The sequence below is a fragment of the Sciurus carolinensis genome, chromosome 1, assembly GCF_902686445.1.
Source record: "Sciurus carolinensis chromosome 1, mSciCar1.2, whole genome shotgun sequence".
In the NCBI taxonomy this organism is placed as follows: Eukaryota; Metazoa; Chordata; class Mammalia; order Rodentia; family Sciuridae; genus Sciurus; species Sciurus carolinensis.
In genome coordinates this window covers 64,509,554-64,581,642 of record NC_062213.1, presented here as the reverse complement: position 1 = coordinate 64,581,642, position 72,089 = coordinate 64,509,554, and the positions used below count along the sequence as shown (strand labels likewise).

At 37.6% G+C, this 72,089-nt stretch overlaps 1 protein-coding gene and 1 pseudogene across 3 annotated transcripts; both read right to left on the bottom strand.

The window, feature by feature from the left end:
- Positions 1-35,664: 35,664 nt before the first annotated feature.
- Positions 35,665-71,802, bottom strand: Tram1 (translocation associated membrane protein 1). Of its 3 annotated transcripts, none has more exons than XM_047517834.1 (12): positions 71,509-71,802; positions 61,880-61,943; positions 60,322-60,440; positions 60,071-60,187; positions 58,597-58,655; positions 56,777-56,861; positions 47,077-47,147; positions 46,872-46,976; positions 45,931-46,074; positions 45,406-45,566; positions 42,825-42,863; positions 35,665-35,848 (listed from the first exon to the last, which is right to left on the bottom strand). In XM_047517834.1, the coding sequence occupies exons 1-12, from the start codon at positions 71,629-71,631 to the stop codon at positions 35,775-35,777; spliced, it is 1,161 nt and encodes a 386-aa protein (XP_047373790.1). In that variant the 5' UTR covers positions 71,632-71,802; the 3' UTR covers positions 35,665-35,774. The 3 variants fall into 3 exon arrangements, with proteins under 3 accessions (XP_047373790.1, XP_047373787.1, XP_047373795.1); XM_047517831.1 differs by having other exon boundaries at positions 60,322-60,443; positions 71,509-71,801; XM_047517839.1 differs by lacking the exon at positions 42,825-42,863 and having other exon boundaries at positions 60,322-60,443; positions 71,509-71,801.
- Positions 40,076-41,418, bottom strand: LOC124959299 (magnesium transporter NIPA2-like; annotated as a pseudogene).
- Positions 71,803-72,089: the final 287 nt, after the last annotated feature.

Sequence of the window (72,089 nt, the reverse complement as noted above, 5' to 3'; positions counted from 1 at the left end):
ACAGAAAGCCTTTCCCCATAGAAACAGAATTATAGATGGTGGCTTGTTTCCCAGGCCAGTGCACAAAAATCTATTTAATGCACATGCAGCTGAATCAGGGCCTGGCAATGATAGTTCCCCAAGCCCTTGACTTGCCCAGGCCCCAGTGGAATATCCAATCAGATGGAGCTCCAAGAATCTTTGAACCTCAGGCAGCCAACCCTGGGTCCTGTGAGGGAGGTGAGAACTAGACTGACAGTTTTAGAGTGAGAAACATTTGCGGCAGGATTATGAAGAGTACTTGTAGGAAATGTGCTCAATCTGCAGTTCTGTTTGTTATTATATAAGCAAGTAATTAAGAACTATCTTAAGATAAACATACCTACTATTATTCTGGAAACTTCACCTAAAACTACATAAATTGTCTTTGAGCCTCACAAAACTCCTCTTAGAAATATCTTCTTCCCAGTCCTCCAGTTCTGCCAATATTTTAAGGAGACTGTGTGGTGCAGGAGCAGGCAGGTAGAAGGTGGAGGACTGGGTGGTAGTCCTGGCTTTCTGGCTTGCAAAGTCGAATCCTTTTGCTGCACAACACCGCCCCCCAGTGGAATGTACTTTACACACGCCCTAGCCTCGCTAAACCAACCGAGTATATTCTCCCAGTAAAGTAACAAGTTCTTCATTCATCGTCCAACAAAGAATCTTTGAGTGCTTCCAGTGAGTTAGGCCTGGGGAACACAGAATCAAATTAGACTCCGTGTTCTCTCAGAGTGGCTGGGAAATAGAACAAGTAAATCAACGACTGAAGTCAACAAGACAAGAAAATGATTTTTTAAAAAACGATTACCCAGAAACTAAGAAGAGAAGGATTGGTGAGACTGCAGTGGTGGAGGTGGACAAGGAAGTTTCCTGGGGGAGGTGAGCTGAGTTGATTTTTTTTTTCTTTTTTTGGTGGTATTGGTGATCGAACCCAGGGGGATGCTGTACCACTGAGCTCACTGAGCTACATCCCTGCTCCTTTTTGTTTTTTATTTTGAGATGGAATCTTGCTAAGTTGCCCAAGCTGGCCTCAAACTTGTGATCCTCCTGCCTCAGTCTCCCAAGCCACTGGGATTGCAGGCATGCATCACTGTGCTCAGCTCAAGCTGAGTTTTGAAGGTTGAGTTAGGGTTAGATGTATAGCTGCAATGACAACAGGTCAAAGAGCATCCTGTGCAGAAGGAACAGCAATGTTTAAATGCACAGGAACATGAAACACACCAAAGAAAGTGTCGAGCATTTCTTCCACTCCTCTGCTTTGGTGATAGGTCAGCATCATGCATGACAGAGGAGCTAAGCCTACCTTGTGAGAGGGACTAGTGAAAATGGTATTTCAGTGTAGCTTTAATATGCCTTTTCTTGATTGTGACATCTTTAGATTCTTATTCTATTTAAAGTATATATTCAGTTTTTTTCTTTTTTGTCTTTCCCCCCCACTGGTGGGGATTGACCCCAGCACCTTGTGCTTGCTAAGCACTGCCCTCTACCACTGAGCTACATCCCTAGCCTCTATCTTGAGATTTTTAAAAAACATCTTCTAAAGATTTTCCCAAGCTCCATGATTATTAAGAAAAAAAAATAGGTTTGAATTTACCTTTAAATACTTGCTCCAGCCAACAAGTCCTTCAGGCTACAGCATCGTAAGGAGGCATTTCCCAGCCTGCCTTCATCATGCGCTCTTCATGGTTAGGAGACCAGGGACAGGCTTGCTGGGTGAGTCCAGTCAGAGATGGGGCTTCTCCAACAGTGAAGGGAGCCTGAAAGGGTGGAGGCGCCTGCATGGGCTCCAGCTAATAGCAAGGGGCCCATCGGCACTGGTGGGATTAGCAGAGAGCAAGGACAGAACCCAGGGGAATGATCTGATGTGACCTGTCTCCCCTTGTCTCTATTGAATGGCGACTAGGAGCCACCAGCGCACCTGGTGTTGAGCCAGTGGGTCCTGGGAGCCCTGTTGCAGGTTACAGCACACATGCCCCAGGGGAGTGAGCTCAGGAAGAAATAACAAGGCAAAGCTTCATACACAAGCCCTGTGACGAGATGAAAGACACACACACAAAACAAAACGCAGGCTGCAAAGCACATGAGGAAAACCAAAGGGGCAAGATGATTGAGCCGCTGATACACCCCCAACCCAACCACTGGCAGCCTCCCCACCCATGTCCACTGGACTCATCAGATTCATTCACTCTGCAGAACCCCAGACACCTCACCCCTGCTCCTCCCCAGACATCAGCACACTTCCCCCTTCTGCCCACACCTTCCAATCTAGTCCAACCCCTGAAACCTTCACCTTCAGCCCTGGGGCACTAGAAAATTCCCTGAGCCCTCTACCTCTCTGCTGGTGTTCTCAGCTCCTCGCTCCAAACAAAGCCCTTTCCCCACCCCCTCCACCCTGTACCACAGAACCTGAGAGTATCCTCTTTCTTCCTCCTTGATGCTTCCAGACCATTCCCCCTACATCCTCCCTAAACTCGCTGAGCTTTCATCTCACATCCACCATCTGCGACAGCTTCTTGGTGCAGCCATCAGCCGACGCCAGGGTTACCTGCTCTGGTCTTCACTCTTTTAGCTTCCGGCCCACTGTCAGCCTCTCCAACACCACTCTGGGCTTTATTCCCAGTGATGTAGATGCCAACAGTGACGATCACTTCAATACCCAGGCCTCACAGGGCCTGGAACTCCCTTGTTATTCCCTGGGCCTCAGGACTCATTCTCTAGACCTTGTCATTGCTGACGGCTGCAACCCCTCCACACCCTCCCGGCCAGGCACCCCGTGCTCTGAGCAAGACCCCTCTGTTTCAGAAGCTGCCTGTCCCCTTTATCACTTGTACACTGAAAATCCATGCCTCTGTCTTGAAAACCATCCTAACTAGGAATTTACCAATTATCTAAGTATTTTCAAAGAACCAATTTGGGGCATTTTTTCATCCTTTTACTTTACCGTTTCTGTATACTTACATTGTAATCACAGAAAGTTGAGGATGTGTGTGTCTGTGAATGAGTCCATCTATCCAAACCCGATAACATGGCATCGAATTGTGTAAAGAAAAAAACCGCTCATATGTACAGTCTGACAATCTCTGTCTTTAATTACAGCATTTCTGTCCACTTATGTTTAATTAATTAGTTCTACTTTGGGGTTTAAATATACCTTCTTATTAAGTGCATTCTTTCTTCAGCCTGTTCTGTCCTCCTTTCCTTCCTTACCCTTTTTTAGATAGTCAAGATTTTTCATTATTCCATTTGCCCCCTCCATTAGCTAAGAAATTGTGTACCTTTCAATTATCTCTCTCTGTGTGTTGTGTGTGTGTGTCTGTGTGTGTGGTATTCTAGATAATTACTCCAATGAGAATAATGTGCCTTTTTGGATTTTCAGAGTCTAATGTGAATTGGTATTATTTACCTCTTTCTAGACAAAGCCAAGGACCTTAGAATACTTTATTTCTTCTTACTCTTTTTTTTTTTTTTTTTTTTTTTTTCGGTACCAGGATTGAACCCAGGGGCACTTAACACCTGAGTCACATCCCTAGCCCTTTTCTTTTTTTAAGACTGGGGCTTGCTATGTTGCTTAGGACCTCACTAAGATGCTGAGGCTGGGCTTGATCTTGCAATCCTCCTGCCTCAGCCTTCCGAGTTGCTGGGATTACAAGCACCAAGCCTGGCTTTTCTTACTATTTTGCTTAACTTTTTGCCATTGTTGTCTGGGATTTTCTTTCTGTATTTTAAACCCCAAAGTTATTGCTGTTTTTATATTATCCATGTTCATTTAGGTTTACTCACACAGCTTCCATCTCCATTGCTCCTCATGTCTTTCTGTATCTCCAACTCTTCATCTCTGTCTGTCCAAAAACAGCCTTCAGGATTTTCATTCATGGTCCTCGAGTGATAAAAGTTCTTTGACTTATTATAAATTCCTTCACTTCACCTTTATTCTTAAAATATATGTTTGCTGGATATGGAATTTTAGTTCATGAGCATTTTGTTCATTTTTTTCAGTATCTTAAAGATATTCCATTTTCTTTTGGCTTCTATGGTTTCTACTAGAACAATAACTGGTTAAATGTAGCACCTTCAATTCTAAATTATCTTTCTTCTTTTTCTTTTCTCTTTCTTCTTTTCCTTCTCTCCCTCCTTCCTTCCTTTTTAAAAAATATCAGTTGGAACTTTCAAAGGTCCTTGAATTTGTCTTCCACTGGTTTTAGATAGATTTCAACAATTATCTCTCAAAATACTGCTTCTGTCCCCCTTATTTTCTACTTTTGGATCTTCAATTTCATATGTTAGTCCTTATTGAATTTTCTATGGCTTTCTCTTTCTCGTCTATATTTTTCATCCTTCTTTTTTTGTCTTTACCTTATTCTGGAATTTACTTTTATCTTCCAGGACACTAAACCCTTCTTTTATATGCTGCTAAACTCAATCCATCAAGTTTTTAATTTCAATAATTTAATTTTTTAGTTCTAGAATTTCCATTTTATAAAGGTTTTCAGTTTTCTGCCAAAATTCTCAATCTTCTTTTATCTCTATCCACGACTAAAGTCTGCCTATAAACTCTACTACCTGAAGTTTTTGTGCAATCTATTTATATTGTCTTTTGTCTTTGCTGCTCTCTGTTCATGTTGTCGCGTCTCACATGCACAGTTATTTGTTATTATCTGCCATTTTACTTGCAAAACTATTTATAGAAGTAATTGAGAGAACTTGGATGATATGATTCTTCTGAGAGGATTTATATTTCTAGTGCCTGAGATCACTAGCAGCAATCAAATTGAGGAACTAAGATGATTAGTAAGTAAACTTTAGTTTCCAGCCAGGGCTTGTATATTTCAATGCATTAATTCTTCTTGGAAATAGCTCTTTAGGGTCTCAATATAAAGTGATGGGGTTTGCTAGGGCCTATTCCCTTAGTGGACCCTAAATTCCAGTCCCTTTTCCCTTAGCCCTAATCAGCTGACTGAAGTAAAGATTAACCTCCCAAACCCTCAGCAGCCCCTATGGAGTGGACAGACACTATCCTGGGTCACATTTCTAGGCATCTGTACTTCCCTAGACAATAGCTCAGTAATTTTTTTCCCCACTACTGAAGAGCATCAGCACCTTTAATACAGGGTTTTGCTGTTGCTCAAATTGACCTTGAACTTGGGATCCTCCTGGCTCAGCCTCCCAAATAGCTCAAGTTACAGGTATGCACCACCATGACTGGCCCTGACCCAGTAATTCTTCATTCTCTGGTTAGATCTTCTGTGCCTTAGAGCAGGTGATCCTTATATTTTGTTCAGTCCATCTAGTTGCCTTCAAGGAGATTGTTTATCTGAAATATTTAGTTTCTCATTGAAATGAAAGTCTCTGGCATGTTTAATTGCTCATTATATCTTTCCTCATTATTATTAATTTTATAATTTTCTTACATAGACTCAGTTCAGGACAAATGTTTAGATTACTTTTTCAATTTGGTAATTTTAATTGGCAATGTGATTAGACTTAAATTTATAAATGAATGTGATGAGAATGGATGATTTAGTTTTATATTCGGAGCATCATGGGTCTTTGAATATGTTCAGATATTTTTTCTCAAAGGCTGATGATATGGTTCAAATATTAGGTGTCCCCGAAAGCTCCTGTGTGAGACAATGCAAGAAGGTGTAGAAGTGAAATGATTGGGTGATAAGAGTCTTAACCCAATCAGTGAATTAATTCCCTAAATAATAACTAAAGGCAGGTGGGGTGTGGCTGGAGGAGGTGGGTCACTGGGGGCATACCTTTGGGATCTGATGAGTGGAATCTCTCTGCTTCCTGATCACCATGTGAACCACTTCCCTCCACCACACTCTTCTGTCACCTGAAAAGGCGTCTATGGACTGAGATCTCTGAAACTGTGAGCTCCAAATAAACTTTCCCTCCTCTAATTGTTTTGTCAGGTTTTTTGGTCACAGCAACAAAACAGTTGGGGATTGAACCAGGGTCCTGCATATGCTAAGCACATGTTTTCTCACTGAGCCACACCCCTAGTTTAATGCTCACATTTTAAAATATTCTTTTATGTAGTTTTATAATTTCCTTTGTATAGTCCTTACACGTTTCTTAGTAAATGTTTCTACTTTTATGGTTTTACTATTTTCAGTGGGCTCTTTAATCCATTTCATTTTTAACAGTTTAAAAATGTTTTAAAGGAAAGCTATTATTTTTATGTTAATTTCCTAAGTAGTAATTTTAATGATTTCTTTTCTTATTTTTTGATGATAAAAGCATTTCTTAATCATAAAGTTTCATGAGAACACGTCTGAGTATAGTTTGGTGGTCTCTCTTAATTTTTTCTTTTAGAATTGTGAGGTTTAAAATATTTTTTTCCAAATGTGCATTTTTATTAGTGTGATTGCAAATTAAATGTATTTTATAAGTTTCTAATTTTATTAACTTTAACCAGATAATGTGGCCTTTTTCAATTACTACTGTTTTGATTTCTTTCTTTTAGTTCTTTGTTTTGTTTTGTTTTTTGGTATTGAGAATTAAACCCAGGGGCACTTTACCACTGAGCTATATCCCTATCCCTTTTTAGTTTTTCATTTGAGACAGGGTCTTGTCAAGTTGCTGAGGGCCTTGCTAAATTGCTGAAGCTAGCCTCAAACTCGTGATCCTCCTGCCTCAGCCTCCTAAGTTTCTGGGGTTAAGGTGTGCACCACCATGCCTCATGTTTTTAGATTTTTTCCACCTTAATATCAGATGATTTTTCAAAAAAAGTGTTCTTTGGACATTAATATAGAGATTATCTGGGCTCAAATATCTATGACCTTTCTGATTTTTGCCTAGTTGATTTGATACAGATTTTGTGAAGGGACTGTTATTACATTACTTGTCAATTATATATTTATATTCTCATTTTATCTCTAAGGTTTTTGCTTAATTATTATATTTTTAAATTCTTTTTAGTTGCTGATGAATCTTTATTTTATTCATTTATTTATACGTGGTGTTGAGAATTGAACCCAGTACTTCACACATACTAGGTAAGTGCTCTACCACTGAGCCACAACCCTAGCCCCTGCTTAAGTATTTTTTATGCTGCATTATTTGAGGAATAAATAAATCTTCAATATCATTCTGAATCCTCTGTAGCATATATGTATTAGAAATATACATGGTCTTTATCCTATCATAGGAAGTGTGAGCTATTGGGAAAAAAATAACATAAGGAAAATAGTTGGTCTCTGTTACATAACAAGTGTTCAATAAATTATAGCCTGTGTGTAATTCTTTCATTTTTAGCTTTTTTGCTCTCATTTTGTGCTAGTTGTTCTCTGTGTACACAGCAAGTCACCTCACCAAATTTTGTTTTTTTAAAAATGTATTTTTGGCGATCCAAGATGGCGGCCTAGAGGGAGACTGCACCTCCAGTCGCTCCACAACCCAGGAGTTAAGAAGGGGAGGCATTGAGAGACTCGGACTGAAGTGGAGCCACGGGTGAGTCTGCCCACTGGGTAAAGCTCGGCCCGGGTGGCAGGCCCAGATAGAGGTGGCTTATCGGAGCCGGGCAGGGCAGCTAGAGTCATCCACAGGCAGTCCTGCGCACTCCGGCGGTGGGCCCCGCCCACACAGCCAGCTTCTCCAGGTTCTCCGAACGGAACTGGCCCGCTAGTGAGAGCCTGTCTGAACAGAGCACGCTCCGAGTCCCGGAGCCCCTGCAGTGCAGTGTACTCCTGCAAAGAACCAGCGGAGAGCCTCGATCTGCAGTCAGCCTCAGGGATAAGGACAGGGCAGCCGGAGACCTCTTCAGGCGGCTCTGCCCACTCCGGCTGCGGGCTCTCGTCACGGGGCGATCCAAGATGGCGGCCTAGAGGGAGACTGCACCCCCGGTCGCTCCAGAACCCAGGAGTTAAGAAGGGGAGGCATTGAGAGACTCGGACTGAAGTGGAGCCACGGGTGAGTCTGCCCACTGGGTAAAGCTCAGCCCGGGTGGCAGGCCCAGATAGAGGTGGCTTAGCAGAGCCGGGCAGGGCAGCTTGAGTCTTCCCAAGGTAGTCTTCCACACTCCGGCAGTGGGCTCTTCCCACACGGCCAGCTGCACGGTGCAGGCCCACAGTGAGAGCATTTCCGCACAGAGCCAGTTCCAAAACGTGGAACCAGTAGGGGGCTAGGGGCAGTATTCTTCGAATGAGCTGCTTTATCAGATTCCTCCAAGACATCAGGCTACTGAAGGCTGGGAGGTGATACACTGGAAATCTACTGGGACACTATAAGCCAATAGTGGAAAACTGCAATATCTCAGGGTCCCACTGACAACTGACCATTATGAGAAAACAAGGGAAGAAAATGTCCCAAACAAACCTAGATACTACATCAATAAAACCCAATGACAGCAGAGCAGAAGAAATGTCAGAAAGGGAGTTCAGAATGTACGTAATTAAAACGATCAGGGAAGCTAATGAGGAGATGAAAGAGCAAATGCAGGCATTGAAGGAGGAGATGAAAGAGCAAATGCAGGCATTAAATGATCGCACCAATCAACAGTTAAAAGACCAAATACGGGAAGCAAGAGATCATTTCAATAAAGAGTTAGAGATACTGAAAAAAAACCAAACTGAAATCCTTGAAATGAAGGAAACAATAAACCAAGTTAAAAACTCCATAGAAAGCATAACCAATAGGATAGAACACCTGGAAGACAGAACCTCAGACATTGAAGACAAAATATTTAACCTTGAAAACAAAGTGGAACAAACAGAGAAGATGGTAAGAAATCATGAACAGAATCTCCAAGAACTATGGGATATCATGAAAAGGCCAAATTTGAGAATTATTGGGATTGAGGAAGGCTTAGAGAAACAAACCAAAGGAATGAACAATCTATTCAATGAAATAATAACAGAAAATTTCCCAAATCTGAAGAACGAAATGGAAAACCAAGTACAAGAGGCTTATAGAACTCCAAACATACAAAATTACAACAGACCCACACCAAGGCACATTATTATGAAAATACCTAACATACAAAATAAAGACAGAATTTTAAAGGCCGCGAGAGAAAAGAATCAAATTACATTCAGAGGGAAGCCAATAAGAATATCAGCAGATTTTTCAATCCAGACCCTAAAAGCTAGAAGGGCCTGGAACAACATATACCAAGCCCTGAAAGAAAATGGATGCCAACCAAGAATCTTATACCCAGCAAAACTTACCTTCAAATTTGACGATGAAATAAGATCCTTCCATGATAAACAAAAGCTAAAGGAATTTACAAAAAGAAAGCCAGCATTACAGAACATTCTCAGCAAAATATTCCATGAGGAAGAGATGAAAAACAATGATGCAAATCAGCAACAGGAGGCGCTAGCCTAAAGGAATAGCCAAATAAAGGAGAAACCAAATCATGTCAAAAACAAATATGAGTCAATTGACTGGGAATACAAATCATATCACAATAATAACCCTGAATGTTAATGGCCTGAATTCATCAATCAAAAGACACAGACTGGCAGATTGGATTAAAAAGAAAAATCCAACAATATGCTGCCTGCAAGAGACTCATCTCATAGAAAGAGACACCCATAGACTAAAGGTGAAAGGATGGGGACAAACATACCATGCACACGGACACAGCAAAAAAGCTGGAGTATCCATCCTCATCTCAGATAATGTGGACTTCAAACCAAAACTAGTCAGAAGGGATAAAGAAGGACATTACATGCTGCTTAAGGGAAGCATAAATCAGCAAGACATAACAATCATAAATATCTATGCCCCGAACATTGGCTCATCCACGTACGTCAAACAAATCCTTCTCAATTCCAGAAATCAAATAGACCACAACACAATAATACTAGGCGATTTTAACACACCTCTCTCACCACTGGATAGATCGTCCAAACAAAAATTGAATAAAGAAACTATAGATCTCAACAACACAATCAGCAATTTAGACTTAACGGACATATATAGAATATACCATCCAACAAAGAATGAATACACTTTCTTCTCAGCAGCACATGGATCCTTCTCTAAAATAGACCATATTTTATGCCACAAAGCTACTGTTAGTAAATACAAGAAGATAGAGATACTACCTTGTACTCTATCAGATCATAATGGATTGAAACTAGAAATAAATGACAGAATAAAAAACAGAAACTTCTCCAATACCTGGAGACTAAATAATACACTATTATATGATGAATGGATAACAGAAGACATCAGGAGGGAAATAAAAAAATTCTTAGAAGTAAACGAGAACAAAGACACATCATATCAAAATCTCTGGGACACTATGAAAGCAGTACTTAGAGGAAGATTTATTTCATGGGGTGCATTCAAAAAAAGAAGTAGAAATCAACAAATAAACGAGTTAACACTACAGCTCAAAGCACTAGATAAAGAAGAGCAGACCAATACCAAAAGTAGTAGAAGACAGGAAATAGTTAAAATCAGAGCCGAAATCAACAAAATCGAAACAAAAGAAACAATCGGAAAAATTAATAAAATAAATAGTTGGTTCTTTGAAAAAATAAATAAAATTGATAAACCCTTAGCCACACTAACAAAGAGAAAGAGGGAGAAAACTCAAATTACTAAAATTCGGAATGAACAAGGAAACATCACAACAGACACGAGTGAAATACAAAACATAATTAGAAGCTATTTCGAAAATCTATACTCCAACAAAACAGAAAACCTTGAAGACATCAACAAATTTCTAGAGACATATGAACTACCTAAACTGAACAAGGAGGACATACACAACTTAAATAAACCAATTTCAAGCAATGAAATAGAAGAGGTCATCAAAAGCCTACCAACAAAGAAAAGTCCAGGACCAGATGGGTTCTCAGCCGAGTTCTACAAAACCTTTAAAGAAGAGCTCATTCCAATACTCCTCAAACTATTCCATGAAATAGAAGAGGAGGGAACCCTACCAAACTCGTTCTATGAAGCCAATATCACCCTGATACCTAAACCAGACAGAGACACATCAAGGAAAGAAAATTTCAGACCAATATCCTTAATGAACATCGATGCAAAAATTCTCAACAAAATTTTAGCAAATCGCATACAAATATATATTAAAAAGATAGTGCACCACGATCAAGTGGGTTTTATCCCAGGGATGCAAGGTTGGTTCAACATTCGGAAATCAATAAATGTCATTCACCATATCAACAGACTTAAAGTTAAGAATCACATGATTATTTCAATAGATGCAGAAAAAGCATTTGATAAAATACAGCATCCCTTCATGCTCAAAACACTAGAAAAAATTGGGGTAATGGGAACATTCCTAAACATTATAAAGGCCATCTACGCTAAGCCCATGGCTAATATCATTCTAAATGGTGAAAAACTGAAAGCGTTCCCCCTAAAAACTGGAACAAGGCAGGGATGCCCTCTTTCACTGCTTCTATTCAACATCGTCCTTGAGACTCTAGCCAGAGCAATCAGACAAACCAAAGAAATTAAAGGGATACGAATAGGAAAAGAAGAACTCAAACTATCCCTGTTCGCTGATGACATGATTATATATTTAGAGGAACCTGGAAATTCCACCAGAAAACTTTTAGAACTCATAAGTGAATTCAGTAAAGTAGCAGGTTACAAGATCAATGCTCATAAATCCAATGCATTTTTATACATAAGTGATGAATCTTCAGAAAGAGAAATTAGGAAAACTACCCCATTCACAATAGCATCGAAAAAAATAAAATACTTGGGAATCAATCTCACAAAAGAGGTGAAAGACCTCTACAATGAGAACTACAGAACACTAAAGAAAGAAATTCAAGAAAACCTTAGAAGATGGAAAGATCTCCCATGTGCCTGGATAGGCAGAATTAATATCGTCAAAATGGCTATACTACCTAAAGTTCTATACAGATTCAATGCAATTCCAATTAAAATCCCAATGATGTACCTCGCAGAAATAGAGCAAGCAATTATGAAATTCATCTGGAAGAATAAAAAACCTAGAATAGCTAAAGCAATCCTCAGTAGCAAGAGCGAAGCAGGGGGTATTGCAATACCAGATCTTCAACTCTACTACAAAGCAATAGTAACAAAAACGGCATGGTATTGGTACCAAAATAGACAGGTAGATCAATGGTACAGAATAGAGGACATGGACACAAACCCAAATAAATACAATTTTCTCATACTAGACAAAGGTTCCAACAATATGCAATGGAGAAAAGATAGCCTCTTCAACAAATGGTGCTGGGAAAACTGGAAAACTATATGCAATAGAATGAAACTAAACCCCTATCTCTCACCCTACACAAAACTCAACTCAAAATGGATCAAGGACCTCGGAATCAGACCAGAGACCCTGCATCTTATAGAAGAAAAAGTAGGTCCAAATCTTCAACTTGTTGGCTCAGGATCAGATTTCCTTAACAGGACTCCCATAGCACAAGAAATAAAAGCAAGAATCAACAACTGGGATAGATTCAAACTAAAAAGCTTTCTCTCAGCAAAGGAAACTATCAGAAATGTGAAGAGAGAGCCTACAGAGTGGGAGAATATCTTTGCCAACCATACCTCAGATAGAGCGCTAATTTCCAGAATCTATAAAGAACTCAAAAAACTCTACACGAAGAATACAAATAATCCAATCAACAAATGGGCTAAGGAAATGAACAGACACTTCACAGAAGAAGATGTACAAGTAATCACCAGATATATGAAAAAATGTTCAACATCCCTAGTAATAAGGGAAATGCAAATCAAAACTACCCTAAGATTTCATCTCACCCCAATTAGAATGGCGATTATCAAGAATACAAGCAACAATAGGTGTTGGCGAGGATGTGGTGAAAAAGGAACACTCATACATTGCTGGTGGGGTTGCAAATTAGTGCAACCACTCTGGAAAGCAGTGTGGAGATTCCTCAGAAAGCTTGGAATGGAAACACCATTTGACCCAGCTATCCCACTCCTTGGCCTATACCCAAAGGACTTAAAATCAGCATACTACAGAGATACAGCCACATCAATGTTCATTGCTGCTCAATTCACCATAGCCAGATTGTGGAACCAACCTAGATGCCCTTCAGTTGATGAATGGATAAAGAAACTGTGGCATATTTATACAATGGAATATTACTCCGCAATGAAGAATGATAAAATTATGGCATTTGTAGGCAAATGGTCGAAATTGGAGAATATCATGCTAAGTGAGATAAGCCAATCTCAAAAAACTAAAGGACGAATGATCTCGCTGATAAGCGGATGAGGACATATAATGGGGGGTGGGATGGGCTAGCATTAGGTTTAGGGTTAGGTTTAGAGTTAGGCTAAGGAGAGCAGTAAGAATGAAGGAAAGAAGGACTGTGTAGAGGGAAAAGAGGGGTGGGAGGGGTGGGAGGGGTGGGGGGGAGGGGAAAAATATAATAAACATCATTACCCTATGTAAACGTAAAAAAATAAATAAATAAAAAAAATGTATTTTTAACAAAAATAATATACATTCAGGAAAGTACAAAAATCCTAAGTGTATTACCTAATGAATTTTCACAAAGTAAGAAAAAGCTGAGGAATCAGCATTCGGATCAAGAACATCCCAGAAACTCTCCTCTTCCCTGCTCGGAGTCACTTACTTGCCAAGGGCAGCAGTTTGGAACAGCAAGGATCAGCTTTCTAGGCTGTTGAATTTCTGATGGTTGGACTTGTATAGTGTGCGTGCTTTGGTGTTTTCATTCTTTTGTGTGACATCATGTTTTTGGCAGTCACTGTCTAGGTGTAGCTGTACTTTGCTCGTTCTTATTGAGGAATAACATTAATCATGGATGGTCTTAGGTATCGTCTAGTTGAAGCCTGTCTCAAGTAGTGCGGCTACACTCTTGTGCACGCATTGTGGTGAACTGATTTATGCATTTTTGGGGGGGCATATACCTTGAGGTGGGATTTCTGGGTCACAGGATATGCATATCTTTAGTTTTAGAAGACACTATTAAACAATTTTACAAAGTGTTCATGCCGTTTACACTCCTGCAAACTTTGCCTTTTCATAAGAATTTTTTTTTTTTTTTGTGGTGCTGGGGATTGAACCCAGGGCCTTGTGCTTGCAAGGCAAGCACTCTACCAACTGAGCTATCTCCCCAGCCCTCATAAGAATTTTTAATTGTCATAATTGTTATGACCACTGTCATATTATTTTGTGGTTCTGTTTTTGGTTTCCTTGATGCTTTTAAAATTCAATTCTGTTTTCAGTATAAACAAAACTTTGCTTTCTCTTGTGTTTTGCAATAATTTGGAGGGTGGAAAAAATCTGTTTTAAATTTTACTAATACTTATTCTAAAGCAATGCATAACCATTTTCATAAATCTATTTAATTATCAAAATGACAATAAAAATACTTTGACTCACTTTTTATGAAAGGCAAAGACTGGTGCTTTTACTTTTGTTCCTTCTGCTGCCTCTTGTCTTAATAAAATTAATATTGGGTCATAAATCCTATCATCCCAAATTTAGCCTTATCAGAGAGGGCTAATGTATAATGCTTGATAATGGCCCACATTAAATTGATCAAATGGTGTGATGCCATTGACCTTGCTTATGCTGTTGTAAGAAAAGCTGAACGAAACTACTGATCGCGATTGCCATGAGGTCCTTGTTCATTGCTTTACTGGGTCCTCTGAGTAAGACATTCTCAGATCTCAAAATTAGAAATCATGCTTTTTAGGAGGATGTAATTTGTTCTCTAACTTATCACCTTGACTTCTAGGAAATTTAGAATATATTTTATCTCTCCATGTTTTTTCTATCTTTGAGATTCGTCTTGAACCTTTCTGGGAAGGAAATAAACTATGACTCCATGTGACAAGGCAAAGGCGTCTTCCACATCCATGGCAATTGTCTCTAGGAACAGAAGTGAGTCAAGAAGAGTGAAGAGTGAAAATAATGTTTATTCTTTGCTCATCTGTATTACTTGAATTATTTAAGGATGAAGTTGTGCATTCTCTAATTTTAAAAAAACAAATAAGTATATGTTTAAAAAAATAAAGGAGAGTATATTTAAGAAATAGGACAGCACCTCTGATGGATTAATAATCTTAATGAAATATTGAGAGATGTTGGAGGCAGGAGGAGGCCGGACCTAGTTGGAGGAAGTAGGTCATTTGAGACATGCCTTGGAAGGGTCTTTCTTGGACCTGGTCCTTCCCCCTCCTCCCCCTCCCCCTCCTCCTCCTTCTCCTCTACCTCTTCCTTTTCTTCTTCTTTTTTGTTCTTTTTAGATATACCTGACAGTAGAGTGTATTTTGACATAGTATATATACATGGAGTATACACTTATTCTAATTAGGACCCCATTCTTGTGGTTGTGCATGATGTGGAGTGTTGTATTCATATACCAACAGAGGAACGTGGTGTTCCGTTCATTCTACTGTCTTTCCTAACCCCATCCTTCCTCCCTTTCATTCTGTACTTCTTGCTGCAAACAGTCAGAGAGTGAGGAGTGTGGGGTTGTTCTAGGAGGTGAACAGAGGAAGATCATGACTTAGGGAAGCATTATATGTCTCTCCTAGACACCCTCTGATTATTAATGAGAAATGTGTCGTTGTACAAGCAACTATCCCCTTTTCACAAGAATTAGAGTTCGTTGTTAACCTTTTCCTTTTTTTGCTGTCCTTCATCACTTTCTGTTTCCTAGTTTTTTTTTTTTAAACTATAATCTGTTCTCTGTTATCCTAGAAAATTTTCCAATATAGGCCATGTGATTACATCCCAGGTAATGAAGATCTGACTTCAAAATGAATTGTTAAATCAAATCCTGCACACTAATGAAGAAATTATTCTACAAGCTCCTGCCAATCGCAAATATACCATAATTATGCCACAAGATGCATTTCTCAGAAAATCAAGCAAAGGAAACAGGAAGGAGCAGGCAAATCATCTTTCCTTTCTTTCCTTCTTCTCTCTCCTATTGCCCAGTGCTCAATTTTCATAAGGTCTCTTGAGAAAGGGCAAGATTCTGGAGGTTTGGGTCTCTGCTTATTTGATCCTCTTTTTTGGTGGTTCCTTTCCCCTTTTCATCTCTGCCAGAGCTTGTGTTCACATGGTAGACAAACAGTGATTTTATGAAAGGTGCTCCAGAGGCATCACCAATCTAAAACAGGTTGTAACAAGATTCTAAAACACAATTGAAATTCTCAAAGGATTTAGTGTAGATGCAATCTTACCTGAAGATAACACAACTGAACTGTATTTGAAGAGTTTTAAGACTTTCTCAAAGGAATTGTTGAACTCTAAGTGCTAGGTTTGCAGGGATAGTCACAAAGGCAATGGGTAATATAAAAATAGAATCCTCAAAACATACCACGCACACGGACTCAGTACAAAAGCAGGGGTCTCCATCCTCATATCAAATGAAGTGGACTTCAAATCCAAGTTAATCAGAAGGGATAAAGAAGGACATTTCATACTGCTCCAGGGAACCATAAACCAGCAAGACATAATGATTTTAAATATTTATGCCCCAAACAATGGAGCATCTATGTACATCAAACAAACCCTTCTCAATTTTAAGAATCAAATAGACCAAAACACAATAATAGTGGGTGATTTTAACACATCACTCTCACCACTGGATAGATCCTCCAAACAAAAACTGAACAAAGAAACTATAGAACTAAATAATACAATCAATGATATAGACTTAATGGATATTTACAGAGTATTTCATCCATCATCAAGTGAATATACTTTCTTCTCAGCAGCTCATGGATCCTTCTCCAAAATAGACCATGTGCTATGTCACAAAGAAGCCATTAGTAAATACAAAAAAATAGAGATACTACCTTGTATTCTATTAGACCATAATGGAATGCAATTAGAACTCAATGACAAAATAAAAATGAAAACCATTTCTACAACTGGAGACAAAATAATATGCTATTGAATGATGCAATGATAACAGAAGACATCAGGGAGGAAATAAAAAAATTCTTAGAGGTAAACGAGAACAATGACACAACATATCAAAATTTCTGGGACACTTTGAAAGCAGTACTAAGAGGAAAGTTCATTGCATTGAGCTCATACATTAAAAAAATAAAAAGTCAACAACTAAATGACCTAACATTACAGCTCAAAGCCCTAGAAAAAGAAGAACAGATCAACACCAAAACTAGTAGAAGACAGGAAATAATTAAAATCAGAGCTGAAATCAATGAAATTCAAACAAGAGAAACAATTCAAAAAATTTACAAAACAAAAAGTTGTTTCTTTGGAAAAGTAAACAAAATTGATAAACCTTTAGCCACACTAATGAAAAGAAGGAGAGAGAAAACTCAAATTACTAGAATTCATGATGAAAAAGAAAAGATCACGACAGACACTATTGAAATACAAAACATAATTAGAAGCTACTTTGAAAATCTAAACTCCAACAAAATAGAAAATATTGAAGACATTGACAAATTTTTAGAGATATATGATCCTCCCAAACTGAATCAGGAAGGCATACACAATTTAAACAGATCCATTTCAAGCACCGAAATAGAAGAAGCCATCAAAAGCCTACCAACCAAGAAAAGCCCAGGACCAGATGGATTCTCAGCCAAATTCTCCTCGATCTTCAAAGAAGAACTAATACCAATACTCCTCAAAGTATTTCAGGAAATACTTTGCAAACTCATTCTATGAAGCTAATATCACCCTGATACCAAAACCAAAGACGCATCAAGGAAAGAAAACTTTAGACCAATATCCCTGATGAACATAGATGCAAAAATCCTTAACAAAATTCTAGCAAATCACATACAAAAACATGTTAAAAAGATAGTGCACCATGATCAAGTGGGGTTTATCCCAGGGATGCAAGATTGGTTCAACATCCAGAAATCAATAAATGTAATTCATCACATCAATAGACTTAAAGTTAAGAATCATATGATTATTTCAATAGATGCTGAGAAAGTATTTAATAAAATACAGCACCCCTTCGTGCTTAAAACACTAGAAAAAATAAGGATAGTAGGAACATACCTCAACATTGTAAAGGCTATCTATGCTAAGATCACAGCCAACATCATTCTTAATGGAGAAAAACTGAAACATTCCCTCTAAAAACTGGAACAAGACAGGGATGCCCTCTTTCACCACTTCTATTCAACATTGTCCTTGAAACACTTGCCAGAGTAATTAGACAGACCAAAGAAATTAAAGGGATACGAATAGGAAAAGAAGAACTCAGGCTGTCACTATTTGCCAATGACATAATCCTATATTTAGAGGATCCAAAAATCTCCACTAGAAAACTTCTAGAACTAATAAATGAATTTAACAAAGTAGCAGGATATAAAATTGATACATATAAATCTAATGCATTTCTTTTCATAAGTGATGAATCCTCTGAAAGAGAGATTAGGAAAACCACTCCATTCACAATAGCCTCAAACAAACAAACAAACAAGCAAACAAACAAACAAACAAACAAAAAAAAACCTTGGGAATCGACCTAACTAAAGAAGTGAAAGACCTTTACAATGAAAAGTACAGGACATTAAAGAAAGAAATTAAAGAAAACCTTAGAAGATGGAAAAGGTCTTCCATGTTCTTGGATAGGCAGAATTAACATTGTCAAAATGGCCATTCTAACAAAGGCACTATACAGATTCAATGCAATTCCAGTTAAAATCCCAATGACATTCCTCATAGAAATAGAGAAAGCAATCACGAACTTCATCTGGACAGACACTTTACAGAAGATATACAGGCAATTAATAAATAAATGAAAAAGTGTTCAACATCTCTAGTAATTAGAGAAATGCAAATTGAAACAACTCTAAGATTTCATCTTACTCCAATTAGAATGGCTATTATCAAGAACACAAACAATAATAGATGTTGGTGTAGATGTGGGGAAAAAGGCACAATCATACATTGCTGGTGGAGTTGCAAATGGGTGCAGCCACTCTGGAAAGCAGTGTGGAGATTCCTCAGAAAACTTGGAATGGACCCACCTTTTGACCCAGTTATCCCACTTCTCAGTTTATACCCAAAGGACTTAAAATCAGCATACTACAGTAACACAGCCACATCAATGTGTATAGCAGCTCAATTCACAATAGCTAGATTGTGGAACCAACCTAGATGCCCTTCAACAGATGAATGGATGAAGAAACTCTGGTATAAAAATAAAAAAATAATTAAAAAGTAGATCCCTCAATACAAAACCTTAACATGGGCTACTCTCCAAACACCTCCCCTGCAAAAAACAAAACAAAACAAAACAAAACAAAACAAAAAAAAACCTGTCCTTTTTTCTCTATGAGAAAGTGCTTTGGTTTGGATATAGTTTGAGTTTGTCCCCCAAAGGCTTGTGTGCTAGAGGGTGACTCCCAGTGTGGCAATGCAGGAAGATGGAGGAACTTTAAGAGGTGGAATCTAGCACATGGTAATTAGGTCATGGGGACACACCTTCAGAAAGAATTAATGTAGTTCTCCTGGGATCCTGGTCAATTCCTGTAAGAGGAGATGGTTATAAAAAAGAGTAAGTATGGTCCCTGAGTCTCTCCAGGCTCTTGGCTTGTGATCTTTCTCTATTGTACACACATGGATGCCATCCACCATGTTGTGATGTAGTTTTGAAAGGGGACCTCACCAGAGGTGATCAGTTTTTGGTACCATGCTTTTAAATCTCTAGAACTGTGAGCTAAAAAAACAAAAACAAAAACTCTTTTCTTTACGAAGTACCCAATGGCGGTGTTTTGTTATAGCAATGGAAAATAGACTAATACAGAAGGAAAGTGGGTTTTGCTAAGCAAAGGTAGGATTGGTATTTGGAATGAAATTTCTGTGCCCTAGGTAATGCCAAGCCTCCACAAAATGGACTCATCAATAGTGGTGGCATTTGGTTTGCTCCCACAGGTTCTTTGACTTTTTCCCTTGGCCTTGCTACACCAACTTCACCCCTTTTGGGCCCCTCAGAGCAGGGCCCCTTACTTACTGGATGTCGTGGGTGAGTTTCACTCTTACACAAAAGAATACATCCAGTTTCCATCCGTAACTGTTTCAAGAAAAGGAAATGAAAGGTAAAACAGCATGTATTTTTGGTCTGTTTCTTAATTCCCCTTAAAGAAATCAAATCATTTGAGATTCCTCAGATGGGCAAGTGACTCAGATTTTGCCTGAGGCGATTAGGTATTGACATATATGTGCCCAGTTCTATGGGTGGGCATGGTACCTGAGCACATCATATCTGAATTAACCCCCGGTTTTTTTCCCTATACACTCTCCTTTCCAAAACATTAAATCAAATTCACAGAGCCTGGGACAAAGCAGTACACCAGCGAGGAAAAGAAATGTACTTTGAAAGTGAAAAAAGAAACCTGCTATCTCCTTTGCATCCTTTTATTAACTTGAGTTAGTCAATATGTTCTGAGAACTTGCTAGGTAGAGGATGTAACAGACAAGTAGGAAAATGACCCAAAATACAGGCAGGTGTTTTTGTTTTTTGTTTTGCCTGCAAAATCCAACTGGTTAGTCTCAGGAAGACACCAACTAAGATCATCCCAGAACTGAGAATATGAATAATGGGAACAGAGCAACGGCCACTAAGAACACAGTAGTTGAAATCACCCAGGAGAGCAGAAGGGCTGGCTCCATGAGGGTCCCTCAGACCTCTGGAAGCAATGGTTTCCATGACGAATCCCACTTGGGAATTGTGGACTATATCTGGCAAAAACCAGGTCAACTGCATACCTCGCATCTCTTAATCACTGCAGGAGGAATGAGGCAGATAAGCGTGGTACTTTGTAAGGTTAGTTGCCTACGCCAAACACATAATTTTATTTAATTGAAGACACAATGGTAGTCCTGTGGGGCTTCCTGCATATGATTCATGACCATTAAACCCAGAACTCTTTTTAATCTCCCTTAAAGTTAGAAGAAGCAGATATGACACTTGGCTCTGGAAACCTTTCAGGCAACACTGTGCTCTCTGTGTTTCTGCATGCCCGATTTACCATGTCGTGGATTTCAAGTGAAAGGAAGCCTCTAGTTTGAAAAAGCAAAGGAAATAATCTGGCTTATCACCTGACTTTCAAGGGGAGTGGACTGACTTTCCAAAGCCTCCTTATCTGTGCTTCCTGTTTGCAGGAATTGGGAAAGCTGCCAAGAATCTGGGCAAGCAGTCTGGTTTTGAATGACAAAGTCTACAGGGTGGCACCGGACTCACTTTTGACTTGTGGTATTTCTAGGTCTCTCTGGAAGCTGTTGGGTCTAAGTGCCCATGCTGATAGAGTGCCTTGGAAGCTCACTCAGTGGATCAGGACAATGCATCCCAGACTGCCTATGAGGAAGTATCTTATTGTCTGAAATCCATTGTGGATTAATATATATATATATATATATATATATATATATTTTTTTTTTTTTTATCAATCAGACAATTTTCAAGTATTTATTGAGCATAAACTTTTCTAGAGTCTCAATTTCAAATACAATGTCTTATTTTAAGACTGGAGTTGGAAGCTCTAATATATGGTCCCTGTTGGACAGGCAGCACATGTCTGTAATCCCAGCTACTTTGGAGGCTGAGTGAGGCAGAACTGGAAGTTTGAGGTTAGATTCGGCAACTTTGCAAGACTCTCTTTCAAAGTAAAAAATAAAAAGGTCTGGGAGTGTAGCTTGGTGGTAAAGCACCCCTAAATTCAATCCCTAATACCTCAAAACAAAAACAAACAAATGAGAAGTATATGGTGACCATACCTATATTATAAACTCATTGTCTTTTTCTGCTCCTAGAGAAGACAGTGCTGCTCTTACAGGTAGGTCTAACAGATAGACTTACGGCATTCTTAAACTTTTATATTATAGGAACCAGCCCCAGAGAGTCTGAGGAAGTGCCGTATAACCTGCAAGGTGCCAGCTGGGAGAGTGGGATGGAAAGCAGGTAGGATTGTTTAAAGCCTGTCAATTCTTTCTTTTTTTGTACTAGGGATTGAACCTGGGGGTCTTAGCCACTGAGCCACATCCCTACCTCTTTTTTGTATTTTATTTAGAGACAGGGTCTTGCCGAGTTGCTTAAGGCCTCTCTAAGTTGCTGAGGCTGGCTTTGAACTCATGATCCTCCTGCTTCAGCCTCCAGAGCCACTGGAATTACAGGTGTGCACCACCAAGCCCAGCCTTCCCATCTGTTCTTTTTTTTTTTTTAATTTATTTTTATTGTAAATAAATGGGATACATGTTGTTTCTGTTTGTACATGGAGTAACAGCATACCATTTGTGTAATCATACATTCACGTAGGGTAATGAGGTCTGATTCATTCTGTTAGTTTTTCCTTCCTCCCACTCCTCCTGCCCCTCTTTTCCCTCTATACAGTCCCTCCTTCCTCCATTCTGGCCCCCCTCCCACCCCCCATTATGTGTCATCATCCGCTTATCAGCGAGATCATTCGTCTTTTGGATTTTTGAGATTGGCTTATCTCACTTAGCATGATATTCTCCAATTTCATCCATTTGCCTGCAAATGCCATAATTTTATTATTCTTTTATAGCTGAGTAATATTCCATTGTATATATATACCACAGTTTCTTTATCCATTCATCAATTGAAGGGCATCTAGGTTGGTTCCACAATCTGGCTATTGTGAACTGAGCAGCTATGAACATTGATGTGGCTGTATCTCTGTAATATGCTGATTTTAAGTCCTTTGGGTATAGGCCGAGGAGTGGGATAGCTGGGTCAAATGGTGGTTCCATTCCAAGCTTTCTGAGGAATCTCCACACTGCTTTCCAGAGTGGCTGCACTGATTTGCAGCCCCACCAGCAATGTATGAGTGTACCTTTCTCCCCACATCCTCGCCAACACCTGTTGTTGCTTGTATTCTTTATAATCGCCATTCTAATTGGGGTGAGATGGAATCTTAGGGTAGTTTTGATTTGCATTTCTCTTATTACTAAAGATATTGAACATTTTTTCATATGTTTGTTGATTGCTTGTAGATCTTCTGTGAGGTGTCTGTTCATATCCTTAGCCCATTTGTTGATTGGGTTATTTGTATTCTTGGTGTAGAGTTTTTTGAGTTCTTTATGTATTCTGGAAATGAGTGCTCTATCTGAAGTATGATTGGCAAAGATTTTCTCCCACTCTGTAGACTCTCTCTTTGCATTGCTGATAGTTTCCTTTGCTGAGAAAAACCTTTTTAGTTTGAATCTATCCCAGTTATTGATTCTTGCTTTTATTTCTTGTGCTATGGGAGTCCTGTTAAGGAAGTCTGATCCTAAGCCAACAAGTTGAAGATTTGGACCTATTTTTTCTTGTATAAGATGCAGGGTCTCTGGTCTGATTTCAAGATCCTTGATCCATTGTGAGTTGATGTTGATTTTTGTGCAGGGTGAGAGATAGGGGTTTAGTTTCATTCTGTTGCATATGAATTTCCAGTTTTCCCAGCACCATTTGTTGAAGAGGCTATCTTTTCTCCAGTGCATATTTTTGGCCCCTTTGTCTAGTATGAGAAAATTGTATTTATTTGGGTTTATGTCCATGTCCTCTATTCTGTACCATTGATCTACCTGTCTATTTTGGTGCCAATACCATGCTGGTTTTGTTACTATTGCTTTGTAGTAGAGTTGAAGTTCTGGTATTGCGATACTTCCTGTTTCATTCTTCCTGCTAAGGATGGCTTTAGCTATTCTGGGTTTCTTATTCTTCCAGATGAATTTCATGATTGCTTGCTCTATTTCTGTAAGGTACATCATTGGGATTTTAATTGGAATTGCATTGAATCTGTATAGCACTTTTGGTAGTATGGCCATTTTGACAATATTAATTCTGCCTATCCAAGAACATGGGAGATCTTTCCATCTTCTAAGGTCTTCCTCAATTTCTTTCTTCAATGTTTTGTAGTTTTTATTGTAGAGATTTTTTACCTCTTTGGTTAGATTATTCCCAAGTATTTTTTTTTTTTTGAGGCTATTGCAAATGGAGTTGCTTTCCTCATTCCCTTTCAACTGTTTCGTCGCTTGCATATAAAAATGCTTTAGATTTATGCGTGTTGATTTTATAGCCTGCTGTTTTGCTGAATTCATTGATGAGGTCTAGAAGTTTTCTGGAGGAGATTTTTGAATCCTCTAAATATAGAATCATATCATCAGCAGATAGCGACAGCTTAAGTTCCTCTTTTCCTATTCGTATCCCTTAAATTTCTTTGGTCTGCCTAATTGCTCTGGCTAGAGTTTCAAGGACAATGTTGAATAGAAGTGGTGAAAGAGGACATCCCTGTCTTGTTCCCGTTTTTAAAGGGAATGGTTTCAGTTTTTCTCTATTAAGAATGATGTTGGCCATGGGCTTAGCATAAATAGCCTTTCCAATGTTCAGGTATGTTCCTACTATCCCTATTTTTTCTAGTGTTTTGAGCATGAAGGGGTGTTGTATTTTTTCGAATGCTTTTTCTGCGTCAATTGAAATAACCATATGATTCTTATCCTTAAGTCTATTGACATGATGGATTACATTTATTGATTTACGGATGTTAAACCATCCTTGCATTCCAGGGATGAACCCCACTTGATCGTGGTGCACGATTTTCTTAATATGTCTTTGGATACGGTTTGCCAGTATTTTGTTAAGGATCTTTGCATCTATATTCATCAAGGATATTGGTCTAAAATTTTCTTTCCTTGATGTGTCTTTACCTGGTTTGGGTATGAGGGTGATATTAACTTCATAGAATGAGTTTGGTAGGGTACCCTCCTTTTCTATTTCCTGGAATACTTTGAGAAGTATTGGAATGAGTTCTTCTTTGAAGGTCTTGTAGAACTTGGCTGAGTCTGTCTGGTCCTGGGCTTTTCTTGGATGGTAGATATTTAATGGCTTCTTCTATTTCCTTGCTTGATATTGATCTGTTTAAATTGTGTATGTCCTCCTGGTTCAGTTTGGGAGGAGCACATGTCTCTAGAAATTTGTCAATGTCTTCGGGAGTTTCTATTTTGTTGGAATACAGGTTTTCAAAGTAGCTTCTCATTATGTTCTGTATCTCAGTGGTGTCTGTTGTGATATTTCCTTTTTCATCACGAATTTTAGTAATTTGATTTTTCTCTCTCCTTCTCTTTGTTAGTGGGGCTAAGGGTTTGTCTATTTTGTTTACTTTCTCAAAGAACCAACTTTTTGTTTTGTCAATTTTTTGAATTGCTTCTTTTGTTTTAATTTCATTGATTTCAGCTCTGATTTTAATTATTTCCTGTCTTCTACTACTTTTGCTGTTATTCTGTTCTTCTTTTTCTAGGGCTTTGAGCTTTAGTGTTAGGTCATTTAGTTGTTGACTTTTCATTCTTTTCTGGAATGCACTCCATGCAATGAATTTTCCTCTTAGTGGATTAATATTTTTAAAAAAATTTTTTTAGAAATTGATAGATCTTTACTTTACTCATTCATTTATGTGTGGTGCTGAGGATCAAACCCAGAGTCTCGCCCGTGCTAAGCACTACCACTCTACCCTCTACCACTGAGCCACAAACTCAGACCCAATTGTGGATCAATATTTGAAAAAAAAAATATAATAAAATGAACTACCAGAAAATGAAGTTTTAAAAAAGGCATGTGGGGCTGGGGAGACAGCTCAGCTGGTAGAGTGCTTGCCTTGCAAGCACAAGGCCCTGGGTTCAATCCCCAGCACCAAAAAAAAAAAAAAAAAAAAAAAAAAGGCATGTAAAACACAGGCTTTTTATTTTTGTTAAGTTCAACAGACATAAAACTGCTCTGTCTTAACAACAACAAAATAATGTTCTAAGTGCTTACTCTGTACTTACCTTACTGCAGGTTTCTTACAGTTTGCAGAATGGAGGAGGAACTGGTCCTTGGCTGCAGGTTGAGTACCACTGGCTTAAAAGATGATGGAATGGTGTATTTTCAAAGTAGGAGCCTATCAACCAATTGGACAGTCAGAGAGCAGGTCCTTTCTAGTCAGTTCTATGTAGTTAATTATTCTGGTTAAATTAGAGCTTGAAAATTTGAAAGCACCCATGTGTTTTTTATTTTTATTTTTTTTAATTTGTTCTCTTTAGATGTATGTGACAATAGAGTGTATTTTGACATACTATACGTATGTGGAGTATGACTTCCCATTCTTGTGATTGTACATGATGTGGAGTTACACTGGTCCTATATTCACATATGAACATAGGAAAGTGACGTCTGACAAATTCCACTATTTCTCCCACTCCTATCCCTTCTTTCTTCCCTTCATGTCCCTTTGTCTAATTGAATGAACTTCTATTCTTCCCCTACTCACTCTCCCTTGTTATGGGTTAGCATCCACATATCAGAGAGAACATTGTGCCTTTTGGTTTTTTTCACTTAGCATGATATGCTCCAGTTCCATCCATTCACCAGCAAATGCCATGATTTCATTCTTCTTTATGGCTGAGTAATATTCCATTGTGTTTATATGCCACATTTTCTTTATCCGTTCATCTGTTGAGGGGTAGAAAGTAACCACGTTTGTCTCTGAAAGTCAATTATTGACATTCCTCTTGGCCTTCCAGCTGAGATGCAGGCCCTCCTACCCAGTCATACATAACAAATTAGGTATTGTCTTATCTCTTTTACTAGCCCACAAGGTCTCACTCAATAGAGAGGAATGCAGCAAAGCAGTAATGCTAGCCCCACGCTCTAGAAAATAAACTTCCCCATCAGGGTTAGAGACGTTACCGGGGGGCATCCCAAGACATTTCACTTTCATCAGCATCTTCACAGGTGAAAGACCTGCTGAGAAAAGAGGTTGCAGGGTGGGGTGGGGATGAACGTGCTCCTTCACTAGGCCCTGCACAGTGAGGCCTGCAGGCCGCACTTCCCAATGGCAGCCGTGAGAGAAGGGAACTGGCAACCCACACTGGAGAAGGAAGGCTGTACCTGGAGTCACAAGGACTCCTCCCATCCTGGCTCTGAGCTTTGTCTGGGGACCCTGCCTGCCTGCCTCCCTGTCTGATGTTACTTTTGTCCGGGGAGGTCGTTCTATCAAAGGCCGCCCTCCCTCTACATCTGTCCAAATCTCACTCACCCTGGGCTCTCCGCTCACGTGCTTCTTTCTCCCTCCCTCTTCTCCTCTCCTTCTGTCCTATGTCCTTCTGTCCCGTGTCTCATGAGCACCCTGTCTCTCCCCTCATGTGGAACCTGGTGAAGAATCGTGGCTCCATCAAACAGATCCTATGGCTTTGCCACTCCCAAGTCCCTTCACCCCCCTGAGATTCAGTTCCAATAAAACAGGGCCAAGAAGGGTCCCCGCCTCTTGGTGGGGCTCTTGTGCTGGTATTAATGAGGGGTCTAGCACTTAAAATGCTAACTGGGGCTCAAAAAGCCCTCAGGAACTGTGAGTCATTTTTACTGAATTTCATACAATCTTAAGAATTTATGGGCTGGGGAGATAGCTCAGTTGGTAGAATGCTCGCCTTGCAAGCACAAGGCCCTGGGTTCGATCCCCAGCACTCCCCCCCCCCCCAAAAAAAAAAGAATTTATCAGCAATTTTATCTGTGTTGTCCTGCTATAACAGAACACCTGGGTCATTTATGAGCCAAAATTTGTTTGGTCTGGGTGAAGGGAAGTCCAAGAACCAAGGGCTGGTGTCTGGTTAGAGCCTTCTTGCTGTGTCATTCCATGACCGAAGGGCAAATGGGGGAGAAAGAGGGAGGTCTGGAACGCAACCTTTCCCTTCCATATCAGCTTTAAAAACTCACGAGAGCAGTCTCCACAGTGGTCCGGTGACCTCTTACAGGTCTTACCTCTTAGCTGGGTGCTGTGGTGCACACCTGTAATACCAGTTACTTGAGAGGCTGAGGATTGCAGATTTGAGGCCAGCCTGCATAACTTGGTAAAACCCTGTCTCAAAATAAAATAAAAAGGGTTAGGAATGTAGCAAGGTGGTAGAGTGCTTGCCTGGCATGTGCTAGATCCTGGGTTCGATCCCCAGTACCACCCATAAACCAAAATCAAACAAAAAACCCAAAAATGAATTGCCTCTTTGTATTGTTACAATGGCAATTAAAGTTCAACATAATTTCAGGAGGGAAAAAAAAAAAAAAAAAAAGTTTTTTCTTATTTTGTATAGCACTTAGAAAAATAAGCCATGGATTGGAAAACCTGTTCTTATTTCAGAGTTGTTTGAGTATAAAGGGGGATATATTTTAGAATCCTTAAAATACAGTATTATTTTTGTTTGATCTGAATGTATGTGTCTGTCCCCTCCCCCGCGTCCTGTGATGAAATCCCACAGGATGATGGCGTTACGAGATGGGACCTTTGGGAAGTGATTGGTCATGAGGGCTCTTGGAATGGAATTAGTGTCCTCATTAAAGATGCCCAAGGGGGTCTGTGGTTGTGGCTCAGTGGTAGAGTGCTTGCCCAGCACATGGGAGGCACTGGGTTTGATGCTCAGCACCACATACAAATAAATGAATACAATAAAGGTAAAAAAAAAAAAAAAAAGTCACATTTCTTTAAAAAAAAAAAAGACACCCAAAGGAGCTGCTTGCTCCTTTCACCTTGTGAGGACACAGCAAGAGGGCAACATCTATAAAGAACAAGGTCCTCAACAGACACAGGATCTGCCTTGATTTTAGACTTCCCACTTTCCAGAAGTGTGAGAAAAAAATTTCTGTTTTTTATAAGGCACCCTGTTTGTAGTACTTGGGAATAGTGCCCAAGACCTAAACGATTAGATTAATATTGTGTCTTATTTGGGGGCAGGAGATTGTGGTAGATATTTTGGGCACTCTGAAGTAGGGGAGGTTGGTCCTGTGCAATATACTAGATGGTAGTCAACTTTTTGTTGCTGTGACCAAACTACCTGACAGGAACAACTTAAAGGAGGACAGATTTATTTTGTCTCATGGTTTCAGTCCATGGTTGGCCAACAGTATTGTTTTGGGTCTGAGGTGAGGCAGAATATTATGGTGGACACATGACCCAGCCATACCCCTGGGTATTTCTCTTTAAGAATTAAAGTCATCATACTATAGCGATAAATGCATATTCATGTTTATAGCAGCACAATTCACAATAGTCAAACAATACAATCAGCCTAGGTGTCTTTCAGTGGATGAATGTGGTTTATATACAAATGGAGTTTTATTTTCAGTCATAATGAAAAAATGAAATTATGTCATTTGCAGGAAAATGGATGGCATTTGAGACCATCATGTTGAGTGAAATAAGTAAAACACAGAAGGTCAAGGGTCATGTGTTTTTTCTCACATGTGGATGCTAGAGAGGAACAAGAAAGGTGGCAGGTAGGGAATCCCATGAAAATCAAAGGGAGATTAGTAGAGGAAAGGGACTGGGGGTGGGTGCTGGGGAGTGATACTGGCCAAATTATATTGTTAGAATGTGTGCATATATGAATATGTAACAAAAAATCCCATTATTATGTTCAACTATAATGAACCAATAAAAATTAAAAAAAAACTACAATATGATAGAAATGCACGGCAGAGGAGAGCTGCTCAGTTCACAGCAGCTAAGGAAGTAAGAGAGCCAGAGAAAGGGCGGGGAACAAGAAATACCCTTCCAAGGCGTGCTCTACCTTTCTGCCCGCGGGGATCTACTTCTTCCTAGGTCTCACTGCCCACCATCTCCCACTAATGTTAGCAAATTATTAATCCCTCAGTGGATTAATCCATGGATGAGATCAGAGCCTTTATGATCCAATTACTACTCCAAAGTCCCACCTCTGAACACTTCTGTATTGGAGACCAAGCCTTTAACATGTGAGACTTCGGGCGACAGTGCAGATCCAAACTGTAACAACCAGGGTGTAAAAGTGCAAATCTTCTTTCACCTCTTCTTTTCTTTCAGATGAAAGGTGCATGCAGGGAGGGAGGGATGGAGATAGAGTGTGTTAATGTAAACCATCCTGTCAAGAACAGACATCTGCAGAGCTAATGGGAAGTCAGAGCATTTCAGGGTAGAAACCCATTAAAACTAAACTTCTGTGAAATGAGAATAACTAAGTCTAAAATCTTATGCAATTGATAACTTCAGTTTTTTAGGAAAGTGGAAATACCAAGAAGAAACTTATTTCTAGTGCTTTTAAAGCCCAAAACTTCAGATCAGTGAGTGAATTTCTGAACCTACTTTCAACTTGGGCTTTGACATTGGCTATTTTATCACTTTGAGTTATTGTAATGTACAGGTCTTCTCTTTGGAATTCTGCATCTCAAAATGAAAGGTAAGAGGTTCATTTTAGATGGAAGTGCAGATCGTGCATAAGAAACAGCTGAAGTAATCAATTAAAAAAAATCATAGGCCAAAAGTAGAGACTTTGTGACATTAGGGGGAAGAAAAGGAACAAATGTCAAAGGCGGCTGGGTTAATGAGTACAGCGAGTACAGCTGCTCTTACCTCTGGAGACTAGAGCGCTGACATGGATGGAGCGTGAGTGGAAAATGAGGGTAGTGATTGCAGCAGCCCCTTATGGGCACTTACTCTACAGCAACGTTTAATGGGGTATGATTGGCATCGCCTGCTAAACAAGAGATGCTGGACTGTAATTAGAACGTTGGTGCTCATCAAAACACAGCAAAACAAGAACAGCGATGACTTAAACCTGAAGCTACATTCCACAAGCTGACTTCCCTTTTTAAATTCTTCCTTGTTTGAATGCTCATTAAAAAAACACCACAGGCCATTTGAAATTAAGATGCTATATAAGAATGAAATGAGCCTGAGCTTTCTGTATAATGGCCAATATTTAGATATGTGTTCTATAAATGTCAGTGAAAATCACTGCAGAATGTTTCTCACTGCAGAAATGTTACCTCCCCCCGCCCCCATTGTCTCATTCTTTTGTTCCAGTGTTTCTGGGCATTTGCGCCATATTTTTATATACATATGTATGTATGTATATATACATATGTGTGTATATCTAGTTTTTATATATATTTTTAATTGTTGATGGACCTTATTTTTTTTTTATATGTGGTGCTGAGGATTGAACCCAGTGCCTCACATGTGCTAGGCAAGCGCTCTGCCACTGAGCCACAACCCCAGCCCCGCCACCATATTATATTAACAAAGAAATTACTTCTAGGTTTGAACTGGGCTTTCTACTCACTGAAAATGACTGATGAAGGTAGGTACAGATGTTTTCTTTGAAGATGACGTTGAACCCCGCCCTGTGTATTTTGAGTTTTCTGAAGCCTCCTACACAGGGTGTAGGTAAATTGCCAATCATTTCAGGCCTTAATCCAATGGAATTGAATCCACTCTTTAGAAACTGCACTTGATTTTTCATTTTTCTTATACTTAGTTCAGAAAGATAGTTTGCCTTCTAAGTTACAAATAACCTGTCTTATTATTTATTTGTAGTGAATCCGTGGCAAGAAATAGAAAAGGACTACTTGCACATGAGCTCACTGGTGACCTAAATTAGTTTGGTTAAGTTGCATTTTTGAAAATTTCAATTCTAATTTTCTCATAGAGAACTTTATTGTAGTTTCTCACATTTGATAAAGAAAAAAATGGTTAAGGAGCTGAGGTTGTGGCTCAGTGGTAGAGTGCTTGCCTAGTACATGTGAGGCACTGGGTTCGTTTTTCAGCACCACATATAAATGAATGAATAAAATAAAGGTCCATCAATATCTAAAAAATGTATATATATAAAAATGGTTAGTCCAGCAAGTAGACAAGAGTAAGGACCTTAGTTTTCAGATTCTGTTCTCAAACATGACTCTCACACTTACATGTATATCCCACACATCACAACCACGCCTTCTGTTTGCACACGTGTAATTTCTAGGGCATTTTGTGAGATCATTTCAAATTTCTTGACAAACATTATCATGTAATGTTCTCATTTACCGAGTTTGATTTTACCCATTAGGAGATATGGCAACTCCAAGCAGCTGAAAATTCTCTAGAAGTTATAAACATCATCTAAACGGAAATGTGGCTTCATTAATCATATACCTGATTTAAAAAAATGATTGTTTTTAGAAAGTATACATGGCATTTGCTTTTATGATTATCATGTCACATAAAAGATTCAGAATGCATCTGGATGTTAGGTTTATGAACTTTTGTGCTTAAGCACGCCCACCGTCTTCCAATGATTCAGTATAACTTTGCTGGCTGTAATGTTGGCTTGAACATTTCATGGCACTTGATTGGCACACCTGTTCAAAGGTGTCCACCATGGAACCCTGTCCTTGCACTGCAAAGTATGAATGCTCAACAAGTTGTGAAAATTCAAACCGAACAAGAACAGTAGTAACCACTGATAATTTCTGCTGTGTTTCCTGTGAGCTGACAACTAACATTTGATAAATACCAAGCATGCAGCTGTGCACAACTTATGTACACCGTCTCAGTTCCCAGTAGTACCTTGTGGGGTAGGTGCAATTACAGATACTCTTCAACTCGTAGTAAACCCATTTTAAGTTGAAAACGTGTAAATATGAAAAAGATAAATTTCATAAACCTACCAAATATCATAGTTTGGCCTTGCTTCCCTTCAATGAGTCTGGAACACGACTAGTTTATCACTGAGTAATACACAGGATGGTTGTATGGGTAGACTTTCAAACCATTGTAAAGTTGATAAATCAGAGATTATCTTATCACAGGAAACTATGGCATAGATACTTGCACAGAGCTGATTAGTGAAGTCAGGATTTAAACTCTGGTTAGCTAGTCTTATCTCTGTGTAACTACCAACAATCGCTGAAATCAATGAGGTTATTAGCACTTGACTGAAATTTGGATCTTCAAAATATTATTCTTCAGACAACCTAAAGTCAAAGTCAAGATACTAATAGACATAAATGAGATTGTCATGGATCTAAGCCTCTTACTATTCAAAAATTTGCTTGTTTTCAGGATACCCAACATGATTTTTTTTTCCAATCCTGAACAATTAATGATGTTTTCCTAAATAGCTAAGCTAGACAAATAGGCTTAGCCTTTTCACAAAAGCTATCAAGTAGTTTGTTGATGTGTCAGATATGTAATACAACTTTTTGTACAAGCAATTCATGGTTAAACACAGAACTGGATTGTCATTTTAATATCAGGTTCTCTATCATCTGAATAAAACGGAACTGAGCCAAGCAGGTGTTGCCTTCTCTGAATGGCTAAACACTTTTTAAGGAATTGCTGTCCCCAGACTAATAGCACTAACATTATGAGCTTGTCTTCTTGCCCCTGATTTTACTTTGGTGCAATAAGCGGTATACCCAAGGCTTCTCTCAAGCACCACAGACTGCAAATCCACTTTCCTTAGGCCCTGGGTTTCCAGTTTTAATTCTTCTTCCCAAACTTGCCAGTGCGAAGTAGACACTTGTCTACTTTGAAGTTTCCAAATCTGTTTTGAAGTTTATTTTTAATATCTGCTTAAGCATTACCTCATAGAATTTTCTACCAGGTTATATTTTAGAGTCACTCATTTAAAGACACAAACAGGTGATCAGTATTATTACTTAAAAATGAATCTTGTTCATATGTAGACAATTAGCAGAATTAGTTTCCAGCGAAAACAATGGAGCTACAGGGTTGGGGATACAGGTTGGGGATTGGGTTACTGCTAATCACATCTTTGCAATAAAATATTTCTCTCCCTTTTCTTTACTGACACCAGCTTTGCTCTAGGAATAGCTTTGAATTTAAAGGCTTTGCAAGATTGCCTAATTTTAGAAAAATGTGGTTTAGATCTTTGTTCCAGAATAGTACACCTGGACTATTTATGATCACATTTATTCTAAAATGTACACAAGAAAGCATTTTAGAGGAAAAGAATTCCAGAATGGCAAACCAACAACTTTAAAAGTCAGGGTCTAAGTGGAGACAGCAACTGTTCTGGCTTGTTGGTTCTATGTGTTTCCTATCAAGGCTTTGAAGTTCAAGCTGAATCCAGGTGACCTGGAAGCCACTAAAGAAAGACTTTCCTCAGGGGATACAGAGAGAAGGGGACAGGGCTTATGATTATACTCATGTGTATGTGTGTCTCATGAAGTCTAACTGCATGCCCAGAGTTTTTCTTTTTCTGAACCCATACTCTATGTTGTAGAAAATAAGTGCTGTTATTAATTCAATGAAAATTCTAGGCAAATGTAGAATACATTGCTTATTTCTATAGTCAACAGTCCTGGGGTACCAGAAAGCATATGTGCATATTAAGACTTGAACAACCCAATGGTCCCCAAATTTATTTGGTTATAAACTACTTTCCCCCAAGAAGCCCTCATAAATATTCTATGGAATAATAATCTTTTATATTTTATAAAAGTATATTTTAATGAGACTGTATACTAGTAAGTAGCATATATACTAAATGAAGGAACTGTCCAGGAAACAGCTTGTGAAAGTAAAAATTTTTATTTTGATTGATTTCTCAATGGATAGTTCAATATACTGCCAGTCTTTAATGGCAAAAATTTGGTTCCGCTGAAACTCCATAATGCTACAGAGAGCTACTACTTTTTCCAGGAAGTAAGTAAACAGCTGGAAAGAGAAAGCACAACTTTCTAGCAGCATGGCAACTTAAACCACAGACCTGAGAAGTCTGCAACTTTTACACCAAAATGGCACAAACATTTATTAGCTGGTGACAGAAGTGAGAAGTGGGGACAAGACTAAGACACCAAAAGGAGCACTCTATGTAAAGACAATAAACAAACCAGATATATCTATAAGGACTTTAAAGGATAATTATAGAAAAGGGAACCAAATATTTTACTCAAATGCTTTTTAGAGCCTTTCTGTAGAGATACAAATATATATATATATATATATTTATCCAAAAATATGTTTTATACAGATATGTTTCTCAGTTAAAGATGGGACCAAAGCTATAGTTATAACATAAAGCACTGTTTTTGTAAAACTATTTATCCACCTGAATTTTCAGTTTCTTTAAAGTTAGTGCATTAGTTTTCCAAATATAATTACCTGACATCTTTTTAGAGATATAAATCAAGTAGGCATTATTTTTTAAAAGGGTTTGCAGGTTAAACAGTGTTTTTCTAAGATGCTGTGCATATCAAACTTATGATAAGCCCCATTAAGAATCATTAATAAACATATCAAAAAGGGCTATATAAGCTGGATTTTCTTCTTCATAGTAAATATTTTGATTACCAGTTTACAAGTATTGAAAATGCACAAGAAAAATTTTACCTCACAAGTACTTTTATGTTAATAAGATATTTTGATCCTACATGGCAATAAATCTCCACATTGTAACCCTTAGTATGTATTTTTTTTAAATGGGGATGTAACACTAATAGCCACTACTTATAAAATAAAGCACACAATTATTTTGGTGATTTTACAAATTGTTTTTTCCAGGTGTAAAGGCTACAAAAATTCCTAAAAATTAGAGAACACTGAAAACATATTAAAAGTTTGACATCTTACTTTATGGTATTTCCATTTTACCCTGAAAGATAACTTAAAAAAATATGACCTTGTTGGAACAGGTCACCTTGCTAATATTATAAAAAACTGGTGAGCGCAAGAAATTGTATCACTGATATGTAGGATTTTTGTAAATAGTTTTCTCCCCAAATCGTCAGAAAAATGTTCAAAGATAAAAAAACAAAATGAAACAAATGGTGGTCCCTAAACTATTTTGAAGGCAGGTAGCTTAGTCTAAGCTAAAATATTTTTTCACTCAGTAATCATCCTCCCCTCAAATGCCCTTTTAAAAAATGCATGAAACAGTACAATAGCAAGAATCAAAGCACAAACTGTATTTTCAAGAACAAAAAAATTTCTAGTGCTGAAAGATATAGTAAAAAGCAGATTTCTTTGGGGACAGTGATCAACTAGTTTATAATTCATTATGAAGATTTCTCTTTTCTATTGCGGGGAGAGTCTGCTCCATTTGATGTTACTGTTCCATTTACACCATTTTCTGAAAAGAGAAAAGCATCAGTGTTAAATCTCTTTTGTAAGTAAATACAAATAATACTCTTTATACATAAAGGTATCTTCAGGAAGGAACATTTAAAATCCAATATATACTCAGGTGAAACTAACTAGTGCTTAATCTCCCTAGAATTTAACCAGTCATAAAACCTAGTAATATGCTGAACAAAATGAACTGAAAGCAGTAAACAAAAAGAACTATAATGAAAAGCAGGAAAATGTGGTAGGAGAGAACATGATTTACAAGAATTTAAAAATAGTACTACCAATAGTTTTGGTAGGAATAAAGAAACTTTTCATTTTAGACAGCAAGTCCTTGGAGATAAATACAACATATAAAAAAATTGTTTGGGATAACTATTATATTGAAAATGATACCATGAGTTTCTTCCTGAAGCTATGATAGAGTAACTGATGTCTGACAAACTCTCCCTTCAAAAATACCCATAAAAGTTCAATATAAAAATGGGTATTTCAAGGTTCTGGAAAAACAAAACAAAAGAAACAAAAACGAAAGATAGGACTTGAGGTGCCAAAGTTCTGGAAAGAAAGGAAATAAAGTGAGATGATTCTACATTAACTGCTGTTTCTCCAGGATCATCTGACTCAGGCTGGAATAGAGAACACATAAAGGAATAGGATGGAAGCTGAGTTCAGGGATACCAAGGAGCCACGATTTAGCAGAAATCCTGGTGAAAGAAAACTAAGAACCAATATTCCAGATGTATCTCTCCCTTAAGGCACTTTCAATATTAAACTGTGAATCCACCAAAGATGACACAGAAATCACACAGAAAGTAACTCTTAAGGAACTACAAAGTTAAACAGAGAATTAGAAGTCTCATATTGATAGTGAGACAAAAATTTAATTTCAGGGTCTATCAGGGAAGAAAATCCTTATACATACGTAGTATACTAATGTCCTAGAAATGAGGGCAAAATGGAAAATAGATCAGCTTTGGTAAGATGGAGTGATCCACCCAAATGCAATCCAAAGTTTCTATACATTTTTACACAGAACACACCGGAGTCCTTACCAGACCTACTAGAAAACAAGATCAAGTAACTAAAAATCAAGAGAAAAAAGTCATTGATCCTGACTTAAAGAAAAAAAACTTGAAGTACTAAAAGTATTTAATTTAAAGTATTTAAAGTTAGAATGACCAGAGAACTAAAGTTTCTAATCTTAGAAATGGAAAAAAATAAAAACCAGTAAAAGAAATAATAAATATAATAAACAAATTTAGTAGATTAGGCACAAAAGAAGAGATTAATAAACTGGCGAATAAAAATAAAAAAAATAAACTGGAGAAAATGCTCAGATTGACACGTGGATAGAAAAAAAAAAAAAGAATGGAAAATGCACAAAATGTGACAAGATATAAGGGGTGGGGAAAAGAATTTAACTTATGTATAAACAACACCCCAAAGAATAGAAGAGAAAGGTGCTAAAGAAATATCTGAATAGCAACCAAGAAATGAAACCATACCAAGATTCAGAAAGCTCTACCTTACACAGAGTAGGACAAGGAAAAATAAAAGAAAATACTTCAAGGTGTTAAAATTATGTGCTGTGGTTTCATTAGTACACTGTTAGTGTAACTGCTAAAAGGCAAAGACAGTAATGATCACACTGGATGAAAAAAATGAAATCTGATTACATGTCTGTATATAAAAGTCACAAATTTTATATAGACAAAAAAAGGCTTGAAAGAAAAAAATACAAGAAAAGACATGTCATGATAATGTTTTACCAAAAGAAAATTGGTACAGTTACAGTAAATTTGGACAAGCTACATCTTTGATAATGAAAAAAAAAAAAAAAAAAAAAGAAAAAAAAAAAAGAAAAGAACATGTTCTACAGGAAGATAAAGCAGTACTAAATTCTGATGTACCTGATAACATGTCTTTGAATATGTAAAGCAAAAATTCACTGAACTACAAAGAGAAATGATCAGTTACAAATCATAGTGTGAGATTTTTAATGTAAGTTTTGCAGTAGCAGACAGGACTAAGCAGAATTTCCCAAACTACATCAGTAAAAATAAAAAATTAAAAAAAAAGATTGAACAAAATTAACAAATGTGACCTGACACTAAACAAATGAAGAATGTACAGTCTTCTGAAGTCCAAAAGATACATTTACCAAAACTGGATACATGCTGAACTGTAATGCAAGTATCAACAGATTTTATAGAATTTAATTGGATGATGTTCTTTAATCACAGTGGAATTGTTAGAAATATAGTAAAGAGAAAAAAGTAAAAAATGACCAAATATTTGTAAATCAAACAATGCACTTATAAATAATTGTTTCAAAGAAGAAACCATAAGTTGGAATTATATTTTACCCTGAATGAAAATGAAGACATACCAAACCTTGTGAAATATGGCCAATGTAGTGCTGAGAGAGTTTGCCTTTAATTAAATATCATTCATAAGGAATGAAAATCAATGATTCACCTCAAGGAGGTAAACCACAAACAACAAAAGAGCATATTAAAATTCAAAGATAGGAGAGTAAGAACAGAAATCAGGGATACAGAAAACGTATAACTAATAATAAAAAAGACAAATGTTGGCTTTTTTTTTGTTTGATACTGGGGATTGAACCCAGGGCACTGCCCATGCTAGGCTGCCTTACCACTAAGATACACTCCTGCACTCAAATGTTGGTTTTGACTAATGGAAGGGGAAAAAAAAAAAAAAAAAAAGGGCAGAAATTAACTAATGTAGGAAATGAAAATAGAAATCATTGCTGACATACAGGCATTCATAAGATAACAAGAATAATTTTATGCCAATAAATTTGCAAATTTAAATAAAATAGACAAATTCCTTAAAAAACACAACTTGCCAAAAGAGACAGTAACAAGTAGAAAACTTGAATGATCTTATTATCTTTTAAAGAATGGGAATCTGCAGTTAACTTCCCCAAACAACTTCACTGATGAATTCTTCCAAATATATTTTTAAAAAATGTTAATATCGCATAAAGGACAAATCTGCCCAATGCTTTTTAAAAGGCCAGCATAACTGATAGCAAAACCTAACAAGGATATCACAAAAAAGGCTAATTACACACCAATCTTTTACATTAAGATAGATGCAAAAATCCTGACAAAATTTAAAAACCAGCTCAGCAAAAGTGATATATTATCATTGTCAACCTGGGAATATGCCTGGAATATAAGTTTAATTTTACACTTTAAAATCAACATAATTCACTGCATTTAGAGAATGAAGAGAAACTTTATGTGTGGTTATCTAAATAGAATAGAAGAGACTATACTTTCAGGGGTCATTTCCCTGTTTGTTACTAAATAGCTGCAGAAAAAACATTTGTTAAAATTCCACATCCAGTCATGATAAAAACTCCTACCAAATGAAGCTCAGAAGAGAACTTCTACAACAGAATAAAAGGCATCTACAAAACGTTTGTGTGCGTGTGTGTATGTGGGATGCTGGACATTGAAACCAGGGCCTTGTGCACGTAAGTGCTCTACCACTGAGCTATATCTCCAGCCCCTCCAAAACATTCTTAATTGTGAAATATTGAAAGCTCTCTATCTTATATGATGAAAAAGTCAAGGTCTCATTTCTTCTAATATTATGGTGGTCTTAATATTCTATCTAATATTATGGTGGTCCTAGCTAGTATAATACAGCAAAGAAAAGGCATAATATTTACATATAAGACAATTGTGTATTTGAATCTAAATTTTAGAGCAAATAAACTAGGAAGGTTTCTCAATACAAGAATAGTATTTTTAGGGCTATTGCCTGACATGTATGTAGCTCAATAGTATAGTGATTGCCTGACATGTATGAGGCACTGGGTTCAAGTCTCAGCACCACATATAAATAAATAAATAAATAAAGGTCCATAAAAATAGTATCTTTAAAATAACCAATGATATTTCTAACTTTTTTTTTATAGGTAAGGTAAATCAGAGGATAATGTATTGGGATAGTTTTGTTCTTGTTTACAATCAAAAAGCCTTATATGATCAGGGATTGACGGGAGTGGGAATGACAAATGTACATTTCAGACCTTCATCACCAATGAAAAAATAAAGCATTTTTATAGACTTAAAACTTGTCATTAGTGCATTTAGATTTTGAAGAAAGAATCAAAATGTAAAATACCTCTACAAATACAATGTTAATAGAAATTGGCCACATACTGAGGCCATTACAGTGAGCTACCATTGTTTAAATAAAAGAAACGTAACTTCTTGGTTCAAATTAGTGAAAACTTAAAAAAGATTGTCTTTAGAGAACATTATTTGAGGACAATGCTTTTTTAGACAGATTCTGATATTCAAAATCACTTTATAACATAATTATGAATTAACCTTTAAATCACATCTTTCTTTTTAAAAAGCTGTCAGATTTCCATTTCTCTGGGAGATATTCTCACCAGTGTGTTGTTCAATTCCACAGGATAAGCTTTCTTCATTATTATTAAGAGCTTCATACATAGTAGAGAGACTGTCATTCATTGCTTTATCATCTTTTCAAAAAGACACAGGCAGACTTGCTAGACTAAAGCTGACGTCTTTAAAGGCATGCAACAAGAATATCCCCACAATGATAGTGAAGAAGCCACTTAGAGAGTCCCAATGATATCATCAGCAGGCAGATCTTGCCACTCCTTAAAAAGAATAGCTGAACAAGTTAAAACTGAGGTTGTAAAGAAAACGTAATATATTGGTGTCACGATGGAAGTGTTGAATATGTCCAGGGCCCGGTTTAGGTAATTGATCTGTGTGCTCACACAGACTACAGGGCTCAGCAGCAGAATCCAGGCTAGGGGATGCCACAGCACAGGCTTTCCAGCCAACAGTTCTTTGATGGCGATGCCCAAGCCCTTCACACAGGAGACTGAAAATGCTCCAATCACAGAGCAGATTGTTATGTATACAAGAATATTTGTCCGTGGCGAGGTCCCACCACAAAGATTAATATCAAGGACACAATGACCACAAGTGTTGCAAATACCACAAAACCTGGATCACCTAACTTGCGTGACATTTCATTTAAGGTCTCAATCTCCTCTTCCTTTGGAGCATGGATGACCATAACTGTAGACCTTAGAATGCTTAGCAAACATCCAATTTTCCCATGAAGATTAAGTCTTTCATTTAGAAAGTATGAAGACAGAATGGCACTTACGAGGACGCTGAGAGCTCCCAGTGGCGTCACTAGTGTGGCTGGTGCAAAGGCATATGCAGCAAAGTTGGCCACCTCGCCTGCCCCCATTGACAGTAGTCCAGCCCTCCACAACCATTTTTTAAGATATGCATGGCCACCTTGACCTGCTCTCATGGAGACTTTTCTGGCAAGTCGCAGAAGGCCTTTTTTTTTCAAAATGAAACTCCCTCCTATGAAAATGCTGGAGGTCATAGCCAATCCCAAACCAATATAGAAATCATATTTTCCACGCCCTGGGCTCATTTTGTTTGTCACTTAAGAAGCTCCTGTGAATCACATTGATCACAGAACAGAGAAACTGCTGGTACTGCGGCAGGGGGATGCAGTCTTCACATATGTAAGTTTAATATGGTCTCTCTTTGAAAAACCAGGGATGATGTATTCATTCTCATTTCCTCGTTAATACAACCTTTTATTCCCATTTAAAGTTTTAAACTTTACTGGCAGAGTACTTCAGCCACGGCAAACCTACTCGAAAGAACTTATTGCCACCACCAAGGCCAAGGAGCCAGATTTCCGTGGGATTGAATGGCAATCCCATTTGCGGGGAACTTCCTCACGGCTGATTACTAGGAGAGCCGCTTCCATCTCAGAACACGCATGGAAGAAAGCCGCCCCTGAGGGGCTGTTCCCTGACCTGAGACCGGCAGGCTGGCCCGCAAATCAGCCCCTTTGCGCTTGCCTCAAAGGAAGGAGCAGCAACCTCACCCCAGCCGGCAGGCGGGCCGTGCGACTTCCCCTCGGCCATTCGGCCCCAGGAACCTTGGTTCACACCCCCACACGGGCCGCTCCCTCCAGCGCTCACGCGGCCACCGTCGCCGTCCAGTGGGAAGTGCGAGCGTCGGGCCTGCTGCAGTGCAAGCCGCCTCCTCCATACGGGCGCTGAGGTAAACCTCCCCAGGACCCGCAGCAGCCCGACCGAGGGCCACTGCCCAGGAGAACCAGGGCGCTACCCAGTGACGCAAGAGGCCACGCGCATGCCGCGCCACGCAGGTCGATATTTCTAACTATTAAAGCTGTTCTTTATAAAGAGCATATATATTAGCTTGAACAATAAAGTCAATGAGGATAAATCTGAGAAAAATGTATGAGATCTTTATGTAAAAACCTATAATACTACCTTCGAGAACTCTTCCAAGCCAGACCCGGTGTGGCCCATGCCTGTAATCCCAGCAGCTTGGGAGGCTGAGGCAGAAGGATCGAGAGTTCAAAGCCAGCCTCAGCAAAAGCGAGGTGCTAATAAGCAACTCAGTGAGACCCTGTCTCTAAATAAAATACAAAATAGGGCTGGGGATGTGGCTCAGTGGTCGATCCCCAGTACCGTCTCACCCCCCCAAAAAAAGAACTTTCTCAAAACATAGAAAAGGAGGACATGCTCCCCAAGTCATTTTATGAGACTGGTATTATTCTTATACCAAAACCAGACAAAGATGTTGCAGGGGGAGATAGAACCAAAACCATACAAGTATCTTTTAAGAATAAAGACAACAAAATACTAGCAAATCAACTCTGGCAACTATAAAAAGGGCTATATGCCATGACCATGTGGGATTTATCCTGGGAATGCAATTTTGTTTTAATATTTGAAAAGCAGTAACTGTAAATCTACAATATCAACAAAAGAAAGGATAAAAACTATATAATCATCTCAAAAGACACAGAAAAAAAAAGCAACAAATAAACTGAATACTCTTTCATGATTAAAACAGTGCTAGGGGTATGTAGTTCAGTAATAGAATACTTACTAGCTAGCATACTCTTGGCCCTGGGCTTGATCCCCAGCACTGCAAAAACAAATCCACAAACAAATAAGGAAAAGAAGGGAACTTCCTCAGCCTGATAAAACCCACAGCTGACATTGTACCTAATAGTGGAAGACTAGATAGTTTACTCTCTAAGATCAGGAACAAGACAAGGACATCTGCTCTAACCCTTTCAATTCAACATTGTTCTGATTATGGTAATTTGGCAAGAAAATGCAACAGAAAGCATTCAGATTAGATAGGCAAAAGTAAAAACTATTTTTCTTTACAGATGATCTCTGTATACTGAAAATCCACAGGAATCCACACATATCAAAACACTATGAGAATAAGTAAGTTCAGCAAGGTTGCAGGGATACCAGATCAATACATTAAAAAGATTACATTTCTATATACTGGCAATGAAAAATCTGAAAATAAGATTAAGAAGATAATTCTATTTTATAATGACATCAAACATAGTATTAGGAATAAATTTAATGAAAAAGGTATAAGATATAGTTTGATAACTATAAAATTTAATTGAAAGAAATTCGAGACCTAATAAGTAAATGGAAAAAAAAAATCTATGTTCATACTCCCCAAGGCAATCTACAGATGAAAGGTAATCCACATCAAAACTTCATCTGGCTTTTTGCAGAAAATGAAAAGCTGATCCTAAAATTTATATGGCAATGCAAGAGACTCAAGTAAAGAAAACATAAAAACAAAACTGGAGGACCCATGTTTATGATTTCAAAACTTAAAAAGCTACAGTAACAAAGACAATGTGGTACTGTCATGAGAATAGACATATATATAAATGCAAAAGAATTCAGAATCCAGAACTAAACTCTTACTACATGATTTTGACAACAGTATTGAGAAGGTTCAATAAAGAAATGTTAGTCTTTTCAATAAATGGTGCAGGGACAACTGGAATCAACCTAGAAAACTACATAAGATGGTGCAGTGCCTTTGGAAATAGTTTGGTGGCAGTTCCCACCAAATGTTGAACGTAGTTACCCTGACCCAACGATTCTAATCCTAGGTAAAAACCCAAGAAAATGAAAATGAGTGTACAAACAAAAACTTGTTCATTAACGTTTGTATTATCAATATCTAAAAAAGTGTGAACAACCCAAATGTCCATCAACTGATGAATGAATAAACAATATATGGTATATTCATATAATGGAATAGTTAGCAATAAAGAGGAATTGATACCTTCTACCAAACAGAATTATTTTGCTAAGTAAAGAAAGCCAGTCACAAAGACTACATATTGCATGGCTGCATTAATTTATAAGCAGTGTCCAGAAAAGGCCAATCCAAAAAGAAAGTTCTTGGTTACCATGGCAAGGGGAATGAGGAAATGTAGAGTGACTGCTCAGGAGCATGTGCTTTCTTTTTGAGGTGATAAAAATGCTCTGGAATTAAGACAGTGGTTCACATAACTTTGTGGATATACTTAAAAATGACTAACTTGTATAAAGGATGACCTTTATGATGTGGGAATTATATGCCAATAAATCTATTATTAAAAATTATTACTCTTTATAGCTGCTCAATTCACAATAGCCAGATTGTGGAACCAACCTAGATGCCCTTCAATTGATGAATGGATAAAGAAACTGTGGTATATACATACAATGGAATATTACTCAGCCATAAAGAATGATAAAATTATGGCATTTATAGGCAAATGGATGCAATTGGAGAATATCATGCTGAGATAAGCCAATCTCAAAAAAACGAAGGTTGACTGATCTGATAAGTGAATGATGACACATAATGGGGGGTGGGAGGGGTTAGTGTTAGGGTTAGGGAGCGGGGCAAGAATGGAGGAAGGAAGGACTGTATAGAGGGAAAAGAGGGGTGGGAGGGGTGGGGAGGAAGGGAAAAAATAACAGAATGAATCAAACAACATTACTCTATGTAAATTATGATTACACAAATGGTATGCCTTTACGCCAGGTACAGAGAAACAACATGTATCCCATTTGTTTACAATAATAAAAAAAAAAGAATAAGAGATTTATTAAACAAAAGCAAAAAAAAAAATACTAAGAAATAAAAATAATCTAAATAAATGAAGGTATGTGTTGTGTTCATGGCCTGAAATACTCAATTATCCCTAAATTGCTTTATAGGTTCTATATAATTTCGATCTAATATCTCAGCAAGCTTGTGTGTGTGTGTGTGTGTGTGTGTGTGTGTGTGTGTGTGCGTTTGTGTGAACTGACCATGTGCAAATAGTCAAGAATTGCTGGGATAACCTGGAGGACACAAAATATCAGATATCAAGACTTACAATGAGCAAACTGAGTTGATATATTTTAAAAACTGGAACTCTCTGCTACAATTCCAAGTATTTTGAGGGGCGTAACTGACTCACCTAAGGAATTACCCAACTGTGGAACAGTGGAACATTACTTTGTCTCTAATTTTGTTAGTGTAGGATAAAGTGTATGTGTGTGCTTTTTTTTCTTAAGTAAGATTTGAAAATAAGACCCCACAGCATTTTTTTTTTCTTACATGTTTCTCATTTCCATGATTTTTTCATTGCTTTCTGAATACAAACCTGTTCCTTTTCTAGAAGACCTGCCTTTAGTCACTGTCGGTTTCTTCCTCACAGGTGGTGCCTGAAAAGTAGAGTGTTCCCTCCACCTCCGAAGCTGAAAATTAATGAACTTCCACATCATGAATGCTTGGGTAATGCAAATGGATGCCAGAACAGCGATTCTGGAAAATATTAAGAAATTAGAGTGTATGAAAATAATGCCACTGAATAAAAGTATTTTACACTAATGAATAACTGTTAAAATTTTCACTGACAGGATGTTAATAAATAAGTCATTCCATTACAAATTTTAGCCTAGAAGTTAAATAAGGCTTTAGAACTTCAACTTTGAAATAAAAATTGAAAACTAAAAACATATTTAAAAAGATAACAAAAAAACTACAACAGGTATGAAATCAAATCAAATGAGTATTTTCCCTAACCCTTGCATTACTCTTCTTATTTTTTGGATGATTCACTTTATAGAGAAACTATATAAAAACATCTTATACAACAGAACAAAGTAAAAATGTTAAATTGATATACCTAACAGCCAACACGTTGAAGTTTCCTGTACTGAAATCCAGTTTCTGATTCTCTGCTCTTGCAAGGCCAAAACCAACAGTGAGTACTGAAAGAATTAAAGTCAGAAGTCTTCCCAAAACAAAAAGAACTGCCCACAAAGAAAATCTGTAAGAAAAGTATCAAGTCAAACTCATAAAATTAGGAAGAAAAGATTCTATAAATAATTAGATTCTTACCAAGTAAATTAATATTAAAATAGCATTTCTTATTTTGCAAAAAAGACTTCTGTAGTCAAAGGTCTAGAAAATGCAACATATCACACTCCTGGACACACATACTAGCCAATTTCAAGGTTCTAAGAACTTTAGTAATGAAATCTGCTTAATTTTTTGTTCAGCTCTCTTTTAGTATAAGCACTATTAATGTTCCTAAGAACTGCTGATACAAAGAACAATTTTGAAAAATGCTGGATAAAACCAAAGCTGTGCTATAAAGAATAGGGTGCCAACTCTCATTCAAAGTTCCAGTTTTCTTTTTTTTTTAAGGCTTTCTACTCCTTAGAAGTTATGCCTCTCTAATTGTTTTGAGTCCAATTTTTCCATCAAAATCTTTTAGTATCTTTAAAGCTATATTATCTACTTTTTCATTCTCTTCCGAAAGTTTAGGATTTTTTCCCCCACTCCTTTTCCTAAAAGAAAAACATACAATAAACAAAGTAGGAGAATTTGACAGGAAAGTAAACCCCCGCAACCTTGAAAATTCCAAGTTCTCTGTGCAAGACTCTATTTTAGCAATTAAAATGTGAAGTCTGAATATTGCTAAATAGTTTCATTTTATTTAAAGCTGCTACTAGCAGCTTAAAAAGTAAATATTGTGTAATTGTCAAGGACATGAACCTTGGCAATCTAGGCACTGACTTTAAATACTTGCTCCACAAGATAAAGAATGGTTATATAACTTACCCTTTCTGATACTTTTCATCACTAAAATAAAACAAGCGGGAAATGTGGAAAAGAAATTCAACAAAATAATGCAGCACCAGAAGAACAAGTCCTAGATGATTCAAGCTGTGGAAACAAACATTTAAATGGAAAAGATAATCAATTAAGACTAATTAGCATACTCTCTGCCAGTCTCCTTAAACACCCAAGCAAAATCCCAACTCACTTCAAAAGATAAGCTCCAGCAATGTGAAAGAGGTAAAGACCAATGTAGACAAGTTGACGAGGAATATCTTCCTGAAAACAGAAAAATACAATATAGGTTAAAATAAAACATGCCGAAACACTTCTATTCTTTAAGAGCAGTGTGATAGAGTAAAAAATGTACTGTAATAGAAGTAGGAGACCTGAAGGCTATTCTGACCCCTACCTTGCCCCAATCTTTCATTCCCAGTTAGCTATATGGTTTTACCAAGTCATTTAACTTTTCTTGGCTTTAGTTCTCATCTCTAAAATGTGAATACTTGGATTTGCTTCAATTAGATGAACTAAAAAATCCCTTTTGGCATTAGATTTATCGTTCTTTTTATAATAAACATTTATTAAATGATATAATAAGTTATATGGTAGCAATCCAATGCCCTTCTAATAATGAAAGGACTACTTATTAGCAGTAAGATGTTTTTGTTTACCTAAAATAATCACAATTTTAAACTTGTACTTTAATCTCTTCATTGTCACATATAGTTGTTAAATTTGAAGGTTAAAATTTACCTTCTCATTTATGATACTACTTAATTGTATATTTTTCTCCTCAACAACTCTGTAAGATCAAGAATCTAGAGTTTACATTTGCTTCTTTTCTCCCCCCATATTCTTAGCTGAATGTATCACTGGTTAGCTCAGAAACAGTGTTTTTAAAAAGTGTAAGTCAACAAAGCCAGCCTCAAGAAAAGTGAGACACTAAGCAACTTGGTGAGACACTGTCTCTAAATAAAGTACAAAATAGGGCTGGGGATGTGGCTCAGTGGTTGAGTGCCCTTGAGTTCAATCCCTGGTACACTCCCTGCCGCAAAAAAGTGTAAGTCAACCCAGTTACTCAGGAGACTGAAGTATAATAAGTTGGAAGCCAGTATGGGAAACTCAGTAAACCCTGGGAAACTCAGTAAACCCTGGGATATAGCACTTAACTAGTATGTGCAAGGCCCTGGATTCAAACCTCAGTACTGCAGTGGATGGGTGGGAGAACATCAAGATTTCCTACTACTGAATTGCAAAATCAATTTAGGAGTTATATCAATATCTTTTAAAATATAAAATAAAACAAATTTTAAAAAGCCAGAAAGTACAGAACATTGTACTATGAAAAATGAGATTTTGTACACACACACACTGAATTATAAGGAAAACCTTGTTTTTCATCTTAGTATAGTTAAAATGAGCAATGAGCTCAGTAAGTGCTTGTTGATTAATGAAACAACTGTACCTCATTTTGTTTTTCTTGGTTTTGGTTGTTTTCCTTACATACATAAGGCTTACTTAGTACTACTTACTACTAGAGCTACTAATTAAATTATTAATTTGGTGGGCTGATGTTGGATACTGAACTGTATTTTCCTGGAACCTCACTAAACCATCTTCTGGTCCTCTATTCCTCCCCTTACGTTTCAGTGGAGTGTACTTCATCAAATATTCTGAGAAATAGTGGAGATTTTACAAGCCCAGTTTTGAAACCACACACGCTTCTCTGGTAACAATGGTACAGAGATCAATTGTTAGAAAGGCAGATCATAGGGCTAGAGATATAGGTCAGGGGCAGAGCATTTGTCTAGCATGTTTCAGGTCCTGGGTTCCATTTCCAGAATCAGAATTAAAAAAAAAAGGGAGAACATCAGACAGTCTGAGTAGTATTACATATAGTACTGTATTTTAGGATGAAAATTCCTAAGACAAGATACCGAATTTATAGTTCTTCCGACTGGAGAGAAAAGTATCTCTGAAAATAAGCAATCTTTTTTTTTTTTTTTTTTTTTTTGGTGGTGCTGGGGATATGCTAGGCAAGCACTCTACCAGCTGAGTTATATCCCCAGCCCCCAAAATAAGCAATCTTAAGATCCTCTCTCCACATAATTTTCATACTTTCCTTGAAATAGTTCTCCTTACAAAAGGAAAGACAGAGGGAGAAAGGGAGTGAGATAACATGCTAAGATCAACCACAGGGGAAACTTTTTCTTCTCCTGTTGTGATTTCAGAATAACTCACTTATAGAGCTATCAATATAATTTGATGTAAAAGGGATATAAAGCTTACCATACATGTATATGTCAATTTTTCCCAATGTGTAGTGTGTCTATCACTGGTATGGTACAAAATTATTTTAAATAGTATACAAGGAAGCACTTTTATTTAACTTTATAATTTTAAATAAAGCATTTAAATTATTCATTCTAATATACCTTAATAATTAAAATGGCATGAGTATTACTGTGTAGAATAAGAATAGAGTCAAAAGTATAAATTAGTAGTATTTGAATATGGTGGCAGGTAAATGACTAAATATGGAAATCACTGCCATATTCCTTCAGATAAGCTCATAAACGCTTCAAATTTCTGAAAACAGACCAAAGAAACCCTAGATACTTATAAGGGTAGTTTTTAAACTGCTGATTGAACTCATTTCATTACATAAAAACTTGTATAAGTCAATGCAAAAAACTAATTTGCTGGAAATACTGCTTTATAGAATAACTCAAGAGGATTTTTAAAAAATTTAATGTCAAAGAAATCCAAGTAAGTTTTAAAGATACATTGTGGTCATGTAGAAGAGAAAGACCTAAGCTATGTTTTTCCTCTCAGACAAATCTAAGAATACCACTCTAAACTACAAACAACGTTTCAAGCAGTCATTCCATTTCTCTGTTCTTTTGTTCTGATTAGGTAGAGCAGAGGTTGTGTTTGGTACTAGCTAATAAAAAACCCATAGAGTTGTTGCTCCTGTTTCTATTTTTTTTTTTCCTTTATAGTACTAGGGATTAAACCCAGGGATGCTATACTACTAAGCTACATTCCCAGCCCTTTTTAATATTTTATTTAGAGAGAGGGTCTCATAAGTTGCTTAGGGCCTTGGTAACTTACTAAGGCTGGCTTTGAATTCGGGATCCTCCTGCCTTAGCCTCCCAAGCACTGGGATTACAGGCATGTGCCACCGTGCCCAGCCCCAGTCCTTTTTAGACTTTATTTTGAGACAAGGTCTTGCTAAATGCCCAGGCTGACCTTGAACTTGTGATCCTCCTGGCTCAGTCTCTCCAGTGGCTGAGATTATAGGCTTGCATCACCATTCCCAGCTTCATAGAACTTCTTTTCCAAATTCAGATTCAACTTTGCATCTCAGCCCTAACTTTTTTTACAATTTATCTTTTAATTTTTTACAGACTGCATTTTGATTCATTGTACACAAATGGGATACATCATTTCATTTCTATGTTTGTACACGATGTAGATTCATACCATTCATGTAATCATTCGTGTACATAGGGTAATGGTGTCTGTCTCATTCCACCATTTTCATACCCCCTCCTTCTCATTTACTTCTACATAATCTAAAGTTCCCCCATTATTCTCTCCCTCCCCATCCCCCACCCCCATTATATATCATTCTCCACTTATCAGGGAAAACATTCGGTCTTTGGTTTTTTGGGATTGGTTCATTTCACTTAGCATGATATTCTTTAATTCCATCCATTTATTTGCAAATGCCATAATATTATTTTTCTTTATGGCTGAATAATATTCCATTGTGTATATATACCAGAATTTCTTTATCCATTCATCTGCTGAAGGGCATCTAGGTTGGTTCCACAATCTAGCTATTGTGAATTGAGCTGCTATAAACATTGATGTGGCTGTGTTACTGTAGTATGCTGATTTTAAGTCCTTTGGGTATAAACTGAGGAGTGGGATAACTGGGTCAAAAGGTGGGTCCATTTCAAGTTTTCTGAGGATCCTCCACACTGCTTTCCAGAGTGGCTGTACCCATTTGCAACTCCACCAGCAATGTAAAAGTGTGCCTTTTTCCCCACATCCATGCCAACATCTATTATTGTTTGTGTTCTTGATAATAGCCATTCTAATTGGAGTAAGATGAAATCTTAGAGTTGTTTCAATTTGCATTTCTCTAATTACTAGAGATGTTGAACACTTTTTAATTTATTTATTAATTGCCTGTATGTCTTCTTCTGTAAAGTGTCTGTCCAGTTCCTTGGCCCATTTATTGACTGAGTTCTTTGTATTTTGGGTGTAAAGTTTTATAAGTTCTTTATAAATTTTGTGCTTTATCTGAAGTGCATGTGGAAAAGATTTTCTCCGACTCTGTAGGCTCTCTCTTCACATTCTTGATTGTATCCTTTGCTGAGAAAAAACTTTTTAATTTGAGTCCATACCATTTATTGATTCTTCCTTTGATTTCTTGTGCTTTGGGAGTCTTGTTAAGGAAGTCTGATCCTAAGCCAACATGATGAAGATTCAGGCCTACTTTGTCTTCTGTTAGGTGCAGGGTCTCTGGTCTAATTCCTATGTCCTCGATCCATTTTGAGTTGAGTTTTGTGCAGGGTGAGAGAAAGAGGTTTAATTTCATTTTACTGCATATGGATTTCCAGTTTTCCTAGCACAATTTGTTGAACAGGCTATTTTTCTCCATTGTATGTTTTTGGCTCCTTTGTCTAGTATGAAGTGACTATGTGCATGTGGTTTTGTCTCTTTTTCTTCTATTCTGTACCATTGGTCTGCCTATTTTGGTGCCAACACCATGCTGTTTTTGTTACTATTGCTCTGTAGTATAGTTTAATGTGTGGTATTGTGATACCTCCTGTTTCACTTTTTCTACTCAGGATTGTTTTGGCTAATTGAGGTCTCTAGTTCTTCCAGATGAAGTTCATGATTGCTTTCTCTATTTCTATGAGGAATGTCATTGGGATTTTAATTGGAATTGCATTGAATCTGTATAGCGCCTTTGTTAGAATGGCCATTTTGACAATGTTAATTCTGCCTATCCGAGAACATGGAAGATCTTTCCATCTTCTAAGGTTTTCTTCAATTTCTTTCTTTAATGTTCTGTACTTTTCATTGTAGAGGTCTTTCACCTCTTTTGTTAGATTAATTCCCAAGTATTTTTTTTTTTTTTTGAGGCTATTGTGAATGGAGTGGTTTTCCTAATTTCTCTTTCAGAGGATTCATCACTTATGAATAGAAATGCATGAGATTTATGTGTATTGATTTTATATCCTGCTACTTTGCTGAATTCATTCATTAGTTCTAGAAGTTTTCTAGTGGAGTTTTTTGGATCTTCTGAATATAGGATCTGTCATCAGCAAATAGTGACAGCTTTAGTTCTTCTTTTCCTATTTGTATCCCTTTAATTTCTTTGGTCTGTCTAATTGCTCTGGCAAGTATTTCAAGGATGATGTTGAATAGAAGTGGTGAAAGAGGGCATCCCTGTCTTGTTCCAGTTTTTACAGGGAATTCAGCCCTAACTTTCCAGCAGTAGTCAGTTAACTGGGTCAGTAATGATAAAGGGCAAAGTGCTGTCCCCGTCCACCCTCATAACCATCAATGTCTATCTAAAAATAGCATCTACAGCTTTCAAAAGCACAAATGTATCAAGAATCCCTTTTCTAAGTAATAGTCCCTTGTTTCTAAAGCAATGTTTGTATGCTTACAGCCTATCACAGGAAAAATAAAAACCAATGAGTAAGAAAATAGGTTAGTTCTGCCAATTACTGTGTAATTTTGAGCAAGTTAATCTCTGCACAATAATACCAAAAAAAAAAAAGAAAATGAGTGGCAGAGATGATTTTAATACCACAAGGAGTGGTGGGGACTGTGGTTAACTAACGAACACACTCTGGATAAAGGCAATCTCCTATGATTTAAGAAACCACAGTGGGGGCTGGGGATATAGCTCAGTTGGTAGAGTGTTTGCCTTGCAAGCATAAGGCCCTGGGTTTGATCCCCAGCACCACAAAAAAAAAAAAAAAAAAAAAAAAGAAAAAGAAAAAAAAGAAACCACAGGGGAGGTGGTATACCATGATTTTTAAGCTCATGAATTTTACTTAGAAAATGGCTGCTTTTAGCATCACAGTCCTAGTTCAATCTCCCCTGACATTCTCCAATCTCCATGGGGGTATGTCCTCAATGGTGTGGTGCTCACAGATCTGAGACTGATGACAAAGACCTTGCCTAGTACCAATGGTCTCTGAGTCTTACATGTTTATATGGGGTGTGGGGAATGGGAGTGAACTGAGGAGGCTGGTAAACCTTGGCCCTCTTGAGGGAATTCTTGAAATTGTTCACTGGTTATACTATAGATTTCAATCAGGGAGTCAGCAAGCTGTTGGAGAGTAGCTCATCACTGCTCTAGAAACTATAGTCTAGATGAATAAGAAGTTGCTGAAAAAAAGTCAATTTGGTTTCTCAATACATTTTCATATGTTGTACTATAATTTTATGTAAATTAATTTGTTCTACCAGGAGCCACAATGAGGTTTTGCTTGTTTATTTAAGATTAATAATTTTAAATACCTGAATGGAAATCTATATATGATGCAAGTTTGATATTGCATAGTTTTCCCAAGTTCTTAATATACTCTTAGTGCTAATGTACAAGTAGTTTACACAAGGATGAAACTAGGGAACAATTCAGAAAATGCTATTTTTCATGGAAAATCTAATAAGAATAGTACACAAATCATAAATTCTTAAGTTATAGATTCAAGTGACATTTTTAGTTGTTATTACAACTCTTTTTACTAGAAAAGATTTTAGTAAATTTGTTTTTATAAAAAAATACATTTCTTAACGCTACATTACAAAACAAACTTTAATACAAACTATCACACACATGCCCAAATCTTAAGGTAGATTTCCCCCCACGTCCCAGATGGTGCTACATTATAATTAAAAATATAAGAAGCTCTCATATTACGGGAATCCATATTGACTATTTTGAACAACAAATAAATGTTTGAGTAAGGAACATAAGTTTGAAAAATTTTGCCCAATAACATTTTAAAATGCTCACTGAGGTCTAACAGGAACCCATAAAGATATATAAAGTTGATGGATGCTGGAAAACCTTTGTTAAATGATTAAAAAAGTGGTTCCAGTAATGGAAGGCAGATATTAACACTGAAGTTGCATATGAAAAAGTGTGAATATAACTTTCATGAAGTAGGAGTGAGGGAAAAAACCCAGTACTTCTATTTAATGCTTTGTATGATATATAATTATATATACGTATGTATAATCAATGTAAAACTGAATATTAGAAATAAAACATTTGGCTATTTCATGACTTCCCTAAAAGGTCATATATTCAAATTGGCTAAGAAACTAAGAAGTGTTTTCTTTTTTAGACAGGGTATCACTATATTGTCAAGACTAGCCCTGTACTCCTGGGTTCATGAGATCTTCCAGTCCAGCTTCGTGAGTAGATGGGGTGATAGGTGCATGCCACCTTGCTGAGCTAAGAAATGATATTTTGAACCTTCTCTGGGTAAAATGGAGAATTGTTTATTCTCTTATTGAAAGGTACACAGTATAAGTGCTTTAACTTTTCTCCTTAAAAGAAACTTAAGTTATTTGAGACTAAAACACCTCTTAAACTGCTACCAACAGTGTTCCTTTCTTCATTCGTTTGCAGGACTGGTTCAAAACAATCACTGTACTAGTTTCTTCCAGTGAAGAGTTCTTCCAAAAATAATTTTCATAGACTAAATTTTAAGAAACTGTTTAACACATTTGCAGCTGTTACTTTCAAATTATGTTAATTACTTGAAACAGTTACTTTCAACTGTCACATGTAGGTGTTAAAAATAGTTTCAGTTAAGTTCTAAGTTATGCAAATTATCCCATAAAAATTAGATTGCATTTCTGGAGAAATGCCATCTGGCAGAAACTGATAAGAAAAGAGCTTCAGGAATGAAAATGAACAAATACTTTAAAATGTCCCTCTTTACTTACCAGGGTTGGTGAACATGATATAGACATGGATTAATAATGAAACTCAGAGGTATTATGTTCATGGGTATACAAATACCTAAAGAAGGCTTATATTGGAACCATGGTACTAAGACATTAAGAGAACTTTCCAAAAGGACTTTCCATGATTCCAGAAATGTTACATATCTCTCTTATCCAAAATGGTAGATCCTGGCTACACATGGCTAAAGGGCAATAGAAATATGGCCAGAGTGACCAAGAAGGTGAATTGTGTTTTTATTTAACTTTAATTAATTTAGATGTAGTCAGTGGCTACCATTTTGGACAGTAGTTCTAGGACACCTATGATTAACATTAGGAGCTTACTAAACATGGAGGAGCTACTGGAAACTGTGGGCCTAATAATTTTATCTTATGACAGTTTAAAGTCAAACATTTAAAAATAAATAAGCGTCTTCATCCTACTCCTTACAATCAAGTTAATTGGAAAAATATTCTACATCATAAAAAAAAATATATCAAAAGAAGTGGTGTGCCACAGTACAGGGCTCTAATGTGGTGCTGTTTTCTAATCCTAGTAGATAGTATCAATGATGACAGACACAGAACAAATAAAACACTGCCAAAACAAAGGCCTATATCATAAATCAACTATTCATAGTACGTATAAAAATAAGTTTAGCTTTTGGGAGGGCAAAGATAAATTGGTCACTAGACAGGTTGTCACATTTCTACTTAGGAAGATATTTCTCAATGTAAGGGGATCCCTTCTAACTTAAAAAAATTTTTTTATATGTAGAAAACTATAAATACATATATAACTGGCAGGGAATAAAATGAATCTCCATATATTCACAACCCATTCTCAATAGTTATCTACAAATGGCCAAACTTGTTTCATTTACATCATACCACTTACCCTCATCTGATATTATTTTGAAATAAATCCCATACAGCATATCATATTATGGAGGTTTTTATCACCTTCCAGAAAAAAAGCAAACAAAGGTGTTTGATACTTATCAGAGGGAAAAGGATTCCAGGAAAAAGAACTGATGTACTGTGGTTATAAAATTAGAGAGTCATCAGTGTGAATGAAGCATAGAGAGCAAAAAGAAGAGAGACCAGGGAAGAAATGATATAGATGGGAAAGATCCTAAGAACACAGGTACACAGGTTTACTTTAGTTTAAAGCAATAAGGAGCTAGTACAGGTTTCAGAGGAGAAAGAGTTAAGTGAAAGGAATAAAGCTGATTTTTGTGACATTATGGAAGCCTGACTTTAGAAGTACTGAGGGTAAAACTAGAAGGGAGGATAATACAGTGTTTCAGCGGGTTCAAACAAATATTTTTCCCACATGCTAAAAAAAGGAATGTTCCACCCATTTCAGGTAAAGCTTCCCTGGTGAATATTTAACCATGGTTTACTCTGTTTTTCAGTGCTGAATTTTTCTTGGGATACACTCTGGGACTACTCTGGAAGTAGAGTTTGGAGAAAGCATAAAACTAGGGAACTAAATGTGGTATGTAGAAAAGCTTCATTTGAAATCTGCACAACACAAGGACTGTTAGTTGTAGAATAATCACACTAATCCTTTTTATCTCAAATAAATTACTAAGAATATCAATAAGGTGAAACTAATATTACATTTTAAGAATTTAAATTCTAATTAAATTTATATCACTACTAATATAATTTTTTAAATGAGTGATTAGCATGTTGAATGTAAAAGGTTCCCCTCTGAGTTAAAACAATGATTAAAGTTGTTTTCAAGAAATACTCAAGAATTTTGGTCTGTGTGTAAAGGGGAGAGGTGGGAGAATGACAGGAAAATAGTTGAGGGAGGGCAAAGAATTAAGAAAGTATTAATTTTAGAAAGGCTTTAAAAAAAATGACAAGACAATTTTTAAAACTACAAAATATCAGCTTACTTTTTTGGTTTTCTGGAAGTAGAGTTCAGGGAAAGCATGAAACCAGTAAGCCAACTGTGATATGTAGAAAAACTTCATTTGAAATCTGTGCAAGAAAGCAAAAAGCATCTTTTAAAGCATAATGTTTTTAAAGAATAAAGTAAACAAATACTGGAAATCAGGATATAATAAGCACATATCTTTGTGTCATTTCAGAAAATGCTCTGTGTATCTTTAAGCAACTCTTCAGCAGCCACTTTCCCCTATTTTCCTGGGATATTTCTACCGGTCAGTCCCCCGGATTAAGCAACAGGCAAAGAATTAATATGCAAGCCCGTCCAGAGGAGCCACAGCCCCTTGTCCATTAGTTAATTAATACTGGCTAGTAGGTCATGTTATCTACTGAAAACACAAGAAACATGATCAACCCTTAGATCTATATGGTTTCATCAAAATGGGAATAAGATGGGCAAAAAGACTGACACAAAAATGAAGGCACACAGGGCTGGGGATGTGGTTCAGTGGTAAAGCACTTGCCTAGCATATGTGAGGCCCTGAGTTCAATCCCTAGCACCGCTTAAAAAAAAAAAAAAAGGGCAGGCACACAGATACCAATCACCTGAAACTGGGATAATCCCAATTTCAAATATTCAGGTTTTCCCCTTGGGGAAATATGTAATTCTACCTGGTTGGAACATGGAGAGACACTCAAATAAATGAAGGCAGAGTCAGAATTAAAGAGTGGAATAAGACACAGGAATGTTCCCCAGGAGATATATCCCAATTAGTCTAGAATCAATAGTTTTCCTCTTTACATTATATCCCTCTCGCCCTAAGTCCTCTTTATTCCCCCTTTGCCCTCTCTTCCAGAATTCTAAAATAGAAAATACAGAGCCAATCTGAAGTAATTTCTCAGGGGGAAATACAGTCCCACATAAGTATGACATTTATAATCCCATTTTGTAAAAGTTCATTGAATTAATATAATTTTTAAAAATCAGAGCATGACCCAGTAAAAGGGTATTATTGTTGGACTTAAAACAAAGATATGCATGATCATACTATTCCCTTCTTTGCCTTTTCTCCAGTTCTCAAATCACAATCTATTTAGGGAGAACTGTCTAGGTGACAGCATCTACATTTACAATTCTATGAGGATATTAAATAAAAACAGGAGATAATTTCTACTACTGTCTGGTACATAGTCCTGGTGGTATGGGCACAATACAAGATTTACATAAAATGGAATGATTATAGATCAAGACAATACTACATAAAATAAAGCCAAAATGATAAACTCAGGGATGCAAAATACCAAAATAGTCTACAGTAGCTAGGAACATTAATGTGTAATTGATGTGTTAGAGTGAGGCTTAGAGAATAAGCATTTAGCTAAACATCTTTGTAACCACTGTGCTCCTGAAAGCACTATAGAAAATTGGGGACTGGAAAGATAAAAAAGGAAGAATCCCTAAACTCAAGAAGTTTACAGCAGAAAGGAAGGAAGGAAGGAAGAGCTAGGGAGGGGGAAGCAAAAGTATGGAGAAGACGGATCCATGAAAAAGAGAAAGGATCAGGAAGAAGAAATGGAAAAGAAGAGTGAACCAAATTAAGACTACCTTTAAAACCAGATGTCTCAAGCTAAGAAAGATATTGAAAAGATTATACGTATGAAAAGAGTACACTGGAACTTTTCTCTTATGGTAGTGGGACTGCCAAGACATTTTCACATATTTTATGAATTTGCCTGAAGTTCTAAAGAGACTAATAAGAATGAGTTCTGCTTACTCATGTTACGACCATCATCTTTAATTTTAAAAAGCCTGTTAAAAACGACTTACGTCATGAGGTTATGGGGATAAGCCCTCCACAAGATCGTTGGATCTGAGATGTAGTTTTCCTAAGAAAGAACACAGGGAAATGAGCCTGTGAGTATCATGCAAACATTTACAGTCCATTGTATCAGGTTCCAAATAGCTCACCAAGTCAAGCTTTTTTTGCAGGGGTACTGGGGATTGAACTCAGGGGCACTCCACCACTGAGCCACACTCCCCACCCCTTTTTGTATTTTACAAAACTGAGTTGCTTAGTGCCTTGCTGTTGCTGAGGCTGGCTTTGAACTCTCAATCCTCCTGCCTCAGCCTCCCGAGCTGCTGGGATTACAGGCATGTGCCACCACACCCACCATGCTTCTTAGTTTAGTTATTTTCAGTACAGTTTTAATTGCCTAATTTAGCAAAGTGAAAATCAATATAACAAAGTCAAATAAGATGTAGTTTCTCACTTTCAAATATCTTTCAATCCAGTAGAGTAAAATAATACATGTATACAAACCAACATAAGCAATAAACAACAAAATGGTGTGAGGTATAGCTATAACAGCCATAGGAGGGATGAATTTTACTTTGGGCAATCCAAGGAGGAGTTTAGGAAAAGATGTAGCTCCTGACAGGAGACAGGACCACAATGCTGCCAAGTTTTATGGAATTATGTCCACAAAATATTACCCAAATCTTTTTCTTAGATAATTAGATGTACTGCGAATTATTACCTATGTCAAAACAAAATAATCCCCCCCCCCAATCTAAAGTGACTTCCTTTCACAAGAATATTTTCCCACAGGATTGTAACTCTTAAGTTTTTTTTAAAGAACTTAAAAGACAGATTTTAAACTGACATTTACATATATTTATAAAGTATTATTAAAATGGCAGAGTAAAATAGAGTGAGCGCTGGCTTGAAAAGTTGAGTTTTATCTCTAATATTAAGTGTTGTACCCTGGAAAATTCATGTTGTCTTGTTACTCATCTCAAACATGGTGATTAAAAAGAAACTATGTGCCCAACAAACTCAGAAGTATTATAAACCATGGAGTATTAGGTGAATAAAAGGGATTATTACTATTTCTGATTATATTAAAGTTGATACTGTCTTTCTCTCCTCATTAGAATAATACAACTAAAGATTTTGAATGTCTTATTTGAAAAGTTACATGTTTTAAATTGTTTGGAAAATGACTGTTTTTAAAGGTGGAAATGACTGAAAATATATAGCTCATGTAACATAGTGAGACTATCACTGACAAGCTTTTTGCTAATACAGAATTATCTACGAATGGCTGTAAGATACAGAAATAACACTCAGAGTGACTAAAATGTGTACAGCTTTCTGAAACAGTAAGTGGCTTAGAATTTTGCTGTATAAAAACTAGCAGAGAGATCTATTGGTGAAACTCTTTTAATAATTTACACAAGTTCACCAGCAGAATTCCTAATCTTAGGTAAGAAAGGAGAACACTGAGAGGATCATACTTACAGAGACTAGAATGAATGTTCCCCAAACACAAGCAAAAAAGTAGAATGCACTAAGCTGACCAGATTCATTAAACTTGCTGTGTTTCGTTTTGGAGAAGTGCATTCGCCTGTTAATTTTCTAAAAATAAAAACAGGTATTAGTAATTAAGAATAAATTATAAAAGACACTTAATAAAGACACTTAATATATGACTACCATAGTATGGAGAACTCGTTCTTTACAAAGTAAGATTTCTAAGATTGCATACTTACATCCAACACATACTCTTGAATTATGGCATGAATAATTATCGCCACTAGCATGTAGAAGAAAACTGTAGCCAAATCTTTGATACCATAGTAATAAAGGGATGCTGATTCAGTAGCGTGTTCTTCTGAAGGCCAAAAAGGATACACACACAAAAAAATATACATGAGATTATAAAACAGCACTAAGTACAACATAGTTATGAAAACAAACAAAAGAAAACTAATTGAAAAAAATTTCTATAGAACTATCATAGATAATTTGCTCTTGGATATCATGAGTCTTAGGGGGCAATAAAAATAAGGAGGAGACTATATAGAAACCCAAAGTTTCAGAAATTACTTACAGAAACTTGACACGTTAGTTACAGCCATCAAAGAAAAAAAAAAAAAAAAAAAAAAAAAAAAAACAGGGAAGGGAAAGTCACACTCAATAAACTGATATTATCCCAGGGGTACAGATCATGGTTGATAAAGTTATGCTTGGCTATTTGCCTGTTTTTTCAAAGAACTTTTAAAACTTCAAACAATACTACTATCACGATTCTGAAGGAAAAATGGATTTGACCTTTATTTGATTTAGTTTTGATCTGTAAGCAGTACAGATGCAACCACTACTTAACATAGTTTTTAATCCTTGCAACTGCTTTAATTTTTCAAAACAAATCTAAATTATATACTTGTGAACTGCTGACACTTGTTCTTAAGACTTAGGTTTAACATGATCATTTAGATAAAAGTTTTATTCTTCTCTGGCTATTCAAATTTCAAAACTGTAGTTTTAAGCAATCTGATATCTAAGTCACTAAATCCAACATTTATGAAACTATATACAAGTGAGTAAAAATCCAACTCAATGTTGTATATCTGATTTTATGTCTAAATAACCTTAGGGCAGGTTTTCTGCCTGAATATGTTCATGTTTTATTAACCAAATATTCTATCCCTCATGCTAGTTATGTTACTGTATTCAACTGCAATCAACTTCCTGTAACAACTTGACTTTCATATAGCCTAGTTTAGAAAACTTTTCGGAAAAAAAAAAAAATAAGTATAATTTGGATACAATTACCTGGTAACTAGGAGTAGACTAGGAGTTCTCTAATCAAAAAGATTGCTAGCAGCAGTGCACAACAAAAAATGAAAATAAATTTAAAGGAATTGTTATCCCAGGTCCAAAATATGACTCATAAATCAGAAAAACTAATCCTGAACATGTGCCTGTAGAAGTCTTGACCAAACAATGATATTAAACTAATTTAAATTATCTATTATTAGAATTTTCTTATGAAAATATCTGAGGGCAGAGATAACAATACAAAAAGTTCACTGATGGAATTTCACAAAAATGAATGCAATAAATATTTAAAACTAATTTTCATATAATGTGTAGGATGAAGTCAACCCAAAACATCAGGTCTTGTATCACAAAATTATCAAAAAAATGTTCAGTCTAATCACGGAAGAGACTGAAAATAGGTAGAGAATCTAGTGTTCATAAGTACTTCCAAGTATTCAACTGAACTTCTACTTAAATAGGAAATTCTTAACAAAAACTACCTACCTGTTGCGGGGAGGGTAACATTATACTGAAGAGTAACAAAAATGATAGAAGCTTTTGCTGTTATCTAGAAAGAAAGAAAGAAAAAAAGCAGATTAGGGGAAAAAACAATATAAATTCTGTCCCCAAATCTAAGAACTAAAGGCGCCCTAGTTCCTGTGGCACCATGATAGGCAGGCACAATGGGAATTCACCAAAGTATTCCATAATTTAGATAAGCTTGTGTAACTCATCTCTATAAGATTTCAAAAGTGATAACCTCTGCAGTTTCTGTAAATAATGATTTCACAAGGAATGATTCTCTAATCTAGACCTGTACAATGAACACAAAGTTCCTATGAAGAAAATTTTAAGTGTAATTTAATAAAAGGAAGTACAGTTAAGTATGAGAACAATGGATCAAACACAGGATCTATGAGTTAATCTCCCAAACACCTGGCACAGTTAAGTAGTCAATAAATGTTTAATTGACTTGACTACTGCTAAAAGTAAAGTGGTGAAAACAGAAATGGAACATTTATAGGCACCAGTCACAAGAAAGGATAAAATTAAGAAGGAATGACAGGGGCTGGGGCTGGGGCTGAGTGGTAGAGCGCTTGCCTAGCATGTGTGAAGCACTGGGTTCGATTCTCAGCACCCCCCCCCACACACACACACAAAATAAAAATATTGTGTCCATCTATAACTAAAAATGCTTTTAAAAAAAGAAGGAATGAAATAATCCCCGATAACAAGATGTTCGGCTGTATTGGAGGACAAGTAAGCAAACTGTTAGAATGCTATAGAATCAGTACCTATAGAACATTCCCTATGGGCACTATGGATAAACAATAAACTTGTTTTTTTCCTGGGATAGAGAGTGAAGCCTATTCTGGAAAGACTGCTCAGAGGATGTAATGCTGAGACTGTGCCTTGTTGGAAAATAGAAGTTCTCTAGACTCAAAAGGGTGGGGGTGAAGAGGGCAATGCAGGTAGAAGAAACAAAGTAAGGCAGGAGTAAATACAAGGCCAGGCATAGCACATATATCATGAAGAGGTAGCAGAAAAGTCTAGAAACATTAATGGAGTGCTAGAAAGTACCTTGCTTGTTGAGTTAAGTAGTTTAGATTTTATTTTTAGCATGACAACAGGATTTGGGGGCAGGGGATGTTAATTCAGGCCTTTTAGAAAAAGACTGCTAGCTCTGGCTTCCTAAGTGGTCTCTCAAGCCCCCTCAAAATCTACTCCCACTACACCAGGATGATCTTCTAATCATGTTACCCTGTTTCCCACCCTACGTGATAAAAATCTTTCACTGGATTCCTACCTTTTTAGGATAATGTGGCCTATACAATTCCCCCTCGTTTGACTCCTTCTGCTTCTGCAGCCTTATTCCCAAACCATTTCCTCCCAATCCCTGGCCCCTAGTAGTTCCTTCTACAGAGTCCTTGGACAAACCTTCCCCTAGATATCAGTTAAATTGTATCTTTTCAAGGAAGGCTTCCCTTTCTAGAGCAGGGCATTACTCTGTCAGATTATCTCAGAGAACTGTGTGCCTTTCCTTTGAAACACATAATCTGGTTTGATTAATCTGTCTTGTTCATTACAAAGTAAGCTCTTAGGAGCTGTTTCTGCTTGCCACTATATGTTCAGAGACCTAGCAGGGAGCCTGGCATACATTAGGCAACAGATCAATATTATTAAATATCAAATAAATACCAATTAGAGTAAGCATGTAAGCCAAATAAAACACAGGGACATGTGCAAGAGGTCACATGAAGGTAAGGCCTGGCAGTGGATACAAGAGACCACATGGGGGCTGGGGTTGTAGCTCAGTGGTAGAGCACTTGCCTAGCATGTGTGAAGCACTGGGTTCGATGCTCAGCACCACATATAAATAAAAAATAAAGGTCCACTGACAACTAAAAAAATATTTAAAAGAAAAAAAGAGAGACCACATGAAGAGGAATAATTCTTGGTTAGCAAGAGAAAAAGGGTCAGAAATTCTTTATTGACGCTTACAGCTTGAAAACCAGGTGAAAAATACTACTACTAATAAAAATGTGTGGAATACAAGAAGTGTAGGTTTTGGGCAAGAGAGAACAAACTAAGTTTGGACAAACTGAGATTTTGTGATACACAGGTGGAAAAAGCAGCAGGCACCTAAAGCCTAGGTCCAGAACTTAGTAGGGAGAAACCGGATTAGATATAGATTTGCAAGTTTTTATTTACAAAGAGAAGTTAAGGCTGTGGAAATACATAAATCATATATGGAAGCTGCACAGTATTTGTAAAGAAGTATGACAACATCAGACCTGTGGAGAGAAGAAAAAGCCAAAATGTATATCTCTGCTATGGTTGTTTGGGTAAGTGTATCCCCCAAAGGCCCATGTAATAAAGGCTTGGACCCCAGTCTGTGGCACTATTAGGTGGTGGTGGAACCTCAAGAGAGGGAGCCTAGTGGGATTCTGGGATCTCTCCTCCCACCACTGCCATGAGGGGAAAGGCTTTTGCTCCACCATGCGCTCCCTGACAGATGTGCTGCTTGCCATAGGTCAAAAGTAATGGGGTCAACCAATCATGAACTGAAACCTCCAAAACTGTGAGCCAAAATAAACCTTTTCTCTTATAAGTTGATCATTTCAGGTACTTACTACGGAAAAGGAAAGTTACCTAACAGAGGAAAAAAAGAAAATGAAGAGAGCCTGGCATTCCAAAAGCCAAGGGGGAAACATTTCAAAAACATGGAGTTAACCAAGTCAAAGTTTCAAAAGAGATGTGGCAGAGAGTGCAACAGACCAGATAATTTAAGAAGTCATAAGCAGTCACAGCTTGAGTGATTTCAACAAAGTACTGAAAGAAGCAGCCAAATTGCAATGGACTGAAGAACATGAGGGATAAAATGGTATCTACTAGACAATAGGTCAAGAGTTATATTGTTTTTTGTTTTTTAAATACCTTATTTTGTTTGCTTATTTATTTTTTAAAATGTGGTGCTGAGGATCAAACCCAGTGCCTCAAAGGTGCTAGACAAGTGACCTGCCACTGAGGTACAACCCCAGCCCAGACATATTGTTTATAGGATGGAAGAGACAAAGCTTGTGTAAGGAGCAACAGGGAGGTACTAGGGGAAAGGGAGAAATCAAACACAGAAGACAGAAAAGGGATATTGGCTAAAGAAATGTGGTAGGGAATGAAATTATAAGGATGAATTACTCTTGAATATTTCCTCTTAGCCTGGGAACAAGATAGTACAGGTTGAGTATTCCTTATTCAAAATGTTCAGAATCAGAAGTATTTCAGATTTCAACTTTTTAGAATTTTGAAATATCTGCCAATACATAATGAGGTATCTTGAGGATAGACTCAAAGTTCTGGATTTTAGTGCAATTTAAATTTTAGATTAGGGATGCTCAACCTGTAATGGACAAGAGAGATGAGATAGGTAAGTTCAAAAGGCAGGAAACTGAAGAAATCTACATCTAATAAACTCACTTTTTTTCCCCGTGTGTGGAGAAAAAATGTCACACATGTTAAACACAATGGTGACCTGAATGATGAATACCTATATTGTTCCTATAAGGCTAGGAAAAAGTAAAACGATCACAGGATGTTATTAATGTTATGAGGTTAGAAGTCTGATTCATACTATCAGCATGCATGCATGGCTTTTCTTGGTAACCCTCAGCAATCTGTGAATTGACAGGCACAGAAAAGGCAGAAATAGCAGTTCCCCTTATCCATGTTTTCACTTCCTGTGGTTTTAACTACCCAAGGTTGTAAGTGGCCTGAAGCCATTAAATGGAAAACTTAAGAAACTTTTTAAATTGTACAATGTTCCACATAGGGTGATGAAATCTTATGCTGTCTCATACCCATTCAGCCCAAGACATTAATCACCTTGGTCCAGTATTCCACACTAGATATGAAACTGCCTATCTTGGTATCTGTAGCTGTCTTGGTTATCAGATCAACTGCTGAGGGAGTGCTTGTGTTCCATAACCCTTGCATTGAAGCTTAAGGCCTGCATCATTTACTTCACTTCAGCTCATCATATATCTTCTATCATCACATGAAAAAGGGTAAGCACAGTATAATAGAGCATTTTGAGAAAGAGACCACATTCATACAGTTTTGATTTTTTTTTTTTGGTAGTACTGGGGATTGAATCCAGTAGTGCTTTACTACTAAGCTACATCCCCGTCGTCCTGTTTGCGATCCTCCTGCCTTGCCTCTCAAGTAGTAGGGATTACAGGCATAGGCCACCACGCTCCATTTGTGTAGCTTTTATTACAGAATATTGTTATGATTATTCTACTTTATTATTAGTTATTGTTATTAATTTCTTACCGTGCCTAATTTTTAAAGCTTGATCAAAGGTATGTATAGGAAAAAACCAGTATCTATTGGGTTCAGTACTATCTGTGGTTCTGGATATCCACTGGGGGTTTTAGAACATATCCCTGTGACTAAAGAGTAGGGGCTACCATAGCCGAATAAAGGTTATAGACGAGAAAAGCAAAGCAATGAGGGGGCAAATACACTGAGGAAAGGAAGGCGGCCAAGGTACCATAACAGTTTGGACTAGGTAAAGAAATGCCCTATGAGTATCAGAATGAGGAGATGAACATGAAATAGGTTGTGGCTGAACTCTGGTACCCTGGAATTCAGGATCTGGAAATGAATAAGATTTGTGGGATTAAAAAAAAGTCCAGGATATTACCACTAGAGTGAGTTACTAAAGTAAGGTAGATATGAAGAGTGCTTGAATGCAAAAGCCTAGTAAAAAGACTATATTAAAATTTGGGCCATTCACAAGGAATCATTACAGGAGAATGACAGCATGAGTTTGTGGAGTAACACAAATTTCATGTGATTTTTTCCCCCCCAGTTCTAGAGACTGAACCCAGGGCCTCATTTACTAGGCAAGGGCTCAATATCCTAGTCTTTTTATTTGAGATAGGGTCTCAGTAAATTGCCCAGGCTGACCTTAGATTTGGGATCCTCCAGTCTGAGGCTTCAGAGTAGCTGGGATTACAGGTTTGAGCCACCACACCCAGCTCATGTGATCATTTTTAATAAAGTTGATTGATAACTGAATTTCATTTAGTTTTTACATCTTTGGACTTCACACACACACACTTTCTCTCTCTGTCCTGTTTCTAGTGTGTAATATGAGGTCTCCACTATCACAGCTAAGAAAACTCTGTGTTAAACAGTCCTCTACAAACAAATGAAACTTTTCAAAGATAAAGTTAGTATCAAATTCTAAAAGTGACAAAAATTAAGATTATCCTTTTATGCTAGGCTTTCAAATAAAATTAAAATCTGGTCTCTAGCTGGTTTAACATGTGTAAACAGAGTAAGAAGAGGAAAAGTACAAACTACACACCAAGAGTTCATAGAAAAATTAAAACAGAAATTATTCTCCTAGCCACTTGCAGGCCTCCTAAGCGTCACACCTTGGCCACTGTTGCTTTAGCTAAACTAATATTACAATTAGCTAACAGTAAGAAAATTCGTTTAGAATATAAATATACTACAGAAATAACACTGTACTAAAAAAAAAAAAGAGTTTATGACAGTTTTTGCTTCCATTTGTGAGAAAAATGAGATTTACTATATCCATCTTAACCAATTCTATGTTGTATGCAAAGTCAAGAATATCATAATATATCTTTTTTTTTTTTTTGCAGTACTGGGGATCGAACCCAGGACCTTGTCAAGCACTCTACCGACTGAGCTATCTCCCCAGCCCTCATAATATATCTTTAATTAAGTGGTTGCCAATTGGGGTTTGGTATCTTATTGTTACACAGAGTTGTTAGAGAAAGGTATGATTACCATGTGGTCTGGATACTGAAAAAGTAAAGTTGATTTCTGAATATCAAATTCTGTTTCTCTACCAACTTATATAAAACCACATTCTTAAAAAGAGAGAGCTAGGCATGGTACCACATGGCTGTAATCCCAGAAACTCAGGAGGCTGAGGCAGCAGGATCACACATTCAAGTCCAGTCTCTGCAACTTAGGAAGCCTGACTCAAAATAAAATCAAAAGTGCTGGAGATGTAGCTCAGTGGTAGAGCACCCCCGGGTTCAATCCCCAGTAGTGCAAAAGACAGGCAGGAGGGGAGGAAAGAAAATATTGGCATTAATACAAACCATGCTTAAAAATCAAACAAACATCCAAAAACTGTTCCAAGATGATTGTAACTCTAAATGCCGCCCCCCAAACCTGTAAGGCACTAAAAACTGTAAATTCGTGAACATCTATCTGGACAGTCAGTCCCTTTTAGGAGGAAATATTTCTCTTGTGAGCTGCTAACTCTTTATTCCTTTTTCATGACTTTCAGAAAGCTTCCCAAGTATCCTTACATGACTGTTTAAATTTTTCTAACTCAAATGTGAAACATTAATTAATCTGTATTATGTGGACAGATATTGATTGTAAAAAAAAATCCATGATTTCAAAATTCACAAGTAGTTTTTGATAACAAAGTTTATGGAAATCGAATTTGTGTATTTCTCCTAAACAGATTTCTTTTCAGTATACATCATCTCTTTGGGTGCTGCTGGGCTCTTCTCTCATATAAAAATGCTATCATCTATTTGCCAACTCTGATCAATTTCCAAGGAACACTGATAGTTATCCTCTTGTAAGCCAAACACAACACTAGGCAATATACATATTAGCTAATTTTAATTTTGAGTAAACCAACAAACCCAATTTTATAGATAAGGAAATGCGTTCTGAGATGCCCTAACTTGAACATGGATCCCCTTAGCTTCAGAATCCATGCTTTTACCGTATATCTACACTGCTTCTTCATTTGGTATAGTAATAAATACAGTACGTTATTTCTTTGCTGTTTTCACCGTAAATCTTCTGACATTTCATCAATAGACTTATGTGAAAGATTTAATGATTCTGTAAAAATATCAACTTCTCTATTATTTCAGCACAAGTGCTGTAAAGCTATAATTATGTTAACTTCAAAGTTCAACAGCAATTATTTTAAAAGTCAAATAGCAAAATTTACTTGGTTAATACTTTCCCATATGCAGACAATATGCTTTCAAATCTTATAACTTTAACATGTGGTAAAACAAATGACTTGTACAAACTTCCCTCTTCTGTATACTATTTTAACACTCCTTTTTGAAGTGGCTTTAAAAACTTCTACTTAGGTGTGGGTTTATTTTTACAGTGCTGGTGACTGAGCCCAGGGCCCTGTGCATGCTAGACAAGCACTCTATCATTGAGCTACATCCCCAGCCCTACTTAGTATTTTGTTGTGTCTATTTAGATGATCAACACAAAGGTGAAAAATCCATTTACTGTTAAAAAACATTAACATGAGAGACCAGGTATGGGTGATGAACTTCCCTAGAAAATGGGGTGAAAAAATGTGAACCAGGTCACATAAAAGTAAAGTCACAGTATTTCTAAGTGTCCAAATTTCTGATTTATATTTCTTTTCATTTAATGCATTTGAAATAATAAGCCTTCCAGGTCATAGTACTTCTAAGTTTTTCTTAATTATTTTTTTTTTAGTTGTCAATGAATCTTTAATTTATTTTTTATTTATTTATATGCAGTGCTGAGAATTGAACCCAGTGCCTTGCATGTGCTAGGCAAGTGCTCTATCACTGAGCTACAACTTCAGTCCCTTTAAGTTGCTTTTAAGTCAGGAATTCTTACCATGTGGAAATGGGTTTTGGAAAGTTATGCAAAATTGGTGAGTATAACGTAAATATGAAAGCAATTACTTTTAATATCAAAACAGAAAGTATATATAAATATCAAATTTGGAGAGTACAAATGTTTAGCATTGTGTTTTGTGTGTTGTTGGTGATTGATCCCAGGGCCTGATCCTCTACCATTGAACTATACACCCAATACTGTTTTTTAATATCACGCATTCATATGGTCCTTTGTACACTGTCAGAAGCCTTTACACCATATTACCTGATCATTTAATAGTGGCGAGGAGACTAGTACCAGTGATTTTTATTTCCTTAGAAAGAGCAGAAAAACAGAGTCTAAGATTTGGGTCACTTAGTAAGCTTGACATGTGCTGGTTCCATTTTCCCTTCAACTATAGTTGCTACCTCCTGAGCAACCTATAAATGATACTATCAGAAAAAAAAAAGAAAAAATCTATGTCTAGATCCAGAAAAGCCCACTGGTGAAGACAAAACAAAAATAAATAAGATATTAAGTTATCTAATAACATTTTTAAAAGCCCCAAATGAGCTCCATTTAAAAAATGTATTCATCTTTCATTCCATTAGCTTTTCTTAAGGATTCATACTTTCACTCATACTTTTAGAGCACTATTCTAGGTGATGAAAATAGACTAGTTAAAAAAACAAAACAAAAAACAAAACAAAAAAACCCCTAAAATTAGCATGGCTGAGCACAGTGGCTCATGCCAGTAATTCCAGCTACTGGGGAGGCTGAGACAGGAGGAAGGTGAGTTTGAGGCCAGCCTGGACAGTTTAGTGTAATCCTTTCTCAAAGTAAAAAGGGCTGGGGATGCAGCACAATGGTAAAGCACTGCCCAGCATATGCTAGGCCCTGAGTTCAATCCCCAGTACTACAGGTTTAAAAAAAAAAAGAAAAAGAAAAAGAAAAAAAAAAGGAGAATATCTGTTTTTACTAAGGTTACATGCCAGGGGAAGAGGAGAAACAGAACAATAAAATAATCTATGTATATGATGAAACACAAGAGCTATAAAGAGGGGGGAGAGGAGAGAGAGGAGGGAGAGGAGGGAGAGAAAGAGAGAGAGAGAGAGAGAGAAGAAATGGGCGTGTGTATTGGGGAGTCAGGAAAAAAAAACTCGTAGGATGTTACACGTTCACCTTGCAAAGTTTATTACCCACATTCAACAGCTGTTAAGTAAGTCATCAAAATACTAGATATGTGGGAAGAGAATTTACACACTCCTGACATCCTCAGCCTCTTCTGCCTCAAGAAACGATACCACTCGACTCTGCCGCACAGCTGCTCAGAACCTCGATTCCCGAATCAGACCTCGTTTCTCTAGCAAGGCGAAAGCCAGTGTCAGGGCAGAAAGTTCGCTAACTGGTGAGAAGACCCGAAGCTACCCGTGTGCCGGTGCCCCGCGGTCGCCGCTCTCCAAACCGCCCCGTCGGTGCCTCGCTTGCCCCCACCTCGGTCCTACTAGGGACTTTGTCACTTGGGGCCTGTGACCCGGGGGCCGGCGCGCTGCCGGGCCTGGGCAGGACATTCGGGCGGCCGTGGCGGGCCGCCCCCAAGTCCGCCCACCGCGCGGAGCCAGCTCGGCAGCGCAGGAGCCGCCCCCGCCCGCCGTCGGGCCCTCGCCGGCTGCCACGTAACCCTTCGCGGGAACCAGGAACTGCGCGGCCGGCGGGAGGGGGCGGCGGTGGCCCGGGAGTGGGCAGCACGGCGGCCCCCCAGCCCTGAGGGCGGCGGCGAGGCCCAAGGGGGCTCCGCTTCGCCGCGCCGGCCTCGGGCAAGTGGGGCCGGCGGCGCGGGGCAGGGGGGCCAGGCCGACACCTCCCCGAGTCCGAGCCCCCCGCGTCCCGGGTGCAGGGCCGGGGGCTGGCAGCGGGGTCCGGGCGGGGGGCGGGAGCGGGGGCGGTTGGGGCGCAGGCGGGCTCACCTCGAACATGAGCCCCAGCAGGAAGACCATCGCCACACAGGAGACGATGTCCGCGTGATTCTGCAGGATGAATTCATGGCTCAGGACCGGGGGACTCTTGGTGCTCTTCTTGCGAATCGCCATGGTGGAGCCGCCGCCCGTGCCTGCAGGTGCTCCGCCCCGGCTCCTCTCTCTCTCCAGCTGCTCACCGACCAGCCGCCGCCGCCTCCCCCTGGCTGCTCCTCACAGCCCCGCCGCAGCCGCTCGCTGGGGCTTCACTTCCCATCCCACAGCCAGTACGCAGCCGCCGGGGCCGCCCGGAAAAAAAAAAAAAAAAAAAAAAAAAAAAAAAAAAAAAAGAAAGAAGAAAAAAAAAAAAAAAGCGAGCCCGCACCCTGGGCGAGCATGCGCAGTAGGGAGACGGTGCTAGCTCGCGCGGTGGCCGCCCCTGCCAGCCCACGGCGCCACCTGGGGACCGGAGGCCGCTGAACGCCGCGGGCTGGCGTGCGGAGAACAGAGCCGCGCGCTTCTGCTGGGCGCCAGGTCGGGGGTTGGGGAGTCGTTTGATGCGCGAGCTGACTGAGCCTGATCAACAGACTTGA

Excerpts from the sequence above, each read along its gene's own strand:
- Tram1 (XM_047517831.1), bottom strand. The coding sequence starts at position 71,631 with ATGGCGATTCGCAAGAAGAGCACCAAGAGTCCCCCGGTCCTGAGCCAT. Across the intron at positions 61,944-71,508 it reads TGCTGGGGCTCATGTTCGAG|ATAACAGCAAAAGCTTCTAT; the intron begins GTGAGCCCGCCT and ends CTTTCTTTCTAG. Across the intron at positions 58,656-60,070 it reads GAACATTCATTCTAGTCTCT|GAAAACTACATCTCAGATCC; the intron begins GTAAGTATGATC and ends GTTCTTTCTTAG.